Below are 62,682 nucleotides of genomic sequence, written 5' to 3' on the forward strand. Positions count from 1 at the left end.
TGCTCTCTGGCTGCATAGCTCTGGAGACAGAGCAGCCAACAGCTGCAATGCCACCCTTATTTCTGCACTGCTGCTGGCTGGGGCGTTCATGTTGTCTGCAGAGCAGGAGGACTATTTTTTTTAATCCCGTTCCTGTCCTGCCCTGCAATACCCATTCCCACTCCCACCCACTCCCGCATTGTTAAATGTTTACCCTGCAGTGGAACTGGGATTTCACTGCTATAATAGCAGGAGCAGGATAGAGTCCTTGCAAAACAAACAAACCAACCCACCCAGTGCCAGATTACAAGTTATAGAGGAGGGGCGTGACAAATTCCATGAATGATAAAAGGAGACACAACTGGAAAAGTCTGTGCACCAGTGGTGTAAAATATTGTCATCCTGAGGGTCTGTTGATAAACCCGAATGTCAAACAACGGCTGACCTCTATTTCATTTAATATGCTTACGCATGGATTAATTACGTTTGTCATACAATATTTAAACATGGCTGCAAACATTTAAAAAAAGCATTAACAAGAACCAAACAGTATGGCCACAAAATTAAACAGCTTTTAACCAAGGACAACAAGAGATTCATTTTAGGCATACATGACATTCAGCAGCTGTCTTGATTAACTTCTCCCTCTCCATTGTCTTCTTTTCAAAATGTGTTCATACCAGATGCAGATGATTATTCCACCACTAATATCTCTGCATATTTGACTGCAAAAGGCCTTAATAAAATAAAAAGTACTCAATGAATTTGATTCATTTAGGAACCATACATGTTGTCAAAGGTTCTGTAGAATTTATGAATTAGAAGCGTTGAATGGTTCAGAAATGAACTTGACTATTATTATAGCTTCTGTGTTCAAGAGATTTAATCAGCCAAGCCATAAAATCTAGAAATGTATGGGCAACATTGCATGAATTGAATCCATCTAAGCAAACTGTAACTTGCATACCCTATTTCCATAATTTTTACTCATGTTTTTACTGTAATATTTATTCAAGATGGCAAGTTACTGTAGATAGCCATGTATCATCTGTTTCTAGATTGTTATGAAATAAAAGACTATTGGTCCAATCTTGCTTCATTGAAAGAACAGAGTTTTGACATTGACTTCAGCAGAATCAGGCCCTACAGTATGTCTCAAAGAAAAATAATGGAGTGGTTTTTCTATCACAAAATAAGCAAACTTTTCCTTGGTTTGACATATTCATCAAAGGTAGGGATATTGGATTTGTAAGAACCTCTAGCTTCCATATGGTTTTTCTTTCTGCTGTGTTTTTCATGAAAATGAAAAAAGAAGAAGGATTACACAGAGTGCAATCATGTGTATGAGCAGAGACCTGTGAAAGCAGTGGTCTCTGACAGCACAGTAACAAATGATGGCTTGCTGCTAACTCTTCAGTGGTGACTTAATGGCTAATCCATACAGCGGAAATAAATAGCTGCTTAGGGTCAGGATCTACCTTTCCCTTCTGTCCTGTATACTGGTGTCGAAACCATCACTTGTGCACGCATCTGAAGAGTGATTGTTGACACTGCACCTGGCTTGCCATCTTTTGCTCTGGCAATTCCATCTGAAACTGCTCCATCTGTAGGACTTCCTGAAGTCCTTTCCCTCTGCCCTGATACTTGAATTGTCAGAGGAAAATAAACCCATCCCCATCCGCTTTCTACTGCTCCTTTTCTAGAATGTTCAGCTTTCAGGACCCGCAGCAGCTAGCTACTGTCTACTGGCCTGTGACTTATTGAAACAAATCTACCTGTTTTGTGTGAATAATCATTAAAAAGGTGGGAAGATACAAATACTGTTTCTTTATACTTCTAATAAGGAGCCCTGCAAAAGGATTAGGGTTAAGACACAAACTTCCAGTGAAAAGCCAGGAACAATGTTAGGGACAATAGAGTTTTCCTTATTCAGCTTTAGGACAAAGCATCTCTTTCTGTGACATGACACACAAGGTCTGTTTTACAATTCAGTCAAACAGCGATATAACTGATTATTTGCCCTTTGCAAAAAGAAATACATAAATGACTATGACTAACAGACTGTATTTATAAAGCAAGATTAAATACACAGTAGTATTAGTAAGAGTGGCTTTTTCTTCTTCCTCTAATGCTTATGACAAACTCTCTGAAAGTTAATTGCAAATAGTTTATGACTAATACTCTAAACTAATGGCAGTAATTTAAGATGGGTGACATCAACATCCATCGAGAAGTAATTATCCTTGTAAACAAAGCTAGTCACAATGGGATCTAGCTATATATTTAAAAAGTTTTATCACAGAATATCTGCTCTAACATATCTAGGCTTTCCCTTAATAGCCACATATCCAAAAGCTTATATATAAACAAGTGCTATTGTGAAGAAGGCAGGGCTTCTGTATTCTGTCTGGTGTAATGCAACTTTCCCTTCTAAGGTCATTGAGTTCATTTCAGAAAGCCAGACCAGCTATTAGCCATTTAGAAGATTAGACTCTACATCAATCATTTGTTTGGGAAGGCATGAAACCAGCTGTCAGTTGCTGGAAATGCAATGGGTTAAATTTTAATAGCACTCGTCTTTTTTTCCAAGGAAACTGTAGTTTGTCATGCTTACAAGCTAAGGAAGTGTCTACATTCTCAGTGAATTTAACTGAGTCATTTCTCATGTCAGTATTCTGAGATGTGCAGCTGTCAAATTTCATGTGCTGTCAGGGTGGAAGATAAACAGCTGCTTCTTCAGAAGTGTAAGAAGTATGTACTGTTCACGATAATGTAGGGTTCTGCAGTATTTTCAAATATGCCAGTTCTCTTGAGGGAGCTATTAGTGCGAAGGAAGAAGAAAAACAAAAGGAAGGATCACAAAGACTTGTCTAAGGAAAAGTGTTTAGGCACTGCATTTAAGTTATGGCTTTTGAAATTTAGGATTTCTTGCTCATCCAACCTTCACCTTGATGCCTTTGTTAAAACATCAGCCTTAGAACTACATTTAAGGAGACATAACCATGGAAAATATATATTTCTCTTCTTCTATTGTCCCTCCCTCTGTACAACAAAGATGAATGATTATCTCCACCTTCATTTTCAAACATTTTAAACACCACAAAATATTATATGGGAGTGGCAAAAAGATTCTAATGATGAAGAACTCATATTTAGGGTGCAACACTGTGGAGAATCTCCAGAAAACTTTCTGTAGCTACTGGCCTCAAGCATAGATACTAGGCTCAAAGGAAATTATGAAGAATGCAAAAATTCACTTCAGTCATGTTACTTAAAGTAAGTGAGACAAAACCCCTTTCACTACTAACCAGCCCCAACCTTGCAACTTGTGCTGTCTCAGATTTAGACTGTAAACTCTTTGCGGGCAGGGACTACATCTTTACTTGTTTCTGTGAAGGGCATAGAAGACTTTTTTTGGTGATCAAAAATAATAAATAATTTCTCTCACTATAAAATTGATAGTAGCAATTACCGTGGCTACATGTGCACTGGTGGGTGCACTCACATGACAACTTAATCTTACTAGTCATTTGCACACAATTACTGTGAAAGAATGTACAATCACTGTAGTTGCAAGTGGGAACTGAATGTAATGAAGGCCACAGTGTGGAGTTTGTGACCTGTGGATGTCTTCAGCTTTGGAGAAGTCTTGCTCCGTGGCAAGGTCACTGTTTGGAAAGTTCATTAAACTGTGAAATAAAGTAGCAGCCTCCATTGACAGCTGTGGGCACCTGTCATATAGCAGTGGCGTGGCAAACTTGTTTTGGTTTTGGTGCAGGTGAGTTTACATGCCTTAAGACTCACTTTCAGTTTTGGATTTAGTTTTTTGGATTCACTTAGGGTGTGCCTACACTGCAGTGGGGAGGGTGCTTCCCAGCCTGGGCAGTTGGACATGCATTATTTAGCATACTAAATATAACAGTGTAGTTGGGAGGAAGCACAGACAGTGGCTCAGGCCCGAGTGTGTACCCAGGGGTTCTGGCAGGTTTGTACTTAGGTGGCTAGCTCCAGCAGTGCCCATGCTACCCCCAGGCTACACTGCTATTTTTAGCATGCTAGTTCGAACAGAGCTAGCATGTGTTCCTCTATCTGCACTGAGAAGCCTGAAGCTCAGCTGAAACTGTTGTGTGTTTGCCTGGTTTGAAGCTGAAATGATAGATGTGACCCAAGAACCTATTAATGCCCCTGGCAAAGGGCTGGCATAGCCCAGAGGAGATAATTTGTGTTGCTAACAGACTGGTGATGTCAGGCAGCTGACACCCAGTTAAGCACAAGCAATTTTCCTTCTCACTAGAGATAGGGGGCGGGAGGTAAACAAGGTGACTCTCAATCCTGGGCACCCCAAAAACCAACACAGTGGCACAGTCCTGGCAGGGTTTACACACACTCTGTTGGTTAGCTAACCACATTCCAAGCACTGGTAACCGAGATTCTGAGTGTGTCACAAGGGAGAAGGTTGAGAACAGACAAAAAGTTGCAATTTGTTATTTTCTGTTTGTTTATTTTGGGTAAGCGAAATAGAACAATGGAAAGCAGAAGATGGCTAGAGCAGAAGAAAAGGCAGGATGAGCAAAGAAACATGCTAATTTTGCTATGCTCACCAAGAAGCAGTTAGAAGAGCTGTGTGCACAGCGAGATCTGTCAGCTGCTGATCAGAAGAAATTGGAGCTGGTGGCTAGGCTGCACTCATATGCCATGAGGCAGGATGGAGTACCTGCTCCAAACTGGGACTCACCAGGGGTCCCTTTTTCTCCACCAGGGCATGTTGGAGACCAAACATACGGTTCCCCAGGTTATCCAGCAAAGATAGTAATAGTGAGAGGCCCAAAGCTGTGGAGGTTGGAGTGGAAAAGGCTGCCCGTGTAGGAGAGATGGTTAGAGCTGGAGGCCAAGAGACAGAGTGACGGGGCAGAACTGAAGCAACAGACGCTTGCTGACCAGGACAAACACAGGCAGCTTGAACAGAAGAGGAGGGATCCATGGGACCCAGGAGGAAGGACATAAGGATGTGTTGGATCAGGGACTAGCAGGCAAACAGGTGTGGGTCTAATGGCCACTAAAGGTTGTTCTGAGATTTGAACTGTGGGAAGGTTTCAGAGTAACAGCCGTGTTAGTCTGTATTCGCAAAAAGAAAAGGAGTACTTGTGGCACCTTAGAGACTAACCAATTTATTTGAGCATAAGCTTTCGTGAGCTACAGCTCACTTCATCGGATGCATTCAGTGGAAAATACAGTGGGGAGATTTATATACATAGAGAACACGAAACAATGGGTGTTACCATACACACTGTAACGAGAGTGATCAGGTAAGGTGAGCTATTCCCAGCAGGAGAGTGGGGGGGGAACCTTTTGTAGTGATAATCAAGGTGGGCCATTTCCAGCAGTTGACAAGAACGTCTGAGGAACAGCGGCGGGGGGGGGGAGGAGGAGGAATAAACATGGGAAAATAAACAAGGGGAAATAGTTTTACTTTGTGTAATGACCCATCCACTCCCCGTCTCTATTCAAGCCTAAGTTAATTGTAGCCAGTTTGCAAATTAATTCCAATTCAGCAGTCTCTTGTTGGAGTCTGTTTTTGAAGTTTTTTTGTTGAAGAATTGCAACTTCTAGGTCTGTAATCGAGTGACCAAAGAGATTGAAGTGTTCTCCAACTGGTTTTTGAATGTTATAATTCTTGACTTCTGATTTGTGTCCATTTATTCTTTTACATAGAGACTGTCCGGTTTGACCAATGTACATGGCAGAGGGGCATTGCTGGCACATGATGGCATATATCACATTGGTAGATGTGCAGGTGAATGAGCCTCTGATAGTGTGGCTGATGTGATTAGCCCTATGAGGTGTCCCCTGAATAGATATGTGGACAGAATTTGCAACGGGCTTTGTTGCAAGGATAGGTTCCTGGGTTAATGGTTCTGTTGTGTGGTGTGTGGTTGCTGGTGAGTATTTGCTTCAGGATGGGGGGCTGTCTGTAAGCAAGGACTGGCCTGTCTCCCAAGATCTGTGAGAGTGATGAGTCGTCCTTCAGGATAGGTTGTAGATCCTTGAGGATGCATTGGAGAGGTTTTAGTTGGGGACTGAAAGTGATGGCTAGTGGCGTTCTGTTATTTTCTTTGTTGGGCCTGTCCTGTAGTAGGTAACTTCTGGGTACTGTTCTGGCTCTGTCAATCTGTTTCTCCTCCTCCCCACCCCCCCCCCCGCTCTCCTGCTGGGAATAGCTCACCTTAAGTGATCACTCTCGTTACAGTGTGTATGGTAACATCCATTGTTTCATGTTCTCTATGTATATAAATCTCCTCACTGTATTTTCCACTGAATGCATCCAATGAAGTGAGCTGTAGCTCACGAAAGCTTATGCTCAAATAAATTTGTTAGTCTCTAAGGTGCCACAAGTACTCCTTTTCTTTTTGGACTGTGGGAAGTTATTTTTCCTGATGTGTTATTCTGTGTAATAATGGAACAGGGTTAAACCCCCAAGGGCTCAAGTAAAAGCCAGCCATGGCCAGACTCAGTGGTCAAGGGGGCAAACTTGCTGTTTACTCTCATTGGGGAAACCGACTCAGTGCTAAGTGTGTCTGTGGTACGGCATGGTCAGTGCTGTGACCCAGAGCTGTGCTGGGAGTGGGGAGGGAGACACTGGTAAAACTAGGAAATGCTGTGGGCCAGAACACCACTGGAAGCAGGGAAAGTAGGCAAGGCCATACGGTGACATGTGTCAGAGCCACCCCGAAACGAGACGCTGGGTGGCAAAAGTGCTGACAAATTCATAGACCCTGCAAAGGATGGGAAAAGCCCGGGGGATGGGGGGGAGGGGAAGTGAAGCAACTGCTGAGGGAGGTATAGATGTTAAGGAGGGGCACAGCCGTCCCTTGGGTAGGGCGAATCGGGGCAACCACTCCAGGCCCTCCGGGCCAGTGTGATTGGTTAGTGCGGTCGGTCCCGGAAGAGACGAATCCGTCACTTCTGCTCTGGGCCCCGCACCCTCCTAGGGACGGCCCTAAGGAGGGGGAAAGGTGGTCCTGAATCTATGGGGTTTGTGTGGTTATTTGAGATGTAATTAAACCTGAGGGGGATGGAGGAAGGACACATGCCTCACCTTTTCCCAAGGGGGGAAATGAACACTGCAGCTAACATCTGACGTTGTCATCAAGCTGGATTTCGGCATGATCACTGGAGCTGTTTAGTGACTGACTGCATGTACAAAGTTCAAATTAACAAGTAGTACAGCTAGCGTCCTGTCCAGGCAAGAGGGTCCTGAGATGATGGCTATGGAGGAGCCAGTGCCTGACCTTACTGCCTCAATGTAAGAGGCGGTGTGTGACTCAAGAACCTCTTAATGCCAGCTGGAAAATGGTTGGCTTAGCCCAGAGGAGATTGTTTGGGTGGCTAATAGACTAGTAGTGGCAGGGAGCTGACACCCATTTAAGCCCCAGCAGGGGTAACAAGGTGACTCGCAATCCCGGGCACACTGAGAACTGTCACAATAGGAGTTTGGATTTTGGCCCTTCAAGACAGGTGCTGTTTATGTAAAAACCTGATATAGGCTATATATTATGATATAGGCTATGTCAGCTCTTTTTACAGGCCCAATGTCCAGAATTTGGTCAAGAGGCCGAGAGGCCCAGTAAACAGTGAACAATATTAGCTAAGAGAAGCAGAACAGACAAAAGACAACCTTGCTTTTACTAAGATATGCATGGTCAGCAAAATGCCAGATGGGGAGCAGTAATTGGCACTCTTATCTGAAGCTGCAAACAGACCAGATGAAAGAGGCCCTATGTCTGGGTCTGTGTATACTCCTCTCCAAGAGGAGGTAACCATGCTCTCCCCACACAACAACCTTGAGTTTATGGAAGAGGTTCAAGCATGTCAGTATGAGATATGGCATCCTCCTCCCCTCCCCAGGTACCAGTGTCTGGCTTTAGAAGCACAAATGAGCAACTTGAAAGAATTTCTATTGCCATATACTTTTCAATGTTTTTCTGCTTTAACCCCCAGGTATGTACCTGTTGGACAATCAGAGGAGCTACTTCATTCCTATGGACCCCAAATCAGAATTCAGATATATTTTATACTAACACACTTCATACATTTTTAAAGAAAAAACACCTCTGTACTAATGGTATGTTACTTGTTAACCTGAAACCATTGGTGGAGACATTATGTAATCTTTGACTATTGGCTACTGTGCTTATCTTGTCTTGCTGCTAGACCTATCCAAGGGCTTGGGACTGCCTACCTCGTCATTTCTCTCCACCCATGGAAAATCCATATAATCCACTGTAATCAATTGTTTGGCAGTGTCTCTGAGCCTAATAAGCAAGGTGACACTCCGCCAGCACTGTCCGTAATAAACCTATGTGCTTGATTCTACACAGTGTCCATTTTATTCCTTCAGTCTCAAAATCAGGAGGCCCTGCCCTGCACTTGTGGGAAGGAAGGGATATGACACAAAAAGTCACCTGTGATAGATTTGTCCTAAAGCAGGTGTGGGCAAACTACAGCCCGTGGGCCAGATCCAGCTCACCAGCCACTTTGAGCCAGCCCTTGAGCTCCCGCTGGGGAACGGGGTCTGGGGCTTGCCCCCCTCTGGCACTCCAGTGCTCCAGCCGCGGTGCAGGTTCAGGGACTGCTCCATGTGGCTCCCGGAAGCAGCAGCATGGCCTCCTTCTGGCGCTTCAATGGGAGCTGCAAGGGCGGTGCCTGCGGACAGGGTGGCATGCAGCAGAGCCGCCTGGCTGCACCTCCGCATAGGAGCCAGAGAAGGGACATGCCACTGCTTCCGGGAGCCACCTGAGGTAAGGGCTGCCCAGAACCTGCACCCCTGAGCCTCTCCCCATGCCCCAGCCCCCTGCCCCAACCCTGATTCCCCTCCTGCCCTCGAAACCCCTCAGTCCCAGACCAGATCACCCTCCTACACCCAAACTCCTCATAGAATCATAGAATATCAGGGTTGGAAGGGACCTCAGGAGGTCATCTAGTCCAACACCCTGCTCAAAGCAGGACCAATCCCCAATTTTTGCCCCAGATCCCTAAATGGCCTCCTCAGGGATTGAACTCACAACCCTGGGTTTAGCAGGCCAATGCTCAAACCACCGAGCTATCCCTCCCCCCATCAGCCCTTATCCCCAGCCCCATCCCAGAGCCTGCACCCCCAGCCGGAGTCCTCACCCCGCCCCGCACCAGAGCACCTCACCCCTCCCCCGCCCCAGCCCAGAGCCCCCTCCCGCACCCTGAACTCCTCATTTCTGGCCCCACCCCGGAGCCCTCACCCCCTCCCGCACCCAACCCCAATTTTTTGAGCATTCATGGCCTGCCATACAATTTCTATTCCCAGATGTGGCCCTTGGACCAAAAAGTTTGCTCACCCCTGTCCTAGAGGTTTGTAAACTTCAGTGAACCTGGGCTGCATTTCAGGGTTATAACACTCAAAGCAAGATGAGTTAAGTCAGTCTAGTTAAGTGAACTTGCAGAGGGCGGGAGGGGCACCGGCAGCTAGAGCCGAACAAAAAACATTTCATCCTAAACTTGTTTCAGTGACACTGAAACATTTTTGAATTCGTGTGGGTGCTGCTGAATTGTTTGTGTCAGGCAAAACAAAACAAGCAAATTCTGAAAAAGTCAGAATGCTTCATTTCAACATTTCTGATTTTTGCTTCAAAACAATTTTTTTATTTAGAAATTTGCTTCAAATTTATTAAAAACATTTAAACATTAAATGCTTGAAACAGAAATTATTTGGATTGAACAAAGCGCTTTGTTCGACCCCAAATGACATTTTTCAAACCTTTTCAATTTGCTGAAAACGTTAATCAAATTTGTTTTCAGTTTGACCCAGAGTGAAATTTAATTTTTTTGGAATAGTCGGAGAATAGAAAAATCCTTTCTTCACACAGCTTTGTAGTGGCAGCCTTACCTGACTGATATTTTTTCTTCTAAGTGTTGAAACGTTTTATTTCACTGAGATCAGGTACAGTGGGGTTTGGTTTCTATCAATAAACAGAAAAATTAAGAAGCGTGTCACATACAGTACTCAGCCACAAAATCTTGTAGATGTTTCTTTAAGAAAATGTAATCATCAGAGGATAACGTTGCAGGTACAAAGCACTTGTTTACATTGTCAGCCACCTACTTCCAAGAGTGAAATCTTAAATGAAGTGGATCTAAATCATGGAGAGCAGCAGTTACTTGATGAACAATCAATATATCATTTTTGCAGAAAGCAAGAGTACAAAAATCACAGCATTTGATTTTTCTGTAGTTGTTGTCATCATCATCATGGGTGTTGATTCAGTTGGAATGAAAACACAAAACAGAAATATTTATAGACCACGAAAAGAGTTTCCCCAGAAAAATGTACTGAGAAAGGGAAGAGGGGGTAAGGAAAGGAGACATTTGGACAGTTTCATGTTATGATTAGTAATCATCTGTTCGGGGGAAGTGCACAGCGTGTACGAACCAGCCAGGGGCAGGTTTGGAAAGAGCATCAGTTTCTAATGCAAGAAAAGAGGAACAGAGATCAAGCTGAAAGTCAGGCATGAGCACTTTTGGGCGTCTAATTTATGTGCACAGATACCAGGTATATGCTTCCAAATTGGGTATTGTGCACAGGTGGCCAATCAGATAACTGGCCATATACTTACAGAAATACTTGATTTACATGCTTGCATTACGGATATGCATGCACAAATGAGATATGTATAAAAGTATGAGAGAAAACAATCAACTGAAACTAAGAATCTGGTCCAATGAGTATTAGATAAAGATATAGACAAGAATTATCACAAACTAAGGGTCCCGTTTGGTGGCACGCTAGGAATCAGCTACATCTTGTTACTCGAGCTAATGTGAAACTGCTGTTGAAATAGTTCTGTGAATTATTAACGTTAAATATCTATTACATGACTTTCAAAATATGCTCCTGCCAGCCCCTCCTGCCTCTCCCCCCCAAAAAATCATTAAGAAATTAAGGGCTGGCCTTGTGATTAAGGCACTGGGCTAAGACTGAAGGGAACTAGGTTCAAATCCAGGTGTCAAAGACTTCCTGTGTGACCTCAGGCAAGTTGATAGTTTCCTCACTCTGAGGGGATGGCTACACTTGCAGATGTAGAGTGCTTTGAGTTAAACCAGCCTTCATAGACTGCAGTAGGGAAAGCGCTGCAATCTGTCCACACTGACAGCTACAAACGCACTGGCGTGGCCACATTAGCAGCTCTTGCAACGGCCACAGAGACCAGTGCATTGTGGTAGCTATCCCAGCATGCAAGTGGCTGCAACTTGCTTTTCAAATGGGGGTGGGGTGGAGTGGAATGTGACAGGGAGTGTGTTGTGTGTATGTGGGGGGCGAGAGAGAGTGGGGTTTTGGGGGGGGGGGGGCTGAGAGCATGCCAGCATGCTGTCTTGTAAGTTCAGACAGCAGCAGACACCCCCGCTGCCGCCTCTCTCTCTCTCACACACAGCATTCCACAGTAATGGTTGCTTTATCTATGAGCAGATAAGCATGCCGGCTGTCAGGAATGGAGCTTTCAAAGGGCATATCCGCATTCCTGCAGCAATTCCAAAACAATGAGAAGAGTGGCCACTTGACTTAAGGGGATTATGGGATGTTTCTGGAGGCTGATCAGAGTGCAGTCATGCAACACCTCATTCACACTGACGCCTGGGAGTTTCAGCCAAGGCGCAACAAGCGTTAATCTTCTCGCCGAGGTGGACTACCAGGAGCACTCTAGCCGTGGAGTCGGAGCACTCTACGTGCCTTGCCAGTGTGGATGGGTAGTGAGCTAGGGCACCCGGGGCTGCTTTAATGTGCTCTAACTCACAAGTGTAGCCAAGCCCTGAGCCTCCACTCTCCATCTGTAACATGGAGATAAAACAAACAAAGTAAATACTGTTATCTATTTAGATTGCAAGCTCTTCAGCACAGGGACTGTTTCTCACCCTGTGTTGGTCAGTGTGGACGGCCTTGTGTAACAAGGATAAGCGCAGAGTCCTGCACTTAGGACAGAAGAATCCCATGCACTGCTACAGGCTGGGGACCGACTGGTGAAACGACAGTTCTGCAAAAAAGGACCTGGGGATGACAGTGGATGAGAAGCTGGATATGAGTCAGCAGTGTCCCCTTGTTGCCAAGAAGGCTAACAGTATATTGGGCTGCATTAGTAGGAGCATTGCCAGCAGATCGAGGGAAGTGATTATTCCCCTCTATTCGGCACTGGTGAGGCCACACCTGGAGTACTGCGTCCAGTTTTGGGCCCCCCACTACAGAAAGGGTGTGAACAAATTGGAGAGAGTCCAGCGGAGGGCAACGAAAATGATTGGGGGCTGGGGCACATGACTTATGAGGAGAGGCTGGGGGAACTGGGCTTGTTTAGTCTGCAGAAGAGAAGAGTGAGGGGGGATTTGATAGCTGCCTTAAACTACCTGAATGGCGGGTGGGGGTTTCCAAAGAGAATGGAGCTGGGCTGTTCTCAGCGATGGCAGAACAAGGAGCAATGGTCTCAAGTTGCAGCTGGGGAGGACTAGGCTGGATATTTGGAAAAACTATTTCACTAGGAGGGTGGTGAAGCAATGGAATGGGTTACCTAGGGAGGTGGTGGAATCTCCATCCTTAAGAGGTTTTTAAGGCCTGCCTTGACAAAGCCCTGGCTGGGATGATTTAGTTGGGGTTGGTCCTGCTTTGAGCAGGGGGTTGGACTAGATGACCTCCTGAGGTCTCTTCCAACCCTAATCTTCAATGATTATAACTGGGCCTCAATCTGAGTTGGGCTCTTTTTATCATAACTACAAACTACAAACAGCGTTAATAATAGTATATATGAGTCAGTATCATGTCATTTAATGTTGTTTGTCACTTATTCCAGTAGTAAAAAAGGTTCCTAAAACTCAGTGCAGTTTGCTCCAGGTACACTGTGCCTTCACACCCAAAACTTTAAAAGCAAGGAAATGCTAAGATCAGGGAGAGGCCTTCCCTGTACCTCACCAGCCAGGCATCATATTAAACATTGTCAAAGAGACACCTGGGCCCGTCATAGAAATATGTCTTCTACTTCCAAGAGATACAGACTGCAGTCACCACATTCACTTAATTCATCCTGTAACTTGAACCTATGCTAGTACCCATCCCCCCTTTCGTCCCCCCCTCGTCCCCCAGTGTGTGTCTTACATCTCTAAAAGGGCAACATATATCACAGGAGTGAATCCAGAATATAACCACTGAATGAGGCCAGCTAAAAGTGTAGGGCTGATGTTCAAGACCATTAACACTAATGAAAATGCACATTTTTCATTAGAGTCTAATAGCCTGCCACCAAATAGGGCAACTGCTGTGCAATGTTTATACAAAAAAATGGCTAATCACAACCTTTATTGTGCTCTTGGCTACAGCAAGCTTTTAAGCATTTGCAGCTATGCTGGATTATTTTAAATCACTGAATTGTTACTTAGTGAAAAAGAAAATATTATTCATGGTAGACATTATATGGCATTACATCCTGATTCCATTTCTTCAGTGTTTATGAAGGAGATTTATTATCATTTTGCAGTTCCCTGATGACTTTTATTCTCCCTTTTCTGGGGCGCTTCTTATTCTATTTATAAAATTGTCGAGGAATTAAGTAGCTAGGATTATAAAAATCTATTTCTAAAAAGTACAATCAGATACGATCCTGAAAAATCTTACTAACAGAACTTGCCCTTATTCATGCAAGAAATCCTACTGACTGATGTTAATTTGACTACTCACATGAGGAAGGATTTGCAGGCTTGGGAACATTATTTGTATGTAAATTTAGCTGGTAAGGAAGTGACTACTGAGAGGCCAATCCTGCAAAAGAGCTTACTCATTCAGGTTTCAGAGTAACAGCCGTGTTAGTCTGTATTCGCAAAAAGAAAAGGAGTACTTGTGGCACCTTAGAGACTAACCAATTTATTTGAGCATGAGCTTTCGTGAGCTACAGCTCACTTCATCGGATGCATACTGTGGAAACTGCAGAAGACATTATATACACAGAGACCATGAAACAATACCTCCTCCCACCCCACTCTCCTGCTGGTAATAGCTTATCTAAAGTGATCATCAAGTTGGGCCATTTCCAGCACAAATCCAGGTTTTCTCACCCTCCGCCCCCCCGCACACAAACTCACTCTCCTGCTGGTAATAGCCCATCCAAAGTGACCACTCTCTTTACAATGTGTATGATAATCAAGGTGGGCCATTTCCAGCACAAAGTGACCAGCAGGAGAGTGAGTTTGTGTGTGTGGTTTTTGGAGAGGGGTGGGGGGGTGGGGGTGAGAAAACCTGGATTTGTGCTGGAAATGGCCCACCTTGATTATCATACACATTGTAAAAAGAGTGGTCACTTTGGATGGGCTATTACCAGCAGGAGAGTGAGTTTGTGTGTGGGGGGGTGGAGGGTGAGAAAACCTGGATTTGTGCTGGAAATGGCCCAACTTGATGATCACTTTAGATAAGCTATTACCAGCAGGAGAGTGGGGTGGGAGGAGGTATTGTTTCATGGTCTCTGTGTATATAATGTCTTCTGCAATTTCCACAGTATGCATCCGATGAAGTGAGCTGTAGCTCACGAAAGCTCATGCTCAAATAAATTGGTTAGTCTCTAAGGTGCCACAAGTACTCCTTTTCTTCTTACTCATTCAGGCAGTTCCATTGAAATCAATGGAGCTACTCCTCTGTGTGGGAGCTGCAGAAGTAGGGTCTAATTTTCCATTTCAGAATGTTTCATACTTTCTAAGGGGATGTCTACACAGCAACCAGACACCCCTGTCTGGCCCATGCCAGCTGACTTGGGCTCGTGGGGCTCAGGTTGTGGGACTGTTTCATTGCTGTGTATACATCCGTGCTTGGGCTGGAGCTCAGGCCCTGGGACCCAGATCCTGGGCTCTGGGACCTTGTGAGGGTCCCGGTGCCCTAGCTTCAGCCCAAGCCCAGAAGTCTACACGGCAATGAAACAGCCCCGTAGCCTGAGCCCTGTAAGCCTGAGTTGGCTGGCCCGGGCAAGCTGCAGGTTTTTCTTTGCTGAGTAGAGATACTCTAAATTTCCACCAGTAGAAAAAGCAGAGTTACTGGCCTGATTCTAAGCAGCTGTAAATCAGTGTAGCTACACCTGAGCCTACTATTCCACCTGAGCCTACTATATCTAATATGATGTAGGTCTGTATTTCACGGTGAATGGGATTATGTGGTAATCTTTCTGTATGACTGTTTCCCTCAGTTCTGCATACTTCAATACAGGAAAGACACTAACAATAATTCAAGAGAAAAGCCCTTTCTGATTAGGGAGCTGGAGGGATAGCTCTCATGAGGAAAGAGTAAAAGAAGAAAATATGTCTAGTGTGGCAAAATAAAGGAGGTGGGGGAAACACGACAACTGTCTACAAATATATGACCTGTATCAGCAACAGGGATGAAAAGGATTGGTTAAGGTGCTAACAGAAGATGTAACTAGAAATAATGGAACTGAATATAAAAAAGAAAATTAAACTGACTGTCAGGACAATACACAACCCATCCACATGCCTTGCAATGCAGGGCTGTACCTTTAAAGCACAGTTCAGTCCTAAGGCAGAGATAAAGAATAGCAGAAAGAAAGAAAAAGTAATGCTTATTAGTGCTGAGAAATTCAAGGCAGCTCTTCAGGTTAGTATTATTATTTGCATTATTTTAGCATCCAGGAGCCCCAGTCATAGACCAGAACCCCTATGCGCTGTACAAACACAGAACAAAAAACAGCCCCTACCCCCAAAAAGCATACAATCTACCACCTGCTCTGCACTACAAAGTTAAGTTGAAATAAGTTGCCTTGTGTCAACTGACCTGTGCATGTGTCTACACTCAAATTTGTATCTGGTTGCTGTAAGCACCTTGCTATAGTAAAACCACCTCCCCAATTGGCGTGGAGCCAAAGTCCACCTACTGATGTTGAGGCAGTGTGAGTATAGACACTGCATGACCTGTGTTGACCCTAACAGTGCTCCAGCAGCTGTCCTGCAATGCAACAGTGACTGCTCTGGTCACAGTTGTAGACACCATTGCCCAAGGGTCATGGAGACCAGCCGAAGCCATTCTCCCCCCATCCCCTTTAAACTCCTTACATGGTTTTGAAATGCCTTTTCCTGGTTGCCCACCTTGGTGAGTGCACCTAACAACTCACCCCTTGTTGCGTGCAACTGCCCCACCTACCAGGCTGGCCCCACGCACTAGATGTGCTCCTGCCTGAGGTAAACAGGAAGCATTGGACATCCTGGGCCTATAGGAAGAAGAGGCTGCACGAGCACAGCTATGGACCAGCTGTAGAAACGTGGACATTTATGAACATGGGGGGATGCAAGCAATGGGGTATGAAAAGGATCACCAGCCGTGCCGCATGAAGGAGAAGGAACTTCGCTAAGCATACCACAAGGCCAGGCAGGCCAACAATAGATCTGGTGCCGAGCCTCAGACCTGCTGCTTTTACAATGAACTAAATGCTGTACTTGGTGGAGACCCCCATCAGCAGCCCCAGACCACCAGGAATACCTCGGAGGAGATGGAGACAGAGGCCCCTGCTGTGACTAGTGAGGAGGAGAAGGAGGGAGCCATGGTGGAGGGAGCAGCCATTCTGTGAGCCGGGATGTGTTGAAGACTCCACCACAATCTAGCCAGTCCCTCCAGGTGAGCACGGCTGAACCCAGTGAAGGGAAATGGACCTTGGATGTATGTTTCCTTACAATGTTAAATTTAAAGATGGGGCCTCGCCCAGCTCCAAGTTAAGACACAGGTATCAACTTTTCATTGTTTTACTCGTACGAGAAGAGGTTGCAGTACAACAAACAGAGATAGTGTTGGCATCTGCTTTTCATTCGCCAGTTGGCTCAGGCAGGGAGAGGGGGCACATGGAGCCATTTGGGGCGTTTCTTGTATCCTCCTGAGATACCTCGATGAAACTTTCATGGAGAGATACAGTAATGCGCTCCCCAAAGTTTTCTAGGGGTCGCAGCCTTATTTCTTCCTCCGCAGCAGGACACTTTCCCCCTCCACTCCACAGTGAGTTCGGCTGGGATCATTGCAGGAAACAGGCTAGTGGCACATGGGCCCAGGTGTGGCAGTAGTAGGTGTGCTTTCTGGGCCTTTACTCCTCTCAGGCGTGAGAAGTCAGCTAAAATCATTGCCCCCGGTGCAAAACACCATGAGTGCTCTGTGCCATGGCCCAATGCTCGTACCCAGGCAATAGGAACCAAAAAAATTAGTTTGTTCATGCATCTGAAAACTCTTCTCGCCCGTGGGGTCATACTCACCATGCCTGCGGCTGGAGCGTGGTGCTGTCCCAAGGTGCACCAAAGCTGACGTATCAATAACATTTTCTTATTAAAAGTGTTTATGGGAATAAAGGGAGGGAGTTTTGAAACTTGTCTTTCCCTTTCCATTGGGTCTGTAAATCCAACGATACAGCTGTCAGTTTCTATCAACAGCAGCTGCTGTTGCGGCTTTGAGGGGTGCCTCCTCCACACCCCTGGAGCATCTGACCCTGATGAGAAGGAGAAGAAAGTGGACTAGGGAGGACATGCTTGGCAAGATCTTGCAAGCCAGTGCTGCCTCAGACTGTGAGCAGAGAGCCTGGATGTTCAATACAGCAGAAAGCATGGAGAAGGAAAGAGCAGACAGGAGAAAGTCCCAGCAGGAAAAGGAGAAGGAGATGCACCAGGACATAATGGGTTTTCTCAGGCAGCAAACCAATATGCTTCAGATCCTGGTTCACCTAAAGATAAAAAAAATCCCAGACTTCTCACCCTTTTAGTCCTCGAAGAACTCCATGATCACACCTCCCAACAAAACATGTGGCACCACGAGTTGCATCCTTACTCCTACCTCTCCAGGCCAGGGGATACAAGGGAAACCACAGGTTCACACATATAGTGACATATAGTGACCTGTGGGAATCATGTGTGTAGTCATAACTCCATTTTGAGCTCTTGTACTAGCCCTTGTCTTTTTCTGTTCAAAGTCAGCAGAGAGCTGCTCCACATCCACACTGGGGCAGCTTTTCCCCCTTTGCCTCACAGATATTATGTAGGACACAACAGGCAGCTGTAATCCTTGGGATATTTTTGTCACTGAGATTCAGTCTAGTGAGTAACCCACCTGAGCATCCCTTCAATCTACCAAAAGCAATTTGACTGTCATTCTGCACCTGCTGAGCCGGTAGCTGAAGCTTTCCTTGGTGCTGTCAAGATGGCCGTTGTACAGCTTCATGAGGCAGGGGAGCAAGCAGTAGGCTGGGTCCCCCAGAATCACTATTGGCTTTTCAGTACCACCAATGGTAATCTGTAGATCAGGAATGAATGTTCCTGCTTGCAGCTTTCTGAACAGTTCTATGTTCCTAATGATGAAAGTGTCATGACTAGCCCATATTAATATTGGTGAAGTGCCCCTCAGTCAGCAGCTGTCACTCTTCGGCCGCCCAGCTCTGAAGGCAGCAGCGCAGAAGTAAGGGTGTCATGGTATGGTATGGCATTGCCACCCTTACTTCTGCCCTGCTGCTGGTGGGGCGCTACCTTCAGAGCTGGGTGCCTGGCCAACAGCTACAACTCTCCAGCCACCCAGCTCTGAAGGCAGTGCAGAAGTCAGGGTGGCAATACCCCGATCCCCCTAAAATAACCTTGCAACCCCCCTGCAACTCCCTTTTGGGTCAGGATCCCCAGTTTGAGAAACACTGGTCTGCACCATGAAATCTGAATAGTATAGGGTAAAAGCACACAAAATACCAGATTTCACAGTCCATGACGTGTTTTTTATGGCCCTAAGTATAGGTATGGCCTTAGTATGAGACAAGAGACAATAGGTGGATACAAACAGGTGGGCAAGTACAAAGAAACAGTGAGACAGTATTGGTCAGCACGATAGGCAGTGGTCTCAGCACACCAGGAACCTAACCATTGTCAAGTTTTTGTAGCCTCATGGCAAAGGAGAGTTTTAAAGAGGGTTTTGAAGGATTTAAGTTAGGGCTGTCAAGAGATTAAAAAAAATTAATTGCGATATACCGCGCAATTAACCCTGCTGTTATACAATAATAGAATACCATTTATTTAAAATATTTTTGGATGTTTTCCACATTTTCAAATATATTGATTTCAATTTAAACACAGAATACAAAGTGTTCAGTGCTCACTTCATATTTATTTATTATAAGTATTTGCACTGTAAAATAAAAATATTTTTCAATTCACTTAATACAAGTACTGTAGTGCAATCTCTTTATTATGAAAGTTGATTGTAGAATTATGCACAAAAAAACCTGCATTCAAAATCAAAACTATGTCAAACTTTAGAGCCTACAAGTCCACTCAGTCCTACTTTTTGTGCAGCCAATCACAAAGAGAAACAAGTTTGTTTTACTCACTTGGGATGTGTAAGACCCTTGGGTCAAGTCCCTCTGCCTGAGGGTAAGAAGGAATTTGTATTAGGAATTGCTACTACTCAGGTGAGTGGGCTATCAGATATTCTGATACGGGGCTCCCTCAGTTTCTCCTGTTAAAGCTGTTCTATTTTGGATAACTAATTAAAAAAAAAAGTCATTAGAGCAGGGGGAGTGAATCCTGGGTCTTCCACCTCCCAGGAGAATGCTGTACCTACCAGGTGACAGAGTCATTGTGCCAGAAGGAAGACATGCATGGGAATGACTCTGTAAACTGGTGGCTAGCGCATTCACATGGGAGACCCAATTACCTTTCTAAAATTATTTATACACAATGGAACAGCTTTGACAGGAGAGACTGAGGGAGCCCACCTCAGAATATCTCACTGTCCACTGATTAGGGCACTCACCTGAGAGGTGGCAGAGCCCAGTTCATATCTTCTCTCAAGACCCCTCTCCACCTGAGTGGGAACTTGAACCTGGGGTCTTCTACATCCCAGGTGAGTGCTTGAACCAGTGATTAAGAGTTATGAGGGATCTCATCGCCATTTTCCACAACCACCACCCGGCTAAAAAATTATGAGGGAAGTCCTTCTCCTCTCCCTCTGCTGCTGGCATTTTGCATGAGCTCACCTACACAAAGGAAGGTGGGTTCATACATCGCTCTGAAGCTTAGGTGCCTGGATGCCTGGCCTGGGGCTGCAGTGCCCATGCTCAGAAGTGGAAACACAGGCGCAGAGGGAATTTCATTGCACAAATTTAGGCACTGAGTGATTTTAGTGCCTACAGGCTTTGGCGACAGCTGAGTGGGGACTTAGAATCCCAGTGGGGTCTGATTCTGGGATTTAGGTGCCAAAAGTGGCAGTTTGGTGCCTAAGTCCTTATGTGACTCCAGCCCAGCGTGGCTTCCAGAGGTCAAGATTCTGTTCGGTGCTCGAAGGTATTGTAGATGTTACAGAGAACCTGGCATTCCCCTAGGCCAGGGCAAAATAGAGGGGCAATTACCTTGCTAGTTACTAAACATGACTTGGTGCCTTCGGTACCAGATTAGCCATGGAAAGAAACTGCTAACATGAAATGGGATAGTGTAGAGAGCACAAATTAAAAAAAGATATTTTTGAGTTAGAGGCAGGAATATCTTGGATATCTTTATTTTTCATGTAGGATCACAGCCAGAATCTTTTTAGGGTGCTTGCCCATAAATACCTAAGGGGAATAGAAGCGATACCAAAAAGGGACGAAGATTTGTTGGTAGAATATTCAGACTATTATAACTTGTATTTATAGTCTTCATAGTCATGTTAGGCCTGCTACTAGTAACACATAGCCTAGTACAACCTGCCACAGGTCAGGTGCTCAGTGACTAAACCAGAACCCCACCCTCCTCTGAGCAGCGAAGGGTGTGCCAGACACCCGTTGGAATGAAAAACACTATCCACAAAGGAGTAACTCCATCTGCTGCTGCTGCTGCCTTGCAGCTAGTGCTTGGCTGAACAAAGGCTAGGGGAGAAAACCCTGGACCAAATCTGCTGTGGAGAAAATAGCAACTTAGCTCTGTTCTCTGGCATCTTCTGCAGATATACTGGCTTCCAAACATTTTGGTCTTCAAGCCTTTGGGCCTGGTCAGTACCACTAAGGGGAAGGGCAGGCTTTAGTCTTAAGGGAAGCCTCTGCCTCCATATTTTTTTCTACTTAGGGTATGCGCCAGAGTTTCAGGTACAATGGTCGCCTTCTTCAGACTTGCTTGTTGGAATGTGAAGACAATGTACATTGGTATATCAGATGATCTAGAGATGAGGTCAGTGGCCCTAGGATGTCCACCATCATTGACAAAGAACTGGAGAAGCTTGACACTGACATAGCTACTCTCTCTAAAACCTGACCAGCTGACACAGGCTCTCTACACGAGGTGCATTACACCAGTGGTTTCCAAACTTGTTCCGCCGCTTGTGCGGGGAAAGCCCCTGCCGGGCCGGGCCGGGTCGGGCCGGGCTGGTTTGTTTACCTGCCGCGTCCGCAGGTTTGGCTGACCGCGGCTCCCAGTGGTCGCTGTTCACTGCTCCAGGCCAATGGGGGCTGCTGGAAGCGGTGGCCAGTAAGTCCCTCGGCCTGCTCCGCCTCCAGCAGGCCCCATTGGCCTGGAGCAGTGAACCACGGCCACTGGGAGCCGCGATCGGCTGAACCTGCGGACGCAGCAGGTAAACAAACCGGCCCAGCCTGGCAGGGGCTTTCCCTGCACAAGCGGCAGAACAAATTTGGGAACCACTGCCTTACACCCTTTTCTATCCTGGGAAAAGCAAACCTCTGCAAACCTGCAGTGGGTTTTACAGTAAAAAGAAACCCATTAGCACCCAGGGCCGAATGACATGGTGCAACATCAGAAAGTATAAGATCAATAAGAATGTCTACCACAGGTGGCTTTGCCAAAAACATCAGTACATAACGCCCCAACGCTTTCCTGCATCGTTGAAGAGAAGGACTTGTTCTATCAGCAACTTCAGACTGACCAAGAGCACATTACAACAACAAAGCAATGTGCTCAATCACACTGCCTTGACCTGAGTAGCAAGAAGATTCAAACGTCCTTTGAGAATGGCAAGCTAAGAGGTATGTATGAAGGAATCAAGAAAGCAACAGGTCCTTCAGCCAAGATGTCTTAGTGGAGACATCACCATTGACAGAGGCAAACAGATGCAATGTTGGGTGGAACACGATCACAAATTCTATTCCATAAAACCACTGTTTCTGAAGTAGTGCTAAATGCTCTGACCAGACTCCAGACCATGGAAGAGCTTGATGCTGAACCATCTATAAATGAGCTTGAAAAGGCAATCACCTCCCAAGCACCAGGAAAAGTCCACAGGAAAAGATGGAATCCAGCTAAGGTACTGAAACAAGGAGGATAGTTGTGCTTAAACATTTGCACAATGTCTTGTTGGCCTGCTGGAGGGAGGGAGGGGTACCACAAGACATGAAAGTTGCCAGCATCATAACTATAAAAACAAAGGAGATCGGGGTGATTCCAACAACTACAGAGAAGTTTCTGTCCTTAGCGTTGCCTGCAAGGCATTTGTACACAAGTCATTCTTAAAGACTGCAAGTTCTTGCTGAACATGCATATCCAGACAGTCAGTGAGGCTTCCACACTGGTAGATCAATTATTGACATGGTCTTCACATTAAAGCAATTGCAAGAAAAATGTCAAGAAAAAAGAAAACCTGCCTACATGGGTTTCATAGATCTTACAAAGGCTTATGACCTGGTCAGCAGAAAGGGCCTTTTTCAATTGCTAAAGAGAATTGGTTGCCCTCACAATCCTCCTCAGTCTGATATGATCCTTGCATGATGTCATGAAGACTACAGTCCAGTATAAAGGTATTCAATCTGCTAGCTTTGCAGTGGTGTCAAACAGGTATGTGTTTTGGCACCAACACTCTTTGGCCTGTTAATCTCTCTGCTGCTTCATCATGCTCTCTCATCTAGCACCAAGGGTGTACATCTCCATACAAAATCAGACGGAAAATTCTTCAGAATTGGATGTCTAAAAGTAAAAAGCAATCTCAAACAACTGCTGACCCGAGAACTTTTTGCTGATGGCACAGTGCTTGTTGTACACAGTGAAGAGGAACTCCAGCAACTTTGCTGTAGCTTTGCGCTAGTTTGTGATGAATTTGGACTAACCATCAGTCTAAAGAAGAAAACGATTGTGGCACAAGGTGTGTTGACTACACCAGATGTTTAATAGCTAGCACCACTCTAGAAATTGTGCACAAGTTCTGTTATTTAGGATCAACGGTATTGATAAGTTATCACTAGATGATGAACTTGATTTTTACACAGGAAAGGCAGCCACCACATTCGGCCAATTGACCTGGTGAACGTAGGATATCAGGAAGCCGATAGCGAACAAACAACAAGATATGGGTCTACCAAACGTTTATTTTGAACATGCTGCTCTATGGTGGCAAGCCCTGTACCACCTACAGCAGACATGGCAGAGGGTTAAACATCTTCCACATTTCCTGTCTTTGCTGTGTTCTAAATATCAAGTGTGAAACCAAAGTTCCTGACAACAAAGAACTTGATAAACTTGTAGCGTAATCACTATTCTCAAACATAGTGATCCGTTGGCTTGGTGATCTTCACCAGATGGATGCATTCCAAAGGATATTCTGTATGAAGAACTTGTGAATGCTCAAGGGCCCCTAAACTGACCTAGGCTCACATTCAAGGGCGTTTGTAAGAAGGACTTGAAAACTTTCAAATTCTAAACTCTAAGATGGGAAGAAACAGCTAGCAACAGGTTATACTGGAAGGCTGTGCTGTACCAGGAAGTCAGTAGGCTGAAGAGAGGTGGTTGAAACAGAGGAAATTGCAGCAGGCCTCAATTGCTCGTAGTGTGCTGGCTTCATCTTCTGGCCCTGAGCTTTATGCCTGCACTATCCGTGGCAAGGGCTGTTCCTTGAGATTTGGACTTTTTAGCCACACACGATGCTGCAGCACAACAAACAGTATCTGAACTGCTTTGGCACTTTTGAGATGGATGGTTGCCATTCCATTCCAGTCTGGACTCTCAGTCATGGCAAGTTGGTGCAAATCTTTGATCTGTAGCACCATTCTGGTGTGAATGTGGTGGGTTTGGGAATTTATTTCAAGATTACATAAAGTTAAGTACTAAATGGGATCCAGAGTACAGTGAAAAAGGCTAAAACTAAAACCTTACTACATCTTCTCCTGATAGTGGCTGTGTTATTTTGAGAGTATCTAGCTAACAAGATGGCTATATTTAATTTGAATCTTGGTAGTGCAAATTATTAATGGATATTCTGCTCATTTGGAACACTGTCTATAGGGTGTTTATTTGTAAATACCTGTCAAATATTTGGAAGGATAGGTCCATTCCTTGTCAGAAAAAGAAGTTGCTGACTATCATGTTTTTCATGCTGAAGTTTTAGTTTCCTCATGCCAAAAGCAGAAAAAGAACCTGTGCTAAAAATATCATTCTAATATTAGTGGCAGCATATCTTTTTAATGAAATCAACTTGATCTCTTTCTTTACCAATTCTATTAGATTATCCTCTGGTCTAATAGCTAACATTTCGGCCAACATCTTCCAAACTTGCTTGCCATGTGCATTCTTTGTCCAGCTGGTAGGTCAGCCACAAAGGTGTAGTGGCTGAACAAACCCAAGAGCAAATGAATAGACAGGAGTCAGTTCTGCAGTGATTGGCGCGCTTCACATTACCGCATGATAAAGGACAAAACTGTTGTGGCCGGTTGAATCTCTCTGAATGGGGAGGTCTCATGTCCTCCACTGATAACCCATTGGAGGCAGTGCATATCTGCTTGTAGTATTTTAATGTGAGGTTTGGCAAAGGCACTGTTGGTTCAGGTTATAACTTTGGCTTTTGTTACTGGACTTCTGACCCCTGAAAATGTACAGTCATTTCTGGGGTGCTGGGAAGCACATATGCCTAAAGAACACTTGGGTCCCCCTGTTCATGCCCTTCCTTCATTGGCCATAGGGAGAACAGGATTGCCTACACTAATCTCAACATGCTCATAACGCTAGCAGCTTTGCATTTGAAAAATTACTATAATGATGTCTCATGTTTCAGGGGTTCAGCTGGTTGCCTGCAGGGATTAGGAAGAAATCCCTCATTTTCCCCCAATGCACAATTGGTGTATTAGGTGTGGGGTGGTGTTCACCTTCCTCTGATGCATTGGAGATTGGCCACAGTTGGAGATGGGACACCAGATGGGGTGGACCAGTGCTCTGAGGTAGTGCAGAGAATCCTTTTTCTGAGATGCCTGACTGTTGTGTCTTGGTCACATGCTGAGGGACCAACTGATTGCCAGATTTGGGGTTGGGATTAGCCCACTAATCAATTCCCTGCCATTGCAGGGGCACCATGTATTGGTGGCCCTTTGGTCTCTCCTGTTCTCTGCCTGTGGCATGCTACAGTTTAGTCTCCTGAGGACTGAAATGCTTTAGTCTAATTAAAGTCATTGGGCTCAATTTAGGGGTATCTGGGTGAAATTTAATGGCCTTTGACGTACAGGAGTTCAGAGTAGATCAGAGATTCTCAAGGAGAGGTACATACCCCCAGCTTTCTTGAGTGTGTGGTGAGCCTTCTAATACAGTATTTATAGTCTATAAATGTATAGTCATGACAGAGGTGCGGCCAGGCCACATTTGAGTGGCATTGTGGTCCTGCGTGCCACGTTGCAACACCACTCACTCAAATTTGGCCCTCTCTCTTGACTATTTATTTGTGACCCTGTGAATGAGTGGCTTTGTGAACAGGCACAAAGGGTAACAATGCCTGCTAGGCACACTTCATTGCTGAAATTGAGAAACATTTCCCTGAAAAGTTGTGGATATCAAGGTACATGCTTTTAAAAGGCTATCTAATACAACAAACGCATTAGCAATGCTAGGTGTCCATGTCCTTCTCACTCTTGTGAGGGGAAAGGTTACAAGTAAAAAAATGGATAAGGTGGGATGTGATTCACAAAGGTTGTCTTGGTGGACCCCTGGACTAGATGATCTAATGGTCCCTTCTGGCCTTAAACTCAGTGAAATTTGTGAAATGCTGGAGTTACCCATTAGTCCTGAACTAATGAGTAAACCATTTTTACCACTACATGATATACAGAGAATGATTTGTTTGAGCCACTCAGTTCAGTTCTAGTGGTTAACAGGAATGGGTACATGGGAAGCCTGTTAGCAGGTGAAGTAGAATCCTCCCCCCCCCCCAATACAGACTGCCAAATAAGGGATATTGGCCTCAGCAAAGGGAAATCAATATAGTAAGCGAAGACGCTCTGATTAATTTGACTGCTACTAAGGTTCCTATTTAGTATGTTTAAAAATGGGGACTACTAAAATCCGCTGTGGACTTTGCCAAATAAATATTCCTTTTCAGAGTCAATTGTGTGTGTCCTGTGGCAATGATTCTGCTCATGGGTTCAGTAAAGGTATTTAATGTAATGAACTGGAGATATATATAGGGGTATTAGAGATTCTAGTCCATTAAATTAATATAATTTCACTAGTTCAAGGACAAACATTTGATACTGATCATTGGTTACAACAGGATTTTTTCATTTTTGCAAATTAGTGTCAGTCACATTTCCTGCATGTTTAGCTTCACCATAATTTACTCTTCATAGCCTACTTTGTGCACCCGAGCTTTGTACAGGTAGTATTCTTTGATCATTAGGGGTCTTGAAAAAAGTGTGTTATACTCATTATAAGGACTAAGTACTTTAGCTGATTCAGAATTATGTTACTCTAACTAAATGCTCAGCGTTGGAGTCTTTGGCTGAAAAAAAAACTATTTAATGTTCAAATTAACAATTTATCTTATTGTAATCATCTTCCTCCAACCTCTATTGGTGGCTTTGCAGGTGGGTGTGGTTTGAGAGAGAGCTTGGGGAATGGAACCTGTGACAAAGTGTTCTTGTGAATGGAGCTGCCTGTGGCCAGCTCTAGATAAGGGCTTCGGCTGCATTGAATTGTGTTGGATTTTTTTAGACAATGTAGTTTCACCTCATTCTTTAGGACATTCACGATGCTAGAGTATGAATGGAGACCTATTGCTAGAACCTTTCATCAGTGCTTCCTACTGACGTGATTCTCATGGTATGGTAGGTGTGTGATTGGAGAAACTTTGTCTTGGCACTGTCATTCAGGGTTTTGGTTGTTTTTTTAAATACAAACTTGAAACTCTGAACATTTTCATAGGATCATAGACTTTCAGGTCAAAAGGTCACTTTATGATTGTCTAGTTTGACCTCCTGCACAACCCAGGTCACAGAATCTCACCCACCCACTCCTGTAACAAACCTCTAAACTATGTCTGAGCTATTGAAGTCCTCAAATTGTGGTTTAAAGACTTCGAGGTGCAGAGAATCCTCCAGGAAGTGACCCGTGCCCCACGCTGCAGAGGAAGGCGAAAACCCCCCAGGGCCTCTGCCAATCTGCCCTGGAGGAAAATTCCTTCCTGACCCCATATATGGCGATCAGCTAAACCCTGAGCATGTGAACAAGACTAACCAGCCAGACACCCAGGAAAGAATTCTCTGTAGTAACTCAGATCCCATCCCATCTAACATCCCATCACAGGCAATTGGGCATATCTACCGCTAATAGTTGAAGATCAATTAATTGCCAGAAATAGGCTATCCCATCATACCATCCCCTCCATAAACTTATCAAGCTTAGTCTTGAAGCCAGATATGTCTTTTGCCCCCACTGCTTCCCTTGGAAGGCTATTCCAGAACTTCACTCCTCTGATGGTTAGAAACCTTCATCTAATTTCAAGTCTAAACTTCCTGGTGGCCAGTTTATATCCATTTGTTCTTGTGTCCACTTTGGTACTAACCTTAAATAATTTTTCTCCCTCTGTGATATTTATCCCTCTGATATATTTATAGAGAGCAATCATATCTCCCCTCAGCTTTCTTTTGGTTAGGCTAAACAAGCCACGCTTTTTGAGTCTCCTTTCATAAGACAGATTTTCCATTCCTCGGATCATCTCTGTACCTGTTCCAGTTTGAATTCATCTTTCTTAAACATGAGAGACTGGAACTGCACACAATATTCCAGATGAGGTCTCACCAGTGCCTTATATAACGGTAATAACACCTCCTTATCTCTACGGGAAATACCTCGCCCGATGCATCCCAAGACCGCGTTAGCTTTTTTCACAGCCATATCACATTGGCAGCTCATAGTCATCCTGTGATCAACCAATACTCTGAGGTCCTCCTCCTCCTCTGTTACTTCCAAGTGATGCGTCCACAGTTTATAACAAAAAATCTTGTTATTAATCCCTAAAGGTATGACCTTGCACTTTTCACTATTAAATTTCATCCTATTACTATTACTCCAGTTTCCAAGGTCATCCAGATCTTCCTGTTTGATATCCCAGTCCTTCTCTGTATTGGCAATACCTCCCAGCTTTGTGTCATCCGCAAACTTTATTAGCACATTCCCGTGTTTTGTGCCAAGGTCAGTAATGAAAAGATTAAATAAGATTAGTCCCAAAACTGATCCCTGAGGAACTCCACTAGTAACCTCCCTCCAGCCTGACAGTTCACCTTTCAGTGTGACCCGTTGTAGTCTCCCCTTTAACCAGCTTATGTAAGCTTATGTTTTCCTATAAGGATAAATTCAGCCCTGCGCACACAGGCAAAAGAGGGGTACAGAAATGCTGCCCATTGTGACCTTTTCGGGAGGACTCTATCCAGGAAAGGCAGTGCTCCTCTTTGGGGCTGGGTGCTTTAGAGCACACTTTGCTACTCCTCTGAGTAGAAGCAAAGCATGCTCCTAGCATGTCCTTGCTTTATGGTATGTGGAAACTGGCTCTTTAACCTGCAGATTTTGGCCAGTGCAGGGTCCATTGATCTTTCCTATTGGCCTGAGTGAATTATTGAGAGATTTAACTCTCCTAATACCATTCGTGCTGAGTAGGACAGTGTGGTGGGGGATGCTCCCTAGCAATCTATTCCCCTCTGCCCTTATGCCCCCTCAGGGCTGGATTTAGTCTATAGTTTTATACAGCAGACTATGTTGATTTCTTCCATTTTTTGGAAGGTCGTCTTCTTACCCATCGCATTGTTTTAATTTCTTTTAGACCAGTGTTTGGAGCACTCTTCTGGGGCATGAGAGCCAGGTTCAATTTCCCCCTTTGTTTGATGGGAAGAAAGGAGTTGAACAGGGGTTTCCCACCTCTCAGGAGGGTGCTCTAACCACTTGGCGACAGGCTACTTTGGTGTTGATATTTTGATGCCTCAATCTCTCCTGTTGAAGCTGTTCCACTGTAGGTGCATGGTTGGATAGTCATTGGGCCAGAAAGAGAGTGGGAATGACTCTAGAGCCTGATGTGTAGCGCACTCACCTGGGAGGTGCGAAACCTAGATCCACTTCCCCACTCCAGTGACCACCACCATTTCTTGCAAGAAACATATTAGGCCCCCACCTCTGGTACAGGGGTTTATGACTGAGAATCCTTGCCAGAGATAGGCCCATGCTTCAGGGAGGCACCTAAATGCCTAACTCAGAGAGGGGCAAGGCTTAGGACACACCCATCTCCTCAACATCTCCCCTTAGCTATCTTAGGCAGCTCCCTGCTCAATGTGCTGGCTTAGGCACCTCTCTCTCTCTCCATGCATTGTACAGGGATGGTAGGCAGCTAAGTCAGGCTTTGTGAATCCCAGTGATCTTCTAGGTGCCCAAAAGGTAGGTGATGCAACACCTAAATCCTTTTGTGAATTTATCCCTTGTTACAAGGATGGTTGCACAGTTATTAGTTCTAATGTTTGGGGACTGAATGGCTCGGGAGATTTAGTGGTTCAAATACAGCCCAGGTCAGTAGTGACCAGAACTTGCTACCAGTTGATGGCTCTTTCAGTTTATTCCTCTATAAAAAGACATGTGATGACCAGAGCTTTTTGTTCAGCGAAAATGCTTACCTGGTGCCATTTCTAATAAAAAGTTATGAACATCATCAAATTGCAGAATAAAGGAAACAAATTTGATTTTTCCTGCTGGAGCTTTCTGATGCTGAGGCGAATCTGCTCAGGTGTTGAATTATTGATGAAGTTTTATAAATCTTCCTGTATTGCCTGTGATATGGTAAACATGACTCCACCCCAGCTTTTCATCCTCACTGCTGGCCATATTTTATCCTCAGTGATTCGTAGGCAGCAGCTACTGATCTCCATGGGATCCTTACCCCTGAATCCCTAGGTAACTGTCAGGTCTGTTTTATCATTGTACTGACTAGCTGAACATGAAAACCCACATGTAACTAATCTGTTATTGTCAGCACAAAGGTACTAAATGTGGGTTCTCTTTCTACCCCTTTTTAAAAGGACAGGTTATTTTAGGACTCACTCCTGTTCCGGTCAGTTCCATGAGTTTACCATTGGTTTCAATGGGAGCAGACTCTTAAATAATATCTAGCTTTTATATAATGCCTAATTTAACAATTAGTCATGTATAATAATTATACCACAAGCAAAGTCAAATGAAATCCAAAACCTTTATGATTAGTGTTATTCATTGAAGAAAAAGCAGTGAAGGTGGGAGCAGGGATAGAGAACTAATACTAGACAAACAGTACCCAAGGCAAAGCAGCAAACATGTCCAATAAAAATCCAGGCTTGGATATGTCCACACAGTCTGTCCCTAGCAATTTTCCAAGCAAACTGACTAATGCATAGATGATTGCTACTCTGCCTTCCCCGATTTATAGCACTTCTAGCAATTAAGGTTACCAATAAAGCAGTCACGGTTCCCCAGACATTCTTAACCTAACCCCAGCATTACAAAACAGCAAAGCTTTTGCCAGTACTCCTTGCGATCTTCCCTTCCTACCCTCTCCCAAGTCCAATAAGCAAACCCTAGCTGTCACGTAACTCACTATTCAAATCACACCACTACTGTTTTGGAATGGGAGGGGTGAAACAAAACCAAAACACCCCAACAACCAACCAAACAAAAAGTCCCCCAAGATGAAAAATATCAGGGGCTCCCTTATTTACTTTAGATCAATTACACAAAAGAGAGTTAAAGTGACTTACGGCAACCTTATTATACAAGCTTGCCAGCAAATAAACAACCTCCAGTCTCCTCAGCAGTACAGAATAGTTCCACTAGAGTAAGTTGGTTTCTCATAGATTCAGTTTCTCTCAATCTACCTCCCTTTGATACTCCTGTATTATTCAAAGCAGAAAGCACATTGGACCATCACCTAATTCTCCTTCCTCAGATAATACTGCTCCTGAAACCAAGACCATAGGTTCTTACTAGTTGCTTGATCTGCAGCCCCGACTTAAGAGAGTAGTCTCAATAACGTCAGTGTCCCATTGGCTTCTTTACTCAAAGCCAGATTCTGACCATCCCATATCAGGTGTGCGTTAAAGGTGATGCCAGGAGTTCCTCCTCCTTGTGCCCCTGCTCAGGAGCTGGTCAGAATCCCACTGAGCAGCATAAGCCTTACTCCCCGTTGCTATCACCATTATTTTCAGCTGTCTAAAAACGGACCAGGAGGGAAGAATGTGGGGCTACAGTTTTGCCCCTGCCTTTCCAATAGCCAGTTCTGTTGGCTGGCAGGAGGAATGCCACACTCTCTCTAGGGAGATTATGGATGACTCAGCCAGAATTCTTCCTGGAGATCCCATTTACAATGTCGCTTCTGGGCATCGTCTCCAGCACATCTGAGGGCCACTAGAGCAGAATCTCTCCATCATAGCTTAATCCTTCCTCAGGCAAAAGTCACATTAGCCAGGGAAGCTAATGATCCAACCAGCGGACTAAATTCAGTGATGAATCCTGGTCATGTGGCACCTGAGGCACATAGCGCATACGCTAAGAAGATGATCTGTGCTTTTGATTGGGGTCCATCTTAATTCTATATATTCTAACATAAATCAAGAGTAGCGGGGGTGACTAGATGAGGCAGACTCAGAGTAGATGGGAGGGAGACCCAGGCCTAGATTTTCAGAGATGCACTCCTATTTGTAGTTGCGCTTCACGAATTGCGGTTGTACAAAGTGCAACCTCAAGTATTTAGGCCACAATAGATTAGATGAGAAGAATGCATGTGGGTAGGGCGGATGACTGAGTCTAGCTAGAGTGAGGTTGGGGAACACAGCTGGGTCAAGCCTGAGGCCAAGATATTAAGAGAGAACTGGCTGGTCAAGCTCATGGATGGTTGAGTCCTTTCCTTATTGTCTTGTTTTGGAAGAGCCAAGAATAAATTCAAAATTAAACTATTAGTTAAACCTAGGAAATATTGTAGTAAACGAGTGTTGAAATTTTAGGCAAACACTTACATAAACCTAAAAACAAGAGCATCAAGAGGTCTGAGGCACCAGGCCTCCATCTAACCTCTGTGCTTTGAATGGAAGTTTCCTGTGTGCTATTTCTGCACCTCATTTTATTGCTCAGGGAGGCAATAAGAGCTGGCAGGAAAGAGCAGTTACGCTTTTATGTGAATGTCTTATTGTTTTACAGTTATCATTGAAGGTCTCACTCTCCTGGGTGGTTTAACAAATTGCAGGATAGCAAGGAGATGGAAGGATGGGAGGCAATTTGTATTTTAGTTTAATTAAACCTGGAAGATGACGCACCTGGAAATAGCCAGTGCACACTGGCTGAAGTGTAGCCTGGAGATAAAGAGCAGAAAAAACATAGTAAATGCTATATTGGAACAGACTCTGGGTCTGTCTGGGTTATCCCGTGTCTTGCAATGCGAGGGCAGATAGTTCCTGAGGTTTTTTTATAGGCTTCTTAAGAGTAATTTTCCAGAGCCTGGAATGGAATCCACATCTCATGACTGACTCTCCATGGGTTGTCTCTTTTAAGATGCCAGAATCTGAAATAAATCCTGAAGTCCAATAACCCTTGATTTTTTTACTTGAGTATGAAAGCTAGATGACAAATTCCATTCTAATGTCACACTGCACTTTGATCGGTTCACTTCCTAGTCAAGATTAAAAGTTATTGTACTAATCATATTCATGTGTTTCAGGACATGTCCCTATTAGTCCTTTCTCTTCATGCTTCCATTAGGTTTAGTGTGTTTTCTCTAGCTTACCAAGAGACCATAAATACTCTACAGAAGCTGTACATGATGACAGCTTGCTGTATTAGGCAGCCTTGTCATTCATCTTATTCACTGTTTGCCTCGGATCCATTTTAGAAGCTAATTCTGAGTCCTGCTTGCTCTTTTAGTTAATTAAAATCCAGGAGATCTTGTAATTTTTTCCAGCAAAACTTTTGGAAGGTCTATTAATACCAGTTGTGGGTAATGGATGTTGGGAGTAGACACCTATTTATACAGCAGTAAAGCGGGGGCGTCTTCGGAGCTATACCATGAGCCATGTTTTAGTATATGTATATATTTCAATACAGCAAAAATATAGCAACTATTCAGCATTCAAAGGTACATGAGTGTAGAGATGTAATGGACTGACTTTTAAAAAGTCTAGGAATAGCTCACCCTCTGTAATAAAGATGTGATACACAGGGGTGCTAGGAAGACACTAGACTTTATTTTCTGGTCCCAATCATCCAGCCTGAGTCAGGGTTACAAAGCTTAATGCACAGAGTAGTCTACCTCTCCTTTAGCAGCTGTGAGTGAATATCTCCACTACTCTACTCATCCCTATTCCTTCACTCCAGTCTCCAGAACTGCTGTTCAGAACTGTCCCCAGACAGCAGAGTGAAATTGACTTGTCTCTTATTAGTTTCATTGCTGTTCACAGGATGCTGAATAGCACCAGCAAACACTAAAAAGACTGGTTGGTTTTCACTCTTTTGCAACTTGGGAATGCTCTGAGCACAAGCAGCAACCCTGGAACGGTCCATCGGACACCACAATATAGGTTACATTAGGCTCATATTTGGAAGGTTGTAGTCACTACACTTTTTTTTTAAATAACATAAAAGCTTACATTTTGCAGCAGCTAATGCCACTCACATGAGAAAATTATTAAACTCATCATAGGCGAGTGGCTTTTTCAAGCCCCGTTTATCCACCACAACGCATACCAGCAATTTCACAGGTTACTATCGCAAGCTTAGATATAGGAAGTACATTACTAAAAAGAGTACAATTGCAATACTAAGAGAACTGAATGCTAATAAAATATTATCTGATAAACTAACACTAAAGTCAAGTGATGGAAACATTTCATTTTTATATGGGATATTGGAGATCTGCTCTAATAAGTATTGTGTCAAGATCAAAATGGAATAATTAAAGAAATGTCTGTATAAGGCACTATAAATAATAGCAAGTGTGACGTTGTCTAATTAAAATATGAACATGCAAATCATTATTGCTATTACTGTTATATAATTGCAACAAATCTTATACAAAGTGTAACACAATGCCAGAAAGGGTTAAGCATCCTGCAGGCTAATTAACCCAGAGTCAACCTGTGGAGACGTGTTAGAAAGGGTAATTAGAGCCATTCCCTAGTAAATAGGCTAGAACTTTGAAATGCAAACCTATGTTGTTAGAAGTAATATTACTTGTATGTGTGTATTCATAAATGTTAGCCATGTAAATAGACAGCTATTGATTGAAAGATCAAAAGGGAATATTAACATTTAGATGAATCTTGGGTGCAGTAATGTCATTGTCTATATGTCTCTTTAAAGTTTGTGATAATATAATTTATCCATTAAGCAGTTTATGTTAATCCATGTAGTTAATTACCAGTGAGGTTTAGGAAACAGGTTACATCAAAAGCCTATTGTTCACCCAGGACTGTGATCCTGTCATCTCAGATCTGCTTAAACTTCATCAGGGGAAGTTTGAGTCACAAGATTGAGATCCCAGTCCTAAACTGGAACATCCTGCATATAATATTGGACATTGGACTGTAACCTATGGACTAAATTTTAAAAGAACTCTTTGCAACTATAAAGCTCACCATCTCTGCTATGAATCCGAACCTCAAGAATTGAACTCATGTCTGTATGTATACTGATCTTTTAATCAACTCTCTCTCTTTTCTTTTTTAATAAATTTTAGTTTTGTTAATAAGAATAGGCTGTAAGTGTGTATTTGGGTAATGCATGGAATATTCATTATCTGGGAAGTAATGTGTCCAGTCCTTTGGGACTGGAAGAACTTTTTTGTATGATGAATATTATTTTCAGTAATCTTCATCATTTTTGACTTAGGTGTCTAGGTGGAGGCCTGAGACTGGGTTACTTTAAGGGAACTGTGTTGTTGGCTTCTGGGCAACCAGTGAGGTAATTTAGAAGCTGTTTTGTGCTGGCTTGGTAATTCTAAGTATTGGAATATCCACCAGCTTTGAGGATTGTCTGCCCCATTTGTTGCAGTTCACCCTAATTGAGTGATCTCAGTTGTCTCCCCTTGGGAATCCAGTCACAGCAAGTAGTACTTGAAATCATTCATAGGTAGGCTATTTATAAAATACTAGCCTCTTTACATTTTTGGAGAGCTATTGGCATTTGTTTTCAAATGTCATGTGCAGAGCACTGCTGAAGGGTCTTACAGAGAAACTGTATTGCTGGATGGAAATAAGAGAGACACTGTAGCTAGGTTTGCAGGATGGAGAAAATCTGATAATGTTGTACTTCTACCACTTATCAGAGTCTCATGTGTGCAGAATAATGGCTCAGTGAGGCATATTGCCAGCTCTGTCTCAGAAGTGCTAGATACCAGAGGCCAAGAGTTAATCTCCTTTCCCAGAAGCTCCACACACTCGAAGATTCCAAGAAAGCTTCCTCTATTGCATGCTAAACCATAGTCTCTTTCTTCAGTCTTTTTTTACTTTCTCCAATATAGGAATTTATTTTCCTGTGTTCTTCAGGCAGGGCATTATCTTAGTAGGATTCTGGGCTGAGAGGGTATCATCTGATGAGGGAAGAGATTACAATGAGCAACAGTGTAGCTTTCCTTAGATTTGACATTGCAGAAATGCCCATTATGCAGAAATGCGCATCGCAGATATGGGCATTAAATTTTCTTTTTCATACCCCAGCTAGACTGGCCTGACATTCAGGAGTTGGAGCCCTGACAACACAACAGTAATACTGATGTCTTTTATGATTACAGATTTGGACAGCTAAAATTAGGCATCCAGGTTTGTACCTCTATAAAATGTTGACTAAAATGTCCAAACACCCAACTCTGCTTCCATATGTTAGACGTAACATCATGTGATATCACTGCTGAAACTTACGCACATGACAGAGTTAAGGACTGATGCCAAATGCTCATCTCATACACTAAACTCTTCTCTACAAAATTAAGTGCCTTGCACTTACTACTGGGTGGTGCCACCTTCTGGCTATTCTGGGGATTAGCTCCGTTCAGCACCCTCTTTCTTCTCTTTAACCAGTGCTGCCTCTCCTCCTGCTTACAGGGTAGCAGTACGGCTGCTTCGTGACTCAGCCCTCCAGAGTTCATGCTGTGATTTCCCCTTTTGGGGGAGTCTTTCAAAGTTTTTCTGCACAAGTAGCATTAGGCAGTCCTCAGGCCTGTTGCCCTGACTAGGTCATTCCCATGGTGACTAGGCAGTCTTCCTGTTCACTGCCTCCAGCAATACCACTCTGCAGTGGAGAATAGGGGAACCCAGGCCTTCCCTCTATTCTAGGTTCCAGTCCAGGGCCCTACAGCAAGCATTTAAGGTCTGCAGCTACATCTACCTTACTGCTCTCATCTCTCATACTTCCTACCATGCTTCTCTAAGTTTTTCATTCTCCAGCCCTCCTAATCAGACCCCTGTCTCTTAGGCCTACTAGGCAAACCCTTTCTCATAGGTGCCTTTCTCCCTTGCCTCAGGAAAGGAAACTAAAAGCTTTCTAGAAGCCATGCCTATTCCCTCACAGGTGAGCTTCCTTCTAATTAGTGCCTTCCGCACAGCCTAAATCTCCCCCATTTACTGGTTGATTGGGCCCACTTCGCTTAATTCAACTCCTCCAAGGCTGGTGTGGGGAGTACACCCCATAACACACCCTTTGGTAAAAAAGTGATGCATCAAAGAGTGGGGGTCGGCTTATAAACGGGTCTACAACAGAATTTGATGATTTTAAACTCTATGGAATGATTGAATTGAATATCTAATACATTGTCGTTTTGTTTACCTGAAGCTTCTGTAGGCATGGAGTCCCTCAGCTCCCTGTGGCTGCGGTTCGCTGTTCTCAGCCAATGGGAGCTGTGGGAAGTGGCACGCAAACGGCAAACCGTGGCCACTGGGAGCTGAGGGGCTCCGTGCCTGTGAACGCTCCAGGTAAACAAAGTGTCCCGACCCGCCAGCGGCTTACCCTGACAGGCTGGGAGCCAAAGTTTGCCAACCCCTGAAATATAGGGTCGGCTTATGAAAGGGGCATACAGCTTTTACTATTTTTACCTATCCCTCTTGGGAGGTTGGCTTATAAATGAATGGGCTAATGAATGAGTATATACGGTATATCCAAAATTAACTAACTACGTTTCCTTGAGGCTTGAAAGCCTGTCAGATTATTTTTTTAATGTTAATGTTAACAGGCCACTTCACCTTGAATGGTCCCTTGAAATATGTGCTAATTACTTATGCTAAACAATCTGTTCCAGCTTGTATTTAGCAGTGGCACTCTGGAGTACATTTCCCAGCCCTGAAAAAGAGCTCTGTGTAAGCTCAAAAGCTCGTCTCTCTCATTAACAGAAACGGGGCTAATAAAAGATACTACTTCACCTACATTGTCTCTCTACTATCCGGGGACTGACCCAGCTACAACAACACTGCATGTGGATATTTTTTAATCATTATAAACGCTTTCATGACATGTGCTTTTACAAGCTTTTTTAAATAAAATTTCCAGCCCTACAAATCACTAGGGCAATAATAAGTATTCAAATACTTTGCCTAACCAGCTCTTTTTCTTTCCTGTGAAAGACACAGTGATCTGCAGAGTTGTATTTGAAAGAAGTCTGAAGTTGAGGTAAAGTGAACAAGAATACTTATCAAAAGGTGAAATCTAACCCCACATTCTGGGGTGCAGCGTCTTTGGTACATGAGAAAGGGAACATAACATGGCACTATCACTCTGATGCTATCAGATCCCCAAAGCCACTAGTTGTAAACAGTGGTTTCCATCTCTCACAATACAACATATATACAACATATAAATGTTAGAAGAAAAAGGGTTGGTGAAATTACCTTTCCCACTCAATAAAAGTATTGGAGAGGAGACGTGCAGATTTGGGGACCACCAAATTATGGGTGAGGCTTTCTCAGCACACCCATTTTTTGCATGTTCTCTGTGTATATCTATCTATCTATCTATCTACCTACTGTATTTTCCACTGCATGCATCCGATGCCCACAAAAGCTTATGCTCAGATAAATTTGTTAGTCTCTAAGGTGCCACAAGTACTCCTCGTTCTTCAAGCAACCAAGTGATTTAGGAATGCAATTCTCATTAAAAGTCATGGTAAATTGCTCCTAAATCACTTGGACTCTTTTGAAACTCTCACCCTATTTATCTAATCTGTGGAGTGATGACTACATTTTATTATTTTATTTAGTTTTTACTTCTGTCGTAGAAGAAAGATATATTTTGCTAGGTATGTGGATCCCAGCTTTATAACTAGGTGGGTTCTTTCTTTCTTAAGAGACAAAGAAAGATAAAAGGCTAGTTGTTGGTTTTGCAGCAAAATTTACATTCAGTTTTCTCCTGTTATATTCACACAAATAACTGCATAGTTGTGGTCCTAGTTGTGAAAGTCCAATCCTTTTGTGGCTCATTTAATTTCTTTGGTGTCAGGGCTCTGGCCAAGGGAGGTCATGGAGCTGCTATGTATTTTCCATCACATACAATTATTATGGATATTTGTATTACAATAGTTCCCACAGGCCCCAGTTAGGATCAGAGCCCATACGCTGTACAAACAAGTGAAGACAATCCCTGCCTCAGAGAAATTAAGTTAAATGTATTGCTCATGAAAGGCGCCAGATTAGCAATACTGGATATGTCAACCCTCTGCTCATCCCAGGAACCAGAACAACCTGGGTCTGGACAGTGAAATCTTCCTCACATTGTCCCAGCAGCTTGCCACCATTATGAACTGCAGGGACCATTCCTAAGGGCATGGTTTATCCTCTAGTCCATGGTCCTTGGCCTTTCTGCTGAGAGTGCCAACAGGGTGATGTTTTCTCATTCAAATCTTTTCCCTTTTAAGTCTTATTTAGCAGCAAATTTGGGCAGGTACTGCACAGTGTTTGTGGAATATCTGTTGGAATGTTCAAAGGAATGGACTTTGGTTGTGTTCAGACACTTTTGTGCTAGATGTCACAGTTTCAGGGCACCTACACCCATTTTCTCCCTCTGTGGTTCACCAAGGGCACCCACTGAAAGGTTTCCAGCTCCCACCTGTCATCTTTCCTGAGGGGAGCTCTGTGCCTCACTCCCTCCTGGCTGGTGATTTTAAGGATGCACAGTTCCCTGTCCTACACTGGGTCCAGCAAGCTAGTGTGCCTAAAAAAAACCCTATGCCTACTCTATGCTTTCTTTCCAAAGGCTATGACCAGCATGTTGCCTGCAGTTACAGGTTACCACACACCTCTTTCTAAGCAAGCACATGTATTCTTAAGGTGAAAGCACTGCAGAGAAAACTTATAAAACCAGTAAGAGAACCTACACGCATGTTAAAAAGCTTTCCAGGGATCACCCCACTCCAACCTCAGTTTCTGGAAGGTGTTAGTATTTCAAAACGCCAGACTGGGTTTTCCCAGTGTTACAAGTTCATAACTGTCTCAGATTCAGAATCAGAACAATGGCTGGGCAGAGCAACCATTTCCTTATGTAGCTGGGGCCTTTGATCTTGGCTTTTGATAACAGCTTATCGTCAGACAAAGATCCTCTCCTCAGGGGAGAGGGGTAGCTTCAAAAGGCTGGGTTTTTGTATAACTGGAGTTGGATAATTTGCAGTAACCTCTCCCTAGGGAATCTCCAGGAAATCCACTGAACATTTATTCTCCAAAAAGTCCATACTTGTCTGGCACATTTTCGGTATAGTCTTTTGAACTCACAGTTCTCATATCTGTTATCACTCCCCCTCTTCCCCCCTGAGAGGTTACATGCGATCTTGGCCCACATTAATACATAAACATAATATATTGAGACCTTTCAAGGATGTTACAGGAAATTGACCTGTCTGTCACACTGGTTTTCCATAAATACTGAAGCAGTCAAGTTTTACTTGAACAGATACTCAAAAGTAGTGATTTTTTAATTCTTGGTTTGCAAACATTCAAACCAGAGATCTAATAATAAGAAATACGCTTGCCTGGTCAGGGAACAGAAACGCTACCATGTGACTTACAGTATGTGACCCACCAGTACATAGCTTGGATTCAGGTTTTGAATAGCAAAGCAGAGGAGAAATGTTTGTGCAAAATAATATAGAATACATTGAGAAAATTGCATTCTGTTCATGGTGACTAATTCTGGTGGCTTTAGGTGCTTCTCTTTAGCCACTGACTCTGCTTCCTTTTCCTGATCTGTAAAATAGGATCTCTGGGAGAGCATGAGCCAGAATGACCCCTGGCTATGCCTTTCCACAGGATATGCCACATTTTCCTCCCAGCCAAGTCATGGCCCTGGTCCCCTTTGGGAAAGCTAGTACTTCAATTAGTATTAGTTACAAGCCATCCTTAAGTACAGGGACTGGGGTTAAATCTGGCTTTTTTAGAGGGCACAAGGTGGAGAGGGTCTTGTGCACCTGCAAGGGATTATATTTTGTTTGGCCATATAGTTTGATGTATTAATGGATGGTACTACAAGAGCTCGTTAATTACCCCAAAGATCAGCCTCTCTTTCAGTTATTTACCTCAAGCTCACGTTCTGATTGCAAGAAACTAAAAGCGTGCCAGGGCTAATTGAATGGAAGTGTCAATTTCCCGAAGCATTCATTTCAAAACCTAAATTGGAAAACAGGCATCCTGGGCAGACTTTCAGAACATTCCTTTTTGCAGTTCGCCACAAAGAGTTCCTTTCTACTGGGACCGGCACCACCGCTTAGTGCCAGTATCCTTCACAATTCATCCATCATAGTAATGACTCCACCCGGGAAAATAATATAAACCAAACCTATTTCTCCCCTTTGAGGCTCTCTCTTTCCACAATGAGTATCAAGTTTAATTCAACAAAACCCAGAAGAATAACACTGTGTTTATACAAAATTTGAGAGAGAGGCGGGAAATGAATATTTTTAGAAACGTTGTTCCTTTGGCCAGTTGTATCTACAGACATTAGTAGGTAAATAAGTAAGCAGTGATTGCCTTGGAAAGTTTAACCACTGGCAGAAACGCAATAGGATTTTTTGGCGGACATTGTTATTGCTAGAGACTAGTAGGATAAGAGGAAAAGTACCCCCAAAAGAAGCAGAAAATCTCCTTTGGAAGAGTTTGCATTCTTGTCCATTTCAAAAGTAACTACAGACTAAGATGTCATTTTGGGCTAATGTAATCTTTGTCTTACTCAGTCTTGCTTTAGTGCACATTCTATTGTGTGGTAGCAATCACAAAATGAGCTTAGCCAGAGTCTTAGAAGGATATACTTGAAGAGAAACATAACCACATGATGTCTTTCCCATTTACTTGTCTGTCCCTGGGCAAGCATTCAGCTTTTATAAGTGATGAGCTTATTAAGGTTTTGCTTCTTAAAAGCCCCCCAGGGAGACATTTGTCTCTTCGTCATTCTGTATTTACAATTTGTAACTGCAAAAATTGTAGTAATGTCCTCTTTCAGCTATAAGCATACTATCAATACCTTGGATATATACTAATATTCACAGCTTTCTGTGGACAGTTAGACCCTGGTTAATGAATCACTATTGGAAATCATACAGAAATAATTACATTTATTCTTTTATAGTATAGATGCTTTTCATTGCATAACATTTGATTTGCTTTTGAAAATACAAACATCTCTCAACTCTCCAAATGTAAGCTTTCAGAATGCACTGAGGTAAGTAGGCATATACATGGCCTGGTATTCAGAGTGGCTGAGCACCCACAACTCTCTCCGGAGTCAGTGGGAGTTGGGAGCATTCTGCACCTCTTAGAATTAAGGCCTAGTTGCCTTGGGCCAGGCACACAAAAATTGGAGCACCCAAAATCAGCAACCACTTTTGAAAATTCCATCTCCAGTTTGCTGGGCAAGAAGCTATCTAAAAGGGAGAAGCAAAGTGTCTTTCAGCACCAGGTTTTGCTAGAATTGATTTTAGAATAATTCTGTTCCCTGTTCTAATTTTAGTACACTGTACTCAGCAAACCAATCCTGTGTGTACATACTACACCTGTAGCACTCCATTGCATTTGGATGTCAGAGTTCTTCGGGGGAGGAATCTCTTGTACCCTACGAGATTTCCACCAAACGTAGTTTCCTAAGAAACATAGGCAAAAACCTAGCCAAAAGCATTTCACATACAGCTCCTCCTGTCTTCCTGTTATGTTTAATAATACTGTTTTATTTGTAGAGGAATCCCAAAGTGCTTTAAAACTGACACACTTCAGCGTTCATAGGAGTCACTTCACCACAACTGAGGCACTGCAGTGGCTTACGCAGCCCAATATGCTTCAGTCTTGTAGCCATTTCAGAATATACAGATACTATACAACTACCAATACAGTGACTTATAATAAACCAGACAGTGAAAGCACACCTTCTCATCAGGAATACTAAGGGGAAAACTTAACAGGAGTTAGACTACTTACTTCTTAGAAGAGGAAGAGGCAGGAAGCCGTAGCAGCTGCAAGCTGTAAAATGGCCATTTCAGGGCTGCAGCTGTGTGCTGGCAAATTTAAAGGGCTAGCCTCCAGGGAGGTATCCTGGGATAAATGTTCCCATAAGTAGGCAACACTGCACTGAGAAGGGTCAGGACAGATAATGGGGTTGTGGGGAAAAGTATGCTGCTTTTGTAGATCACAAATGTATTTGTAATTTCCAGATGCAGAGCATTACAGCTCCACTATGGAATATTCCTGGTAACTTGGTAAATTCCTTTCAGCACATGAAGGTAAATTCCTTTCAACTGAGAGATCACAAAATTTCAAACCTCAGCATCAAATGAAGTTTAAAGTGTCTAACCTGATCTCCCCTCTGTCTCCTGTGAGCTGTCTGGCATGTGTGAATTTCAGCACTGCTTCTCTCCTCTAGTCCTGTTTCTCCTATTGGTTAGGTATGCTCTGTCTCTTCTCTAGGCAGGCTTAGTCCAGTTCCTTCCCCTTGGGTACATCTGGTTGGATTTTCCCCTCAGGCTTTGTCTAGTTCATATCCTCTTTTCCTTCCAGCACGGAACATTAGTATTTACTATTCACATTACAATAGTGCCTAGCAGCCCCAGTTAAAATTGGGACTTGACTGTACCACGTGCTGTACAAACATATCATAGTTAGAAAGGGTTACAAGCAAACAAAAGTGAAAAGACACATCTAAAAGTCTAAAACTTAATCTAGCAAGATACAGGCTTTGTTCACGATGGCTTCCCACCGATAGTTTCCAGAGACTTGAACACCCTCTCCCCTTGGTTGAAGGACCCACTTTCTATCTTTGCTTATATCTTCCCAAGTTCAAATACCTTGTTTCAAGAGGCAGGATGCCATGTTGTTCTTTCCTTCTTGTGGGCCTTCCACCCCCCTTCCATTGTTTTGATTCCACCACGCCTAATTTGTATAGGAGACAGGTAAATAGCTACCTTCTATCCTGTCTGGGAGGGAACTTGTTTCTGCCAGTTTGGCCACACACTTTAAAGCATAATATTGTTAAGTATCCATATTTCCTCATATACATGATCCTGCAAATACTTACACACGTGCTTAACTTTATGCACTACGGGTAAGTGTACACTGCACACTCCTTTTGGCGGTGTGTAGGGTACATATACTGCACAGACTCCTAGCATAGGCATAAATAGTATCAACAGTGAGGCGCTGTTTAGAGTTGACTGTGATTAGAGTTAAGACGTGCCTGAGCCCTGTGAGTATGTATCCTACTTGTCCAAGCGGTGCCTCCCGCCTCTCCAGTGCTACTTTTAGCAGTATAGTGTCCCATTGCCTCCCCACTGCTGAAGTCTTTCCCTGCTGCCGGGAAAGCCCTCCTGAAAAACTTTTGTCAGTCTTCAGGCAGAAAGTGAAATTGACAAGAGCCTTCCCGGTGGATAGCTTAAGTGATCACTCTCGTTACAGTGTGTATGGTAACACCCATTGTTTCATGTTCTCTGTGTATATAAATCTCCCCACTGTATTTTCCACTGAATGCATCCGATGAAGTGAGCTGTAGCTCACGAAAGCTTATGCTCAAATAAATTGGTTAGTCTCTAAGGTGCCACAAGTACTCCTTTTCTTTTTGCGGATACAGACTAAAACGGCTGCTACTCGGAAACCTACAGTATAGGAGAAGACTGATTGAAGACACAGAGTGGTATATAGCCATAGCTGGGATGCTTTACTAAAGTAACACATACACGACAGAAAATATATTCTACCTTCTTCATTTTTATAAGGTTGTTGCGTGTTGTTCATTTTAATTTTATGAATTAGATCCCAAATGGTAAATTACTATGATTTGTTTTAGAAGGTGTAATGGATTATTTTGTGACCACTTTGTAGGAAAAAGCTCAATTTATATGTTAGATCTATACAAAACATGAACATCTGACACAATTGACTTACATTAATGCTGGTAAGACACTGGGGAAAGAAAACTGATAACCAAAGAAAAATCTCCTGAAGTGTTGGTGGTAGCAATTTAAAATGTTCTGCCATTCAAGGTACACTGAGAAGGCACCAATATACAGCTGGGAACTTTATTTATTGAAAATGAGACCTTCAGCATATGAAATATCTCATTTTCCTCTCAGCATTGACCTTGCATTCGAGATTCTGACTGCAACAAGATCAGAATTGATGGAGATGACTTATATTTCCCTCTACCTTTCAGTTTCACTTGATGGCCACTGGAAATGATTGACTTGCAGAATATTTCATCTACTGATGAACATTTGGAAAGCAACAACCAGCCAGCAACATGCTCATGCTTGAAGAGTATGAATTGTGTGCCATTCACATCACTATAGATTGCAGCAACAGGATTAGACATTTTAACTGTGTAAAATACTATGTTGGCGTTTGTATCTCTTGAGTTACTATGAAGGTCTCTTTGGCACTTATGAAAGGCCACAACAGTCTTTAAGTAAAAGGCACACTCATTGTCCTGTGGGATGAGGGAGATTTTTTTAATTTATATTGGAAGGAATCCCAATCTTTTGTTAAAATAACCGTCAAAAATGTAGATCAGTGTTTAAAAGTACATAAGAAAATTAAGGAAAATGGGCAAGAACGATGTAAAGTATTGTAATATTATCCTTATGTATGGCCAAATACAACATTGTTCACTGCAATCACTTTTATATCTCATTATGCAGCATATGAAATATATTCCTGCCTGCATTTTAGTAAATTTTCAGAATTATAGAAGGCTTTTTGATACAAGGCTATAAGGCTGATCATACTCACAGTTCAGCATAATACTAATAATGTAACTGCCCAATCTACATAATAAGTGCTAGAGTTGAAGACTGACATTGTCATGCCTAGGTGCCTAAAGTTATACTGATAGGACTGGCTTGATATGATTAATTGGACATAGGTGAGGCCTCATTTCTTGGGAGAGAGGATTAAGGAGATAAAAGGATCAGCATGCTGGACACAGAATGTCTGTGCTAAAATAAGGGGGAACACCCATGGAACCACTTACAATGGACAAGATAACAATGGATAAGAATAGCCTGGAATATAAAAGGAGGTAAGGAGTGAAGCAGGTGTGAACAGTCATGGACAGAGCATGCTGTACAGGGATTGGGTCCTACAAAGTAACGAAGCCAATCCCAAAACGTGTAAAGCAATGTATAGTAAATTCATTGTGATGTGTTACTGTATATAAAGAAAGAGGTTTGCTGTGTAACTTTGGACTTGTAGTATGCCCTATATCCATCCTTTGCGCTTGAGGCTGATCAACTCAGTGTAGCTTTGCTGTTTGCCAAATGAAGGAACCTGAGTGACAAGACTGGGGTCGAACTGCGTTCTTGGAGAACTGAGTGGAAGAGTCTTGGGGGAACCCCAACAATGCTTAGCATCTTGCAAGACTCTGCCCCAATTTAGCAACTGGCATGTCTTCACCAGTCATGGGACTGGATGAAACACTGGTATTATTTCTTCCTCTCCCCTGCCCAGTATGGGAGATCAATATAAAGACAATTTTTGTTCTGAAAAGTTGACAGTCTAAGGCCCTGATTTAGAAAGGCACTTAAGCAGGTGTGTAACGAAGCATGTGAATAGTTCCATTGACTTCAAAGGGGCTACTCATTTGCTTTGAGTTACACAAATGGGTTAAGTGCCTTCCTAGGTCCGGGCCTAAAAGACCAACATAGTGAAGAAAAGATGCACTGTTTGATCCAGAGAAAGGGCAGGTTTCTAACAGAGGATTATTTTTAGCGGTTTGATACAGAAAGGGCCATACAAACTGGAAAAAAAACCCATTCCAAAACGGAGTTTCAGTTCTGGTCGGTGTTGGGGTTTGTTCAAAGCTGACACACAAACCAAAACTCATTTTGGCCATGGACATTTGTGAATTCCAACAGAACAAATGGTTTGCGCACAACCCCTTGCCACCCCTCTGCTCTCTACAGATAGCCCTTATTTACCAGCAGTGACATCAGCTGAATGGGTGAGGTGCCTGTTATTCCTGTGTTTCTTTAGCAACATGCTTCATAAAGGAAGGTCGATAACATTTTAGAAAGAATATTTCTTCATTCCCAAAGCAAAGGCAATGGGGCTCAAATATTTGCAAGATTAGAAGTGCAGGGTAAAAGCCCTGGAGCTCAGCTAATGAAAATGCAGGTAAATTATAGAAACCAATAGCAAAATGCATAAAGAATTGACAGGCTAGAAAAGTGAGCACCTATACAGTGCATTGCCTGCTAACCCTACAGGCTTCAAAGGCCATGATTGAAATTGGGATAGTGTGAGACATACAGGCATAGCACTGAAATTATAAAAAATTATGATGCTTATCATTTGCTTAACAAATACTAGAGAGGGTTTGCAATGTCCATGCCGGGGAAATGTTGTTCTTAAACAAAAATCCTTTTTTATTAAATTAACAATACTATAAAGTTGATGGCGAATCTCCTGATAAATCCAATGTCTGGCTATGAGGGGTTGTCTTTGCATAGCAGTCTGACAAATCATGTTATTTGAATAAAGATCTGTGCTATAGGAAATTCCCATGCACGCTTAATTACCAGCATGTCATTGCATTCAAAAAAAGCTCATTTAGAACATGTCAGGCATTACATATAGCACAAGAGAGACAAAGAACAGCAGCAATTGGAATTAATGTTATTTGTGGTATTGTACTGGGGAAGCAACTGCCAGTGATTGCAGAAGTCCCTTGATGGAGTGACTGACCTTTCTGGTATTATTTATTATTTATGTTACAGTAGCACCTACATGCCCCAAGCAAGTTTAAGTCTCCTTGTACCAAGCACTGTACAGACACACAGTAAGAGACAGCCATTGCCCGGAAGAGCTTATAATCCAATTAGAGATGACAAACAAGGGGAAACCGAGGCATGGAAAGGTGAAGTGATTTGGCCAAGGTCAAACAGCAGGGTCGGTAGTAGAGCCATAAATAGAATCCTGTTCTCTGACACCATCCAGCCCCTTCCAGTCCAGTGCCCTGTCCACTGGACAACAAGGCCTAGCCTTACAGTGCTTTGGACGTCACTCTCCAGTGCCATGCACACTGTATAGTCATTTACACCTGTGCAAAATTGGTAATCACTGTAATAGACGATGCTACAAAATCAGAATGGTAGCACTGAACAACCATTTAACAGTACAGAGGTGTAAATTACATCACAAGGTGCAGGGCTGTGGGCAATTTAGGGGCAAGTGATGATTGCTGAGATTTATTACTTGATTTTAAAAACAAAGATGTAAGTGATTCAGAACCCAAAAGTAGTGTGCATGCGAGTGTAGTGAATGCATGGTTCTACCACTCTTACCTATCCTCTTGCTGCTTCATCCATCTCTCTGCATGATAAACTCACTCATGCCTTGTGTTAGACTGCAAACTCTTCGGAGCAGGTGTTTGCACAGCACCTAACACAATGGGGCTCTAATCATTTGTCCTTTGGGCATTTTAGTAATAAAATACTAATAAATAATAATAAGCATAATTAATGATCTATATTCAATATACATAAGGAGAAAGCTATAGAAAAATTCCAAGCACACTAGAAACAATAGTCCTAAGCATTGTTCACGGCTGTGCAGAAATATAAAGAATATAGATGTGATCAGAGTCTTCATATTAATTCCTCTCTTTAGCTACAGGAAGCAGTACTCCTGCAATGAGGTTGGAAGAAGTCCGTGACCCCCCTTCAACAGCCCTCTTTGTTCAGGTGTGAGAGAAACATCATTGCATCCAAACCTGAGCCTCTCGATAGTTTAATAAGAGAACAGGAGGATTCATGGGAAGACACTCTCAAAGAAAATCTTCAGCAGTCACTGGACAAGGAGGATTAGTGAGAGATTCTTCACCTGGACCATCAGGCAGCATTGTGAAAGTTGGAACTGGAGACTCAGATTTGCCTTTTTGTGGAAAAGATGGAGACAGTCACTTGAAGCTTCAGAACCTGGCTGATCCAATAGGTCTCCTTTCCTGCTGCAATCCTCTCAACCTCATCCAGCGCAATCCAGGCTGCCTCACTGAGTGACTCTGATCTTTTTTTTGCTCCTAACTGCAAACTCTCATTACCAACTACCTGCTTATGTCGCATAAGGGCAAGGTTTAGAGAAGTAATTTCTTGACACCTTAAATGATTGACCATGACAAGGATTCTAACCCCTTCCTCTGAAGCCTCTAGTCTGATACTGACCACTGCTGGATACTGCATAGACTAGATGGGCTACTGATATGCCTTAATACGTTGTTCCTAAATACAAAACTTCTGGCAGGGCCTTCATTTAGTTCTAAAACAGGTTATTATTGCTGCCTATCGTTATTTCTTGCCCTGCTCCAATTCTCTAAGTATCTATTACGTGCTTAGTAAAGAACAAAGGGATTTTTTAAAATTAAAATTTCTTTTTAATTCTTGTTACCTCAAAGACCAAAACGTGATGCAGTACCTTGAGATACATGAAAATGGTTCCAGACCATGCATTTACAATGTTGTGGTAAATTACATACCCTTCACTGACAAAATCTGTTACCATGGTTCAGTGCATGCTTAAGAGTAACATATTACCAACCTGACTTTTATTTTGAATATTGCATTGCAGTTTGTACCTTAGTTAATTACATACCTGCTATTTGTCAGCAGGATTGCTCTGGCATCTATCAATTAGGAAGACCAAATCATTAGCTTGCATTTCTGAACTGAGTAATGAAAACATTCAAATAATCCTGAGATTGCAATGTAGGCATTCGACAGTCACATTGCCAAGTCTTCTAAGCTAAGTTAAGCGTTTTCTAGATACTATTTGTTATGACACCCTTTTCAGATTTCTTTATACATATATATTACTCATGAAGGTTAAAGGACTGGCAGCACTGGAAAGTGATCTGTTTATTGACAGTTTCTCCAGTCCCAGTGAAGACCTTTTCACTGTCCCTCAAGTCATAGGACAGTTATGTGAATTTAGCAGGAAATAGCCTGACTGAGTGGTAAACCAGTGAGCAGTGTAAGCTGAAACACCCTAGCCCCATTTTTGACAATGAAATCACATCAGCAAATGCATAAAAGATAATTTCCTATAGAATGTAACAGGCCGAGGAATGCTCATTTTGTTTCCATTTGGCCATCACTAATGGTCCATGTATGACAAGTTAAGCCATAGCTGTTAGTACAATCGTTTTAGGATATACCTTGAACACAGATTGGTTTACTCTCTTCAGCAACTTACAACTGCAAGTCACTTTCCATAGGCATCCCATGGCCAGTTTTGCAGTTTTGCTTGCTCAAGTTGCAGTTTCACCATCAACGCTGCTAGTTGCTGGAATGTCCAAAGTTGCTAAAGTTCACACCATTTATACAAAGTCTCTCCAAATTCTCTGATCCTCTTTGAACAGTCCATTATGCAATGCAAAGTCACTTCAAGAACTGTTGTTCAGTACAGCTGTACACAGTTTCCATTTCTGTTCTTGTTTTAACAGCAATGGTGGGAACTTGGTACGTATGCCTAAGCTTAGTCTGTACATTCTGACTCAAACAGTTACCTTTCTGATTATTCCACTCTGTGGTCAAGGGTCCTTATAAACACACCATTTGGTTTCAGTTCTTTTTATTTACTGCCTCTTTCAGCACAGGTGTATTTCACCAACTCGAAAGCATCAGCATGGATTGTAAACATCAGCCTCACTTCTTCACGCTATCACTTAAATGAAAAGAAATCAATATGATATTAATTTAATTTTTAAATCATTCACAGACAGGGAAAAAGAAGAGGTCTGTGTAGCTACACCAGCAGTACCCTCCTGCGAAAGGCTGTCGCAACTCTGAGTTTTCTTAGATTATTGAAGAAATCTATCGGTTAGATTTTGCGGTTTTATCCTCTTAGCCCTCTGTCCTAGCTTTTCTAAAAGGCCTTGATGCCTGGGCATTTCTTAAATTGTAATAACTCATAACTTTGGGGCCTCAGTGACTACAGGGACATCAGCAGAAGTTAATCAGTGCTGGAATGGGAACCTGCTTGTTGGGAAAGGGTAAATTAGGATGCTGAAGGTGTTGATTTACTGGGTGCAAAACCTAAAAATAATAAAAAGAGTGCCTTATGGATCTGTTCAGTATTAAATAAAACCTAACCCACAGGCAACAGAACCACTTCCATGGTGAGTCTGTTAGCTAACACATTTTTTAAACAGCTTTTTTCTTAGATTAGACAAGGCTCTTAAGAATCCAAAAACCGCTGGGGACATAACTCTTCTGAGATTATGAACCACTTTGGCAAGGGTGTACACACTCCACCAATAGATGGAGCAATAACAACCGTCGCCGACTGATGGAGTTGCTTCTTTCTGATAACACATCCCTCAGATCCTGAGTGAGATTCAAACAGTTCAAATCCAAGTCTCTTTCTTGGCTAGGCATTGAGAAAGAACAAAGCTGTTATATATCATCTATCTCTGAAAAAGAGGCAAACATTTACATGTTATCAGCATATTCAGAGCAATGCAGTACAAAACACCTTATAATCTTTCCATTCTGTCATCCCCTCTAGTTCAACAAGAGGCAAATAAGTTGAACAGGAGGGGATGGAAACCCAGGGACCCACGCATGAGCAGATCCTTAGAGTGAATGAACAGCCACTCAGCACAATTCTATACAATTTTCCAGAAAAGGAGGAATGCACTAATGTACACCCCCCCATTCACCCCTGCCCAATGTCACAGGAGAGTCAACACCACTTCGTAGTCACTATTATCAAAGGCTGCTGGCAGATCTAATACAACTGGGGCACTAGACCAATATCCAGCATCATCAACCAAAGATACTAACGCAGGCCCTGTATTGTTCCCGGATCACATGGATAGGGATTGTGATAGCAGAATACTGGGAGGTAACAGAGTTGCCCCACTTGTTTGAATGACCTGTGCTTGATCTAGAGTTTCAGTTTAATTTAAATCACCACGCTCATAGCATCCTAGCCCATTGATGAATGCAAACAGCGAAGTAATACAAAATATGGTGCCAAGCTCAGAGCACTGCTACAGTTATTGAGTACATTTATTTAACAAATTGTCTGGGAATATCAAATTCCTTTTACTTAAAGGAAACGTTATTAATAGTTGGGTGAAAAGTGCCAATCCATTTCCAAAAAAGTATATGTACTTTAATGCATCAACATTATTGATACCTGCACTGTATTTTGATTTATACTTTGAAAGAGTAATAAAAACAATAAATCAGGAACTGATTCTCAGTTGGTGTTAGTTTTGTTTATACACATTTTAAGTTCCCTTTTCACAGCCAGAATGTTGTAAATCTACCTTTGTGTAAGTTAGAATCAAGCCTTCAATATACAGAAAGACGTTGATATGATTAAAACTTTGTGCTGTGCCTGAGTTTACTCCTTTTCTTAGTGGAAGTACTAGTCAGTATTTGTAGGATTATCATCCCTATACTTTGATTATATCCTTTGATTAATCTTTGATTATACTTTGCTTAATCAACTTTCTAAGAGAGAGCTGATCCATTGCCTATTTTAAAAGTCCACTTGCTGCACACAAAAGATGGAAAGCAATTTTTTAAAATGTTCAGTGATTAAAAAATGTTTTAATACAAAGTTATACCTCTTTTTTTAATCATTTGCCTCTCCACTGTCATTTTTATATCCACTATCAAAATGTTTGCACACACTACATTCAAAAAATGAAAGGATATTGTGGTATAGGAGGGCCAGGGAGCAGTGGGAGAGTGCTAGAGGGGAAATAGATAAGCTCAAGGCTAATTAAGGCGTGGTTCCCTGTAGACTAGGGAAGGTGGCTGCAGGTTAATTGGAGCACCTGCAGTCAATTAAGGCCCTGTTAGGAACCTAATAAAACCCCCCTGCTTCAGGCAGACAGAGGAAGAGGAGGAAGGAGAGAGGACTGGAGCTTGGAGGGGTGCTGTGAGACTTGGAAAATCAGAGAACTGAAGTAAGGGGGACCCTGCCCAGTAGGGGAGGGAGACTCCCTTCCCCAGCATCTAAGGACTGCAGGTACCCCACCCAAGGGGGAAGAGGGTAAGAACCTGCAGGGGTTGAGAGGGGCTGGGGCTCAGAGTGAGGAGCAAACCCAGACCCCTGCCCTGCTTCCCTCCTTTACCACCTTCCTGGGCCACTAGTGGGGCCATTGATGCCCCAAGAACAGGGGCAAGGGGTGGCATCTTAACTCCCTGCCAAGAAAAGTGCAGGACCCACCAGACTAACATTGGTCATCTTGTCCCACATGGTGTTAGCAGTGGGATTTCTGCACTGTGAACATGGTCTGGGGGGGTCACAACAACCCTGCCTCAAAATGGAGGATGTGGTCAAAGCACTGGTGCAAGTGGCTGCAGCAAGAGACCTATCACCTGCTGATGACCCAGGCCACCCAAGATTGGGCCTTGCTGCAGGAACTAGTGAACCAGGTGAAGGCCCTTATGGAGAGAAGCCACAGGTATGATGGGATGCAGACCATACAGGCCAGCTACTGTTCACAGAAAATGACCTGGGAGGATGATGGGGAGGCATACCTCCTGGCCTTTGAGAGGACAGCCCTGTGGGAGGCCTGGCCCTGAGACCAGTGGTCAGGCATCTGACCTTGCCCCATTTTTGTGTGGGGAGGCCCAGAAGGCCTACTATGATATGACCATGGAGGAGGTGGCAGATTATCCCCGACTGAAGGCGGAGATCCTGGCCAGGGCAGGGGTAACGATGGCCCTACGAGCCTGGAGGTTCCATGAATGGCAGTACTGCAAAGATAAGACACCACGATCACAACTATTTGACCTAATTCACCTAGCCTGGAAGTGGTTACGCCTGGAGGCTCTCAGCTCAGAGAAAATGATGGAGCTCCTGGTGCTGGACCACTATATGAGGGGACCACCCTCGGGCCTCTGAGCCTGGGTAGGCCAGAATGACCCCTCCACCTATGATGAACTGGTCACCGTTGTCGAGAGACAACTGGCAGCCCATGGACTGTTCGAAACCCCAGGAGGTGGAACATGATGTTTCAGAAAACCAGTCCTGACCCCGAGGACCCGGATCATCGAACACTAGGAAAGCCATAGCTGGAAGAACAGGCCCCAAGGAGTGGCCTGAAGCCCCAAGAGGACCTGGGGGTCCAGGGGGAGAGAGTGGGGGAGCAAGTCAGAGGGTCTAAGACAGAGGGCAACCTCCGGGATGAGATATTGCTGTTCTGAGTGTGGGGAGTTGAGGCATATAGCAGCCCAGTGCCCCAATAGGGAGGAGTCCATGCAGTGTAATCTGGGGGATCTCAGGGACCAATGTGGACTAATCAGCCTGGTAGGGGTTGCAATGGCCCCATATGAGTACACCAGGCTGGTAAAAATGAACGGCATCCAGATCATAGCTTTGGTGGACTCTGGGAGTGCTGTCACATTGGTCTCAGGGAAGTTAGTAGGGCAAGAGCACTGGAGTGATGTGTCCATGGCACAGTACATTTCTACCCTACAATTCCAATACAGATTGAGATCCAGGGAAACACTACCAAGATGGCTGCAGGGGTGGTCCCCAAGCTCCCTTATCTGGTCTTAATTGGCAGGGACTTTCCTGGGTTCGAGAGCTTACTCCCCCCCATCGAGTTGGGGAGGGAAGTAAACCCTGAGCAGAGTCTGAGGCGCCCATGGATGACTCTACCATAATTTTTGCTGGGTTTTCCCCTGAGTTATTTTCACCCCCCAGGAAGTCCCAGAAATCTAGATGGGAAAGGAGGGCAGATAAACAATTGGGAACCAGAATTTTGGCAGCCAACCAGAGAACTGCCCTGGTTGGGAGGAGGCCCCATCAGGGAACCTGCAAGGTAGTACAGACCAGTGGAGACCCAGAGACGGCCCCCAGCATGAGCAGAAACACCCCAAGGGGGAAGAGGGTAAGAATCCGTAGGGGTTGAGAGGGACTGGGGCTCAGAGTGAGGAGCAAACCCAGACCCCTCCCCTGATTCCCTCCTTTACCACCTTCCTGGGCCACTAGTGGGGCCATCAATGCCCCAAGGGGTGGCATCTTAGCTCCCCGCCAAGAAAAGCATAGGACCCACCAGACTAACATTGGCCATCTTGTCACAATATTTAAATATTGTCTGCCAATCTACATTACAGCAGGTGACAGTGCTAACCTTTCCATTATGCACTACATTAGAACAAGAAAGTACCATTTCCTTTGTACTTTATGTGCATGTGCACACACAGACACACAAGCACACACTTTACTCACTCTCACACACAAACCAAGCCTGCTAAACAACGAATCAAACTACTTCTTTACAGGCAGAGAAGCAAGAGAAGAGTGATATATTGTTATGGTCATTTCCATTTTAAGTATTTGGGAGGCCTCAGATATTACAGTAGATTAGACCATGTAATTTCATAAATACATAAAGTTGAGTGATAATGCTGGTATTTGGATTGTGAGGTTTCAGCAAAACTTGTGCACTTTTTTGTATTCATATTTTTGTGTTTGTGGGTATGCCAAATTATTGGGGAATGTGATATATCTTCCCATGCTTGTCATGTGCATTCTGTTGTTAGTAGTTAGGATCACCAGTAGTGCAATAAGACCCACTATACAATCTCTAATTAATTCACCAAAAACTTTTAAATCACTACAAATTTAGCCAATAAAAAATAATTTCTAAAATTTTTCCTTTAGAGAGTCTCTGGGAGTTTTCCCATGGCTGCCTATCTGACTGGCACATATATCACATTTTACTTACTACATATATATCTCATCAAAAAATTTTTTTTTAAAAAAAGCACATCAGTCTGTTTGTGTTCTCCTATTTCTGTCTCTGTAGGTTGAGTTAATTGCTTGTATTATTGAGACATATATACAGGGTACCAACATTCTTGTAATCCTAGCAGTTGTTTCAGCCCGTGATCCAGGTGCATTCTGTACATTTTTCCAAAAGCTGGATGAACAAATCAGTGGCTGAATCTTTCAGTGTCTCTGGGCCACATTTTCAAAGGTGCCTAGAGATGCAGATTGGTGCCAACTGGGATTTTCAGAAGTGCCTAAACAGGTTAGGATCCTAATTCCCCTTGAAATCAATAGGAGTTAGTGGGATTTTTAGAAGTGCCTAAGCAGGTTAGGTCCCTAAGCCCTGGTCTACACTAGGACTTTAGGTCGAATTTAGCAGCATTAAATCGATGTAAACCTGCACCCGTCCACACGATGAAGCCCTTTATTTCGACTTAAAGGGCTCTTAAAATCGCTTTCCTTACTCCACCCCTGACAAGTGGATTAGTGCTTAAATCGGCCTTGCCGGGTCGAATTTGGGGTACTGTGGACACAATTCGACAGTACTGGCCTCCAGGAGCTATCCCAGAGTGCTCCATTTTGACTGCTCTGGACAGCACTCTCAACTCGGATGCACTGGCCAGGTAGACAGGAAAAGAAGCGCAAACTTTTAAATCTCATTTCCTGTTTGGTCAGCGTGGCAAGCTGCAGGTGACCATGCAGAGCTCATCAGCAGAGGTGACCATGATGGAGTCTCAGAATCGCAAAAGAGCTCCAGCATGGACCGAACGGGAGGTACAGGATCTGATTGCTGTATGGGGAGAGGAATCCATGCTATCAGAACTCCGTTCCAGTTTTCGAAATGCCAAAACCTTTGTCAAAATCTCCCAGGGCATGAAGGACAGAGGCCATAACAGGGACCCGAAGCAGTGCCGCGTGAAACTGAAGGAGCTGAGGCAAGCCTACCAGAAAACCAGAGAGGCGAACGGCCGCTCTGGGTCAGAGCCCCAAACATGCCGCTTCTATGATGAGCTGCATGCCATTTTAGGGGGTTCAGCCACCACTACCCCAGCCATGTTGTTTGACTCCTTCAATGGAGATGGAGGCAATACGGAAGCAGGTTTTGGGGACGAAGAAGATGATAGCTCACAGCAAGCAAGCAGAGAAACCGGTTTTCCCGACAGCCAGGAACTGTTTCTCACCCTGGACCTGGAGCCAGTACCCCCCGAACCCACCCAAGGCTGCCTCCTGGACCCAGCAGGCGGAGAAGGGACCTCCGGTGAGTGTACCTTTTAAAATACTATACATGGTTTAAAAGCAAGCATGTGAAAGGATTACTTTGCCCTGGCATTCGCGGCTCGCCTGGAAATACTCCCAAAGCCTTTGCAAAAGGTTTCTGGGGAGGGCAGACTTATTGCGTCCTTCATGGTAGGACACTTTACCACTCCAGGCCAGTAACACGTACTCAGGAATCATTGTACAACAAAGCATTGCAGTGTATGTTTGCTGGTGTTCAAACAACATCCGTTCTTTATCTCTCTGTGTTATCCTCAGGAGAGTGAGATATAATCCATGGTCACCTGGTTGAAATAGGGTGCTTTTCTTCAGGGGACACTCAGAGGTGCCTGTTCCTGCTGGGCTGTTTGCCTGTGGCTGAACAGAAATGTTCCCCGCTGTTAGCCACAGGGAGGGGGGAGGGTTGAGGGGGTAGCCACGCGGTGGGGGGGGGGGGGGGCAAAATGCGACCTTGTAACAAAAGCACATGTGCTATGTATGTAATGTGAACAGCAAGGTTTACCCTGAAAGAGTGTAGCCAGTGTTTTATAAAATGTGTCTTTTTAAATACCGCTGTCCCCTTTTTTCTCCACCAGCTGCATGTGTTTCAATGATCACAGGATCTTCTCCTTCCCAGAGGCTAGTGAAGATTAGAAAGAAAAAAAACGCACTCGAGATGAAATGTTCTCTGAGCTCATGCTGTCCTCCCACACTGACAGAGCACAGACGAATGCGTGGAGGCAAATAATGTCAGTGCAGGAAAGCACAAAATGACCGGGAGGAGAGGTGGCGGGCTGAAGCTCAAATGTGGCGGCAGCGTGATGAGAGGAGGCAGGATTCAATGCTGAGGCTGCTGGAGGACCAAACCAGTATGCTCCAGTGTATGGTTGAGCTGCAGCAAAGGCAGCTGGAGCACAGACTGCCACTACAGCCCCTGTGTAACCAACCGCCCTCCTCCCCAAGTTCCATAGCCTCCACACCCAGACGCCCAAGAACGCGGTGGGGGGGGGCCACTGGCCAACCAGCCACTCCGCCACAGAGGATTGCCCACAAAATACAGAAGGCTGGCATTCAATAAATTTTAAAGTTGTAAACTTTTAAAGTGCTGTGTGGCATTTTCCTTCCCTCCTGGGCTACCTTGGTAGTCATTCCCCTATTTGTGTGATGAATGAATAAAGAATGCATGAATGTGAAGCAACAATGACTTTATTGCCTCTGCAAGCGGTGATCGAAGGGAGGAGGAGAGGGTGGTTAGCTTACAGGGAAGTAGAGTGAACCAAGGGGCGGGGGGTTTCATCAAGGAGAAACAAACAGAACTTTCACACCGTAGCCTGGCCAGTCATGAAACTGGTTTTCAAAGCCTCTCTGATGCGTACCGTGCCCTCCTGTGCTCTTCTAACCACCCTGGTGTCTGGCTGCACGTAACCAGCAGCCAGGCGATTTGCTTCAACCTCCCACCCCGCCATAAACGTCTCCCCCTTACTCTCACAGATATTGTGGAGCAAGCAGCAATAACAGTGGGAATATTGGTTTCGCTGAGGTCTAAGCGAGTCAGTAAACTGCACCAGCGTGCCTTTAAACGTCCAAATGCACATTCTACCCCCATTCTGCACTTGCTCAGCCTGTAGTTGAACAGCTCCTGACTACTGTCCAGGCTGCCTGTGTATGGCTTCATGAGCCATGGCATTAAGGGGTAGGCTGGGTCCCCAAGGATACATATAGGCATTTCAACATCCCCAACAGTTATTTTCTGGTCTGGGAATAAAGTCCCTTCTTGCAGCTTTTGAAACAGACCAGAGTTCCTGAAGATGCGAGCGTCATGTACCTTTCCCGGCCATCCCCCGTTGATGTTGGTGAAATGTCCCTTGTGATCCACCAGAGCTTGCAGCACTATTGAAAAGTACCCCTTGCGGTTTATGTACTCGCTGGCTTGGTGCTCTGGTGCCAAGATAGGGATATGAGTTCCATCTATGGCCCCACCACAGTTAGGGAATCCCATTGCAGCAAAGCCATCCACTATGACCTGCACATTTCCCAGGGTCACTACCCTTGATATCAGCAGATCTTTGATTGCGTGGGCTACTTGCATCACAGCAGCCCCAACAGTAGATTTGCCCACTCCAAATTGATTCCCAACTGACCGGTAGCTGTCTGGCGTTGCAAGCTTCCACAGGGCTATCGCCACTCGCTTCTCAACTGTGAGGGCTGCTCTCATCTTGGTATTCATGCACTTCAGGGCAGGGGAAAGTAAGTCACAAAGTTCCATGAAAGTGCCCTTACGCATGCGAAAGTTTCGCAGCCACTGGGAATCGTCCCAGACCCGCAACACTATGCGGTCCCACCAGTCTGTGCTTGTTTCCTGAGCCCAGAATCGGCGTTCCACAGCATGAACCTGCCCCATTAGCACCATGATGCCTACATTGGCAGGGCCCATGCTTTCAGAGAAATCTGTGTCCATGTCCTGATCACTCACGTGACCGCGCTGACGTCGCCTCCTCGCGCGGTGTCGCTTTGCCAGGTTCTGGTGCTGCATATACTGCTGGATAATGCGTGTGGTGTTTAATGTGCTCCTAATTGCCAAAGTGAGCTGAGCGGCCTCCATGCTTGCCTTGGTATGGTGTCCGCACAGAAAAAAGGCGCAGAATGATTGTCTGCCGTTGCTCTGACGGAGGGAGGGGCGACTGACGACATGGCTTACAGGGTTGGCTTACAGGGAATTAAAATCAACAAAGGGGGTGGCTTTACATCAATGAGTATTTCAGGCAGGACTTCACGGAGGGTTCCGATAAGAAATGGTGCACCTAAGTTATTGTTCTTATTGGAACAAGGAGGTTAGCCTGGCCTCTGATTGATACATGGCTAGATTTACCTCGCTGCACCTTCTCTGTGAGTGACTGCAGTGTGACCTAGAGGAATGAGTCCCCTAGACAGGGGAGGAGGCAAATGAGTACAAAACAAATCTGGTCTATTTCTTGTTTTGATCCACTCCATCTATCTTTTACATCTTTGTCTGGCAGCAGACGGTGCAGAAGGACTGCAAGCCATCCACATCTCATGGCTGCTCGGCAGAAGATGGTACAATACGATTGCTAGCCATCGTCATCTCTTGCCTGCCAGGCAGAAGATGGTACAGTATGACTGCTAGCAATCCGTATTGCCTGCCTGCCTGCTCACCATAAGACGGTTCAATAGGACTGACTGCAGGACTAAAGAGAATGACCTGGTCAAGTCACTCCAAATTTAGTCCCTGCGCGCATGTCTGCCCAGGTGCTCCCAGCCGACGTGGCCAGGAGCACCTCGGACATGACGAGGACGGCTACCAGTCGTACTGTACCGTCTGCTGCCAGAAGGCAATGGGTTGCTGCTACTGTGTAGCAATGCCGTACCGCATCTGCCAGCACCCAGGAGACATACGGTGATGGTTACCTGAGCGGGCTCCATGCTTGCCGTGGTATGGCGTCTGCACAGGTAACTCAGGAAAAAAGGAGCGAAACGATTGTCTGCCCTTGCTTTCACGGAGGGAGGGAGGGAAGGGGGGCCTGACGATATGTACCCAGAACCACCCGCGACAATGTTTTAGCCCCATCAGGCATTGGGATCTCAACCCAGAATTCCAATGGGCAGAGGAGACTGCGGGAACTGTGGGGACACACACACTCGAATATATAAAACCGATTTCTAAAAAAACGACTTCTATAAATTCGACCTTATTCCGTAGTGTAGACATACCCTAACTCCCATTGATTTCCAAGGGAGTAAGAGGCGCCTAAATGCTATTGAAAATCTGACTCTCTGTCCCTTAGTTTCTTCATATGTAAAATGGAGATACTATTGCTACCTACCTTTGTAAAGCTGAAAAAAAATGAAAGTTTTATTCCCCCACCCTCCTTTTAAAAACCAAAAGAACCCCAACAGAATACTCTGTATTTCCACTTCATTCAGACTGTCCGGCTTTTTGCTCACCTTTCCACAAATGGGGCCCAATCCTGCAGTCCCTGCTCAGGCAAATTTCTCACTGATTCCAGCATAAGGACAGCCGACTCAGACTCCAGATCACCAGGACTGGCTGTAGGTAATCCAGGAGTCTAGGCACACAGCATGAGCCAGTGCACCCCAGTGGTTCCACCCCCAAGCTGTGGCTCTACCTGCCACATGGCGTGACAGTGGCTGGCCCATCCCTCTCTCAGGGAGGCAGAACAGTGGCATGAGATACCCCCTTTCCCTTCCACCAACAGCAGGGGCAGTCGCAGTGACATCTGATCGTCTAGAGCAAGGGAGACAGCCGCGGGAGGATCACCTAATACTTTTTCTAGCAGTTGCGGAGTGAGCTTCTGCTTGGATGAGAAGGCCAGGCCCACTGCACTCTTCTCTTCCTGATGTAGTGGTGCTGGCAGGGCCCCACAGAGCAATGGCTCTGGGAATTAACACTGCGTTAAGATGAATGGGGCAGGTCACATGTTTCAGAGCGGTGGTTGCAGGCTGTCTGCAGAATCAGGCAGATAACACTGCATTAGTTACACTCATTGGGTTCATGTTTTCAAGCTTTCCTTCGCAACCACAAAGAATCGAAAGCAATTTAAAAAATGAAAGATTAAATTCTAGTGTAACCCCATGACTGCAGGAACCAGAGCCCCAGGCCTGGGTTTATAGTGCATATGCCTTAATCTGGCCCTGCGAAAGTAAAGTGAAACAAAGTGAGGATCAGCAGTTCCCTGGGTATTCATGAGTGTTCCAGTTGTAGGATGATTTATTTCTGTGCTACTATATTTTGTATATAAACCAAACACAATTTACTCTGCTTGATAATAAAATAAATTTATATTTGTTTTTAATAGATGGACAAAAACAGAGCCAAAACTAGACAATATTTTCCTGAATTACCTGGGCACTATTTAATACAGTACTGATGCAGTTAAAACATAGACATCTACAGTATGGTTCTTGTTTGATTTGTTAGGTATAGAGTTTTAATATAATATTTCTGACACAGACAAAAATATACATTTTATAACAATAGCCACAAATACTACCCTGTTAAATAGCAGATTTACAATAACTTACTGTCTAATTGCACATTGTACTTGTTCAAATGAGATTAACGGGTAGAAGGCAAAATAAATGACCGTTTTATTTCTGTGATATTTATATTTTAAATCCTAAATTATTGTATTATATGAAAATAAAAGGCTAAATCTGACTGCCATACTTGATTCTCTTAAAGTTTACATTCAGTTCAGGTTCACATAAGATTAGTTTATTTATAATACACATATTATCCTATGTGGACAGCTATAGACATAATAATAGTTCATAGATTACTTGCATTCATTTTTGACATCATGGCTATGTAATAAGCTTGATGTTATGAACAAATCTCATGCAGAAAGTTCTACAAACCTACCAAATAAGCATGTTTTCCACAGTAATTTTAAGAGTATGAAAATAAAGCATACAATCATGATAAGAATACTTGATCCACAATGGTAGGCCTAGAAATAATGACCTCAGTGTCTGAAAATGAACTTATTCCATAATTTTGCCTTATTGGTTGTATAGAGGATTTAGCACTACTGTCTACAAAATGCAAAACTAGGAAAGAAACCTCAGAAGATTTGTATCAAAACCAAGTTGGCCAATGAACCATTTAGCAGTCGTAGTTTGAAGAACCATATCCTATTGTCATTTTGCATGGGAAAGTCAATGGGTTTTTCTTTGCAAAAGTCAAGGTTAGGGTATGGCCCTTACTTTTATCCATATCTTTGTTCTCTAATGTTAGATAAACTGAACTAAGGCAAGAAGTCTTGGGGCTTGTCTACACTTACAGCGCTGCAGTGGTGCAGCTGCACTGGAGAGCTTCTCCCATCAACACGGGTACTCCATCTCCCTGAGAGGCGGCAGCTATGTTGACAGGAGAGGCCCTGCTGTCAACATCGCAATGTCTACACCTGGGGTTAGGTTGGTATACTACGTTGCTCAG

General features: G+C 43.8%; 1 long non-coding RNA gene across 1 annotated transcript; it reads right to left on the minus strand.

Annotated features, from left to right (window-relative positions):
* Positions 1-420: 420 nt before the first annotated feature.
* Positions 421-42,699, minus strand: LOC122462091. The gene is made up of 3 exons (XR_006284445.1): positions 42,648-42,699; positions 9,896-9,968; positions 421-715 (listed from the first exon to the last, which is right to left on the minus strand). It is a non-coding gene; the product is annotated as an uncharacterized LOC122462091 (long non-coding RNA).
* Positions 42,700-62,682: the final 19,983 nt, after the last annotated feature.

This window comes from Chelonia mydas, chromosome 1 (assembly GCF_015237465.2).
Source record: "Chelonia mydas isolate rCheMyd1 chromosome 1, rCheMyd1.pri.v2, whole genome shotgun sequence".
NCBI classification, from domain to species: domain Eukaryota; kingdom Metazoa; phylum Chordata; order Testudines; family Cheloniidae; genus Chelonia; species Chelonia mydas.